Source organism: Juglans microcarpa x Juglans regia, chromosome 4S (genome assembly GCF_004785595.1).
Source record: "Juglans microcarpa x Juglans regia isolate MS1-56 chromosome 4S, Jm3101_v1.0, whole genome shotgun sequence".
Classification (NCBI taxonomy): domain Eukaryota; kingdom Viridiplantae; phylum Streptophyta; class Magnoliopsida; order Fagales; family Juglandaceae; genus Juglans; species Juglans microcarpa x Juglans regia.
Window position 1 is genome coordinate 11,973,008 of NC_054601.1, and position 72,089 is coordinate 12,045,096.

General features: G+C 36.0%; 2 protein-coding genes and 1 non-coding gene across 10 annotated transcripts; 1 reads left to right on the plus strand and 2 right to left on the minus strand.

Moving 5' to 3' along the window:
* Positions 1–16,645: 16,645 nt before the first annotated feature.
* LOC121263630 (nodulin homeobox) lies at positions 16,646–24,599 on the plus strand. Of its 6 annotated transcripts, none has more exons than XM_041166638.1 (17): positions 16,646–16,798; positions 17,997–18,051; positions 18,237–18,365; positions 18,488–18,646; positions 19,042–19,125; positions 19,203–19,331; positions 19,584–19,802; positions 20,270–20,401; positions 20,531–20,626; positions 21,262–21,423; positions 21,768–22,059; positions 22,155–22,280; positions 22,360–22,429; positions 22,619–22,682; positions 23,040–23,591; positions 23,764–23,798; positions 23,931–24,599. In XM_041166638.1, the coding sequence occupies exons 2-17, from the start codon at positions 18,007–18,009 to the stop codon at positions 24,472–24,474; spliced, it is 2,838 nt and encodes a 945-aa protein (XP_041022572.1). In that variant the 5' UTR covers positions 16,646–16,798; positions 17,997–18,006; the 3' UTR covers positions 24,475–24,599. The 6 variants fall into 6 exon arrangements, with proteins under 6 accessions (XP_041022572.1, XP_041022573.1, XP_041022570.1 ...); XM_041166639.1 differs by having other exon boundaries at positions 18,240–18,365; XM_041166636.1 differs by lacking the exon at positions 16,646–16,798 and adding an exon at positions 16,853–17,006.
* A 1,959-nt stretch (positions 24,600–26,558) lies between these two features.
* On the minus strand, positions 26,559–35,569 carry LOC121263631 (serine/threonine-protein phosphatase BSL1). Of its 3 annotated transcripts, none has more exons than XM_041166643.1 (21): positions 34,921–35,569; positions 34,770–34,830; positions 34,599–34,677; positions 34,383–34,462; positions 34,149–34,243; positions 33,334–33,433; positions 33,166–33,235; positions 31,742–31,843; positions 31,434–31,515; positions 31,173–31,343; positions 30,205–30,331; positions 29,916–30,120; positions 29,667–29,834; positions 29,344–29,582; positions 28,709–28,793; positions 28,514–28,612; positions 28,237–28,436; positions 28,082–28,157; positions 27,373–27,508; positions 27,158–27,297; positions 26,559–27,032 (listed from the first exon to the last, which is right to left on the minus strand). In XM_041166643.1, the coding sequence occupies exons 1-21, from the start codon at positions 35,123–35,125 to the stop codon at positions 26,949–26,951; spliced, it is 2,604 nt and encodes an 867-aa protein (XP_041022577.1). In that variant the 5' UTR covers positions 35,126–35,569; the 3' UTR covers positions 26,559–26,948. The 3 variants fall into 3 exon arrangements, with proteins under 3 accessions (XP_041022577.1, XP_041022578.1, XP_041022579.1); XM_041166644.1 differs by having other exon boundaries at positions 29,916–30,117; positions 34,921–35,568; XM_041166645.1 differs by lacking the exon at positions 34,921–35,569 and having other exon boundaries at positions 34,383–34,452.
* Positions 35,570–50,689: 15,120 nt separating this feature from the next.
* TRNAA-UGC lies at positions 50,690–50,762 on the minus strand. Its single transcript has one exon. It is a non-coding gene; the product is annotated as a tRNA-Ala (tRNA).
* Between the last annotated feature and the right edge of the window lie 21,327 nt (positions 50,763–72,089).

Below are 72,089 nucleotides of genomic sequence, written 5' to 3' on the forward strand. Positions count from 1 at the left end.
CTCTTTCTGGAGCAGCATCGGAATGGACCGATAGTCACTTGGTACATATGAAGCCATGAACTAGAATTTATAGTATGAAATCATAGCTTTCCAGAACCTGATGGATTTTCTGGCACCTTCGCGCCCTGATCAGAGATCCTTCACAAGGACTTCACTACACTACTAGTTATGGAGCGAATTCGAGCCAGTGGTCGAATGAAGTTGTTGCAGTTGTTCAGCAGGAAAAAGTGGCTTAACTAGAGAGCCAAGAATGCAGCTAAGTCGTCTCATTTGAGAATTTCAAAATCGGTCGAGGACTTGTTAGAACAGCTCTTCCCATCCTTCCTTTGTTGGTAGTTCTAGTTCTCTGGGGCCAATGAAAGCAGTCTGCTTTAGGTAGTTACTACTTATCTCTTAGTACTTGCATACCCAAAAGGGGGTGCCAATTAAAAAATAATCATTTGATTTTGTTTCTTGCTCTCCCTTAGAAGCGGGAAACTAGAACTGGAAGGGGTGCTTCCTATACTGACTATCACTTTCACTTGTGTCAAAGTGTGGATTTCATATAGTAAAAAAAAAAGGGACAATTCTTTCAAGGCAAGGGGCGCCTGATTCGACATTGTTGTTTACTCTAATTCAGTACTCAAGCAGGAGCGAAATGCTTCCCTTGAAAAAAGCACAAGTGAAACGATACCTAGATTCAGAAGATGATCATCAAAGGTGATCCCCTCATGCTTGCTCATAGCGTGGTAGACCAAGTCATCTGCTTTATGCTTGATCTTGTAAATCCACTTGCAAACAATGTCTTGTTTCCTTGCAGGGTATAGGGTGAATAAGTTTGATTCAAATTCGAATAGGGTTGCATCAAGGTATGTTTTCCCAAATGTTGATGGCTTGGAGTTCCCTATCTTTAAGAGTGGTGTCAGTGCTACTGCTTCTGCTCTTTCTCTCCTTCCTGCTCGCTCTCTCAGGGTCGAGGCTGCTTTTCAATCCACACAAAGTATATGGCCTCGCTTTCTTCAGTTCCATCCCATCCTCTAACTTATAAGCTAAGTTAAGGGGAAGGGTAGATGCGATTGCATCCAAAATGATTCTTCTGACTAATAGCATTCAATTTTATAGCTCTTGAGGTATGTGGGTTGCTCTCTTCTCTGTTTTTTCCTATTGTTGGTCAGATCAGATTCTCTTTAATAAATTCATTTATTATTCGAAGTGGAGGACCCATGTCCAACCTTTGAATTGAACCAATGATCTGTCCCAACAACTCGACACCAAAGGCAACCACCCAGCTAATCGTAAACCAGCCTTGGGGTATTCCTTTTACACAAGAACCATACTCTACTACCATGTGCTCACTTTTCCTGATGACCTTTAGAAACTTCTTGATTTCTTGCTTTGTTACCCCTTGCTTTACTACTTTCTCCATGCTTGGAGCTTCACCAACCTGAGCGATTTCGATCACCTAGCAAGCCTTTTATTGGGCAGGTAAGATCGGCCCCCCGATTTATGGCCTTTACACTACTACTACTGTGATGTGAGCGGTTCAAATTGGTTTGATCTTTCCAAATTATCCTGGCCGGAACTTGTACACAACACTTGTATGAAAGTGCACACATAAAGGTTTGGAACTCTTTTCTTATTTGAATCTTAAGGACAGGACCCTAATTGTGATCCATTTGCCAGAACCAAGGGGTCTTTTTGTGGAAACCTCTTACGATTCCCTAACGTACATATGTACTAACCAGTTGAAAGAACAAAGGGCATGCTGCTTCAGGCACCAAACTGTATACAAACTCCAGCAATGCTGAGAGACAGGCCCCACAACCTAATATAGAGCCAAGAAGAAAGGAATTACATTGAATAAAGTGGAGGAATAAAAACCTTTGGGTGCCTTCCTATGTTGGAACTTCCGCCAAATGACATTACCGGCACCTGCTCATGGTTTACTTTCTAGCATATTTACTATCTTCATATATTTGTTATTTCATATGTGATATTCTTCTTCTCTAGAATAGTTGAATTCAACTTTCATTTCTATTCCTTCAAATCCAGCTGCAATAAGTCGTTGTTCAGAGGTTTAGACCAATAGCAATTCATCACCATCTTGCCTGTTTCCAATTGTCGTAAACAAAACCAACCTATCCAACTCAATTTCAATCAGACGAAAGTAAACCTGATCAGCCTTTACTTTATAATTATTTGCCATTAAGGATTTATATAGTTAAGTAGCGTAGCCAAGAAGCTGCTGCTGCCATAACTAGTTCAAAAGATCTACTTTTTCTTCTAAAACTCTGGAATAGAAAGGCAATTCGTGAACTATACGACAATGTTGATTACAAGGATGGACCCGCTAAAGTCTCTCTTTGAAAAGCCATCCCTCATGCGCTGGCTACCCTCTCTTGCCTAAACAGTAAACATCAAACTGCTTTCATCAGAGAGAGCAGCTCAAACAATGAAGAGTCTGGTTAGGTCTGAATTCAAACCCTGCCCTTTTCCTGTGGACGCGGCTCTTGCTCCGCGGCAATACGGGCTCCCTTACATTTTCTTCACTTACTTAGCCGTATTCAAATATGATTTTATAGGCTATCTGCAGAAATAGTTTACCGACCGCATAACTATTCTTGGTGTTCTAGTTACACTACTGGCTAAAGTGTCATCTTCAGTTTCATCGGATGGAAAAGGCAAAAAAAAGGCTGGCACTTGGTAAGAGCTTAATCGTAGATCCAACTTCGAGAAGCGAGTGAAAAGGGTAGTTCTTCCTACCCTGAACCTTTCGACCCTCAAATGAATCCTTGAATATGCAATAAAATTCTTGTGCTAGCGACCGCGTTTGACCCTTTTCCATGCTTTGTTCAATTTCCTTACACTTTAATTAGAGATACCATTGTTTCTGGTACAAAAGTTCCTATAAAAAGGGGAAGTGCCCTACCTTTGAGTGCGGTTTGAACTATTGATTTACTTAACCCAATGAAGCAAAGAGGCCTCATCAGAATGAAATCCTGACATGAATATAAAGAAGTTTTTGGGTATTTCAGAGGAGCCCAAAGCGAAGAATTTTGGGATATGGTATAGCTTGTTAGACGTAGTCCAAGGAGGCTCAACGGGAGAATCTAGGCTATTCAGGAAGAATCGCAGCTCTCAGATCGCTTTAGAATGACTTATACACATTCTTAAGCTGGGGCTGAAATGCGGTAAAGTCTTCAAGTCCCACACTCGATTCAAAGGATGTAGGTGATTGTGATTGTTCTAACTTCTACTGTTATAAGTTGCCTTAAGGCGCCTTCCCATTCCAGCCCTGCACTGAGTTCTCTTAGGTTCCAACTCTTGTTTTTCTGTAAGAGAAAGGGGTTCCATCTCCAATCTAGTTGTAAGGTCTTGTCCCCTTATTAGTAGCTGAAGTGATGGAAATATACTCCAATTCCATGAAGGCAATAATGTCTTACGATTTGGAGATCTTACTAGATGAAGAGCATAAGAGAGAGCAAGAGCTGCAACCTATCATCTTTTTAGCTCGCGCTTTAAACCTTTCTTTAAAAAAAGGGCAAGGCATCCTTTCAGTTTTGACGACAGAAGGAGCTGTCGAAATTCATGCACCTCCAGATGGGCAGGGGCCAGCCTCCCTCTCTCTTATGCAGCATTTTTTGGCTTAACTAAGTTGGCACGTGCATGAGGCTCAAAAAGTTGAATGCACGACATTCTTCCCAGTTTTGTTGTGAGAAAGACGATTCCTTGTTCACAAAGTGTATTACTAATCATCTTTCTCACCCATCCCACCATTTTCTATCTCTCTTCTCCTTTGTCACTCAGCCATCAAAATATGGTATATAGTTTACATTAGAAGCAAGGAACAACGAGAAAAAGAAATGCAATAGCTAAATGATGATGAACAATATTGGTTAGCCTTCTTCCCTCTTATTTCGATCTCCTCTCTTCCTCTTCTTGATAGCAAGAGTCATTGCTATAACTGAAATCCATTCATGATGGCGACTCCTACTTCTTCGAGTAAGGTTTAGGCTTTTCGTAAGCAAGCTCATGGTAGACTGTAGGTTTTTTTGTTTTACATGTGGCCTATCAAATCAAAGCAAACTTAGGCCTTTTTGGTCCTATCGAATCTTCCTTTTCTTTATATATATATACACATATATATAACAGTAGTTCGCTAATGAATATAAAACTTTGCAGTTCCAAAAACCAATGTGGGAAGTGCTTACAGGAAGAAGAGAGGCCTTAACCAACATTCTACCACCGTTCTTTAACTTCACCCATCTCAATAACAACTTCGCTCATAAAAGTCTTATTGTGCATGCATGACCTCGTCGTGTTTTCAAGTATATAAATATATGAAGAAAATATCCAAAGAAAAAGAAAGAAATTTATTTTTAGGAGTTTTTTAGTACTCAGCGGCATTTGCAGGAGGGTAATTGGAATCTTGTCAGAAAAGCATCAAACAAATCAGCATCTTTTCAGAGGCGGTAGTCTTTTGGTGGTGCTTTTTACAAAGCGAGTAGTAGTTGCGGGAGAGTAAATCTGTGCCTACAGATCAGTCATCTGATAGCCTTGGAGTGTCTTATGAATTATGTCCAAATATATTACTATGAGGATCACTAACAAAGCTTCAGAGGATGCTTCTAACATGCATCAGTATTATTATCATCGTCCTATAAGGGTTTCTTCGACAAATAAATCAACTCATTTTTCTTTAGTCCTTGGAGTAGGTTCTTCTCCTTAGATTTAGAGGATTTTCTAGACTTATCAATTTGAGCAGAAGGTTTATGTTTGGCGAAAGTAGTGGCCTGAGTAATTGGATATTCGGGCAAAACCGATTGTTTAATAGGTGGAAATTCCTTAATGTTCTTCAGATCTAGAGCAGTTTGAAGAAAATCTCTGGCAATATTATCAATGACATCTTGCGTGTGAGGATATCTATCCGACCACTTGATGTACCAATAACGAATCAATATGTCACCATTCCTATCATAACTCCATTTTAGTATCCAAGGAACTTTGTATTTTTTGCAAAAATGGAGAAAGTATGGGAATTTCTGATTATAACGATCAATTTTGAAGATTGTAGCAAAACAGTTAATAGTCTTTTGAAGTTTATCAAGAAGTATTTCAAAAATAGGGTCAAATTGGTGCCACTTTCTCTAGAACCAAAGCGGGAAATCAGTCTTGAATTTTTTATCAAAATTAAGAAACCACGAGTGCGTCATCTTTGGGGTTTGAAACAGAAGGAACTTGAACTAGGCATCAATGTAATCATAGTAGGAGTAAAAAATGTCAGAATGAGAGAGTTTCTTTGAAGTATAGGGATGAGTTTCCAACTTTTCTCCAATAACAATGTTTAATATGTAAGCACTATGGTAAATTAGTTTGGTTTTATTAGTTTTATAAAAAAAAAAAATGGGCTTAATAACCAGAGATTTTGTTTGTACCAGGATAGCAAAATAATATTAGAGGTTTTTAGCAGGATTCTAAGGAATCCAGTGAAAACCTGAGAGGAAATAACCTGAAGCAGTTTTGAAAGAAACCATATACATGGACCTTCTTTGGTTCAATGTAGAACTGGTTTTGGGCATAAAAAATTTTAGTATATTCAGTTTTTGAAGCAGGGTAATATTGGGTAGAAGAAAGAGGCTTAGCATAAGGATCATAAGGTGTATCGAGAGCAGATAAAAATGAAGCAGGTTTAAAAATAGGAATGCTACTAAGAGTAGTAAACTTGTTAGCATTCTCGAGAGGAGTAGCAAACTCATGTTTAACAAGCTTAAGATCAGAAATTGGGGGAGAAGTGACAATCGTTTCTTTGTCTTTTTTCTTGCTCATGATTGCTGCAAGAATTCATGGGTGAAAAAGTTAGGAATAGAATTTTGTGATCCTTTAATATATTTAATATCAAAATCAAATACACTTAAAATAACTTGCCATCTGACAAAATATATTTAGATGCAATATTTTTAACATTTTTTTCTAAAATATATTTAGCACTTTTACAATCAATTGGTAATAAAAATTTCTGGTTTAATAAATCACTTTGAAATTTTGAAATGCATAGTACTATAGATAAAATTTCTTTTTTAATAGTACATAATTAATTTGTGCAGTATTCCAGACTCCTGAATTGAAGCATACAATTTGTTTGGATGAGCTTGGTGAAACAACTTATTTCATAATGTCTCTATAACTAATTTTAGAGGCATTCTGTTTCAACAATTTTAAACGAAGAAGTAGTAGGGATCCCAAGACATGGGAGAGTTTTAACATGTATCTTGATCTGTTTAACAATAAAAGTATAGATATCAATTCATGGAGGAGGTTTGAAACACTATTGCTCAAAAAGTGGATGACATTATTTCCTCATATCTTTGTAAAACTCAGCTACATAATTAAGAGAACCTATGAATCTTTGTAATTGGGTTTTATCAAGGATGATATCAGGGAACTTATCAGAAAATTCAATAGCACAATTGATAGGCCGAATTTTGCTTTAAAAAATATCATAACCAATTAATCAAATTTTGGTTTAAAATAATTTAATCTTTTTAGCAGAAACAACAAGACCATTTCGTCTAATGACGTCAAGAAACGAATGCAAATGTTTTCAATGTTCATCAATAAACTTTGAGTAAATAAGAACATCATCAATATAAACAATGGTGAAATGTCTAAATGAGTTGAATGTCATTCATAATATTTCGGAACTCACTAGGGGCATTCTTGAGTCCAAAAGGCATAACATTTCACTCATAGTGACCAAATGGGATAGTAAAAGCAGTTTTATACTTATCAAGTTCACAAATCTGGATTTGCCAGAACCCTGACTTTATATCAAATTTGAAGAAGACTACTGCATTACTGAGCCTATGAACCAAATCATTCTCATTGGGGATAAAATACATAATCCACTCTAAAACTTTGTTCAATGGTTTGTAATTAATAACTAATCGAGGTGTCCCTCTCACAATCTCAGCATTTTTCTAAACATAAAAAACAACACAAGACCAAGGAAATTTGTTGTTCCTAATAATTTTCTTGGAAAGCAAATCTTGAATCTCAGTTTTGCAAAATTCTAAAGTCTCACTATTTATCTGAATAAGTCGAGTTTTAGTGGAAATATTTTTTTTTTCAGAAAAAAATATTTAATATAAGGTAAGGTAACAACATGTTTCTTCCTATGTCAAAAAGTATTGGAAGATTAGAACAAACATCATCTACTAGCCATTTATTAAAATCACTGATTTTTTATTGTAACAATTTACCAGATAATTGTTCAACAATCTTTTTATATTTGATTTCTTGTTGTAGGAAATTCAATGCTTTGTTTTAGCAAATACCAAATAATTCAAACAATCATTCATATTAGTATCAAATTTGGAAGCAAATTTAAATTTTACTTTTTGACCGAAAGGGTCAGTAGTAATGCCATCTTTTTCTGAAAATAAATAGATATAAAGATGAAATAAAAGGAATTCCTAATATGACCTTATCAGTCATATTTTTAACATTTATTGAAGGAATTTTAAAGCAGACATTATCTTGACAGACATGAGCATTATTAAGATCATATTTGATTTTCATCTGAGATTCGTTAGCAGAAAATAGTCTTTCAGTAGATTTTTCATAATACTTACTAGTTATTATCCAATCTTGGATACAATTCATATTCAATCTAGAATCAATCATAGCAATCACAGTGAATTCAAACTCATGAAAAACAATAATATTTACTTTAGAAAACCATTTGGGTGGAATGGTAGATGGATCAAACAAATTTGATTATTGTCAGAAGGAGGTACTTCCTTTTAACTAGAATTAAATCATCATTTTGTTGCTCATTATCAAAAGGAATATCTTGATCAAAATATTTATCAAATTTTAAACATAATAGTTCTTGTTTAAAAGAACTATTTTCATATTTGATATTGTTTATCTCAGTTTTGAGATTAACAATTTATTTTTTAATAGAAATGATTTCTCGTTGTAAATCATTATTAAAAATATCTTTGGATTTTGTTTTTTCAAATCTTCCCAAAGTTTCTTTAAAACTAATTTTCTGCTTAGAAATCTCAAGTTCTTGTCGAACCATGGTTTTCATGAGCTTCTTAAGATAATTTTCTTTGAGCTCAGGATTAGTAAATTGGTTCATCAAAGTTAACAACAAATTTTCTTGTTTTTCGGCCTTAGTTAAAACATTAATGTTTTAACCTAAAATTTTACAACAAGAATCATTACAGCCAAGCTTAATATTTGGAGATTCAGATAGTTTTGTCTCTGAGTGATAATCAGAATCACTTGTACTGAACTCATTGATATTAGAGGATTTAGAGGATTTTAATTCTAAAATTTGAATTAGTTCCTCATGATCATTGTTATCAAGTTTTAATTGATTAAACTTGTTTTGAAATTTGCTGGGTTTTTTGGTGCATTCTTTGGAGAAATGACCATATTTGCCATAGTTAAAACATTTTCCTTTTGTAGGATTCTAAAAAGTCTTTTTCTTATAAGAATATCTTTTGTTATAAAAATCAGAAGTTTTTTTTATAAAAAATCATCACGCTTACTAAATCTTTTCTTGGTGTGAGTTTTAGTAAATTTGTCAAAATGCTTGTGCTTCTACCCAGAAGGAGCAATAGAAGGAAGGCCAAATTATTCACAGAAATTTTCCATTTCATATTTGGTTTTCTTATTGTTCTTCATCTGTTGACAAAACATCTTTTGATCATTGCATATACTAATACCAATTTTCTTAATTATACTTATAATAATTACCTATGATATCACCATATGTGTAATTATCATAATTAAGAAGTCCCGAGATATTAGTAAGTTCATCCTTAACTTTGTGAGCAAATAAAGGAGGTAATCCATCAATGAATTTTTCTTTCCAATAGGGTTTTTGACTATCTTCCCTAAGCATAACTCTAGAAAGAAATACATCTTGATACCATCTCTAATCAGAATTTTGATGGTATCTCAGATTATTTAAATAATCATTGATGCAATTAGTAATATTGGAGGGAGTTCCAACAAAATGTTTAACAATAGTATAAATCAAAGTATTAACACCGTCTGGGATACCCCTTCCTATGGTTTGGTCAAAGATAGGCATGTCATTATCATCATATTTGACAGCATTCCTAATGGTTTATCTAGAGTCACCAGAGAAATGTTTGTCCCATCAATGACGAAGCATACTAGAGAATCCAGTAGTTAATAAATCAACTGTGTCAGTTTGTCTAAGACTTTTGTTATTAACATATGCATTTGCAACCATAGACATTTGATTCATTTTATTAAAGATTTCTTGTTTAGATAATCTATCAATATTCCATTCATACAATTTATCAGCAGAAATAGAAAATTGAATTTGAAAAAATCTTTCTTCAAATTGTAAATCAAGAGGAGTAGATTTAGGGTATCAAATCTTTGTAAAACTCATAGGATTATGTTTTTTTGAAGAAAATTATTTAATACCAGGTTTTTCAAAATTCTCTTCAAGTAAGACAATATCTTCATTAATAGAGGAATTAGAATCAAATGACTCTTCCATAGAAAAACCAAAAATAACTTCTTTACCTTTGTAGTTTTAAGCATAGATAAAAGGTCTTGGGACCTTGCCTTATCTGCAAAATAATCAAAAGTTTTTCAAGCTTAATGACTGGAGCAGAAATAGGGCCTTCAACCTTTTCTTCAATACAGTCTAGTTGTTGACCAATAATATAAAGAGTTTTATTGACAAAATTATTTTGCTCAATAATCTTTTTGGTTGCAATAAAAGTAGTGGCACTAGAATCAACATTGGATATCTTAAAAGGATAAGCATTTATTTCTGCTCATTTGTGAGAAATAATAATTGTCTCCAAATGTGAGCGGCTAGATTTAACCATTGTTTTCCATTCTTTCTTGACAAAATTTGTTTTAACAACATATAAACTATTTTTAGAAACATAATAATTTTCAATAAAGTCAAAGAATAATATATGCTTTTGTAGAGCATACATCTTTTCTTTCTATTTTCGTTTAATACGTTATTTTTCTGGATCAGAGAAAGTAGCTTGATAAGATTTTCTCTTATCACGGTTTTTAACAGAACTATATTCATCATATAAAGCAATCAAATTAATTTTAAAAGTTCTATTAATCACAAATAATTGACTATGATGAATAAGAGCAACCATATCTAAAGTTGTTGGTGATAAAAAAGAAGTGCCTTCTTCTTCTTTATCAGTTTTTCTTTTTATGGCTTTACTTTTATGTAATTTCGTATCTTTGGTTGTATAATAAGCAGAAGTAACCTGTGAAAAGGTAGAAACACCTTTCAATTTTAGATCAGGCTTAACAGTTTTGACTGAGTCTTCTAGAAAGTCTCTAAAATTTTGGTCTCTTCTTTCTGGATTATTAGCAATAGATCTAGCAAATAACTTCTAGTTCCAGCAAAAGAATTTTTTCTTTTGTTATTAACTAGAGGTTGATCAAAACTCTTTTTTATAGTACCATTCAAATATTGTAGAATATAATCAAGATTAAGTTCATCAAAAATAACTTTAGCAGGCAGAACTTGATGTTCCAAAGCCCATTCATTAGGAAGAGTAATATCTTTATAAGAAATCATTTATGGAACCTGAATATTAATATCAATAGTAGAACTTTTTATTAACAAAGTTTTATTTCAGATTTTAAAATAGCTTTGGGATTCAAATTAGTTTTTAGCACACAATAATAAATATGATAAACTATAGCAAGAGGCGTGCTACCTTCTTTCATATCATATATAGATGTCAAAATATTTAAAGTTAAAGTTTTAAGAATATTAGAATCATCCAAAGCAAGAGTCAAATTAGGAAAACAATCAAAATGAACAGTACCACCAAATAAGTATGACTTAATCATTCCGAGTATGCTATTCTCAAATTTTTTGAATCTAGCATCTCTTAAACAAAGAAGTATAGAAGTATTGATGTTTTTCCTCGTGAGAGGTTTAACAACAACTTGAATAGAACCAATATGTAGAAATTTATAACCTTTTATTAGGAAATCTTGAATAAATTTTCTGTTAAATAGACAACATTTTTTATGTTTTTAAAATAGCATAGGTTTGTTCGACTATTTTAACATTGAACTCAGTCTTAAAGACAAATTGACTCCAACCAATTTTGTAAATAGATTTAACATCAATCTTTGGAATACTCCATTTGTTGAAATCAATGTTATCAGTTTCCTCAACAGAGAGTTCTTCCTCATTGATAATATCAGAAGGTTTACTAGATCTAGAACTAATAGATGAATTAGATCTAAATATTCTATTCATCTTGAGATCGATCAAAGCCTAAACTTAACAATTACTAATAATGTCTATATTCTTGTTCCTATTGCATTTTGTAACACAGACTCTAGCCAACTGTCTACCAACCCATGCCCTAACGCTCTCCTAGCAAAACAGGTCTTACACACAGGTCCTCAAAATTCACTTTATGACTAAAGTGGCACCAATAGAGACAAGATCTGAGCATTATTAGAGTAGGTGAGAAGGAAGGATTGGGAGATTACTTAATGAGTTGAAGTGAACAAATATAAATCATCTACCAGCAGCCAAATACTTGGCTATGATACGAAAAGGAAGCGGGAGTGAATGATAACTGAAAGTAATGGGCGGAAGTAAATGATAACTGGAAAGAGTAGTAGTAAATGAATTGGAAGTAATGAAGGGACCAGATAACTAGAAAGAGTAATGAACTAAAAGTAAGTAAATTGTGAAAGTAAGTACGAGGACCAGATGACTAGAAGTAAATGACAATGAAAGCAGAACCAAATAAGTGGAATCAAATAGAAATAAATGATAAATGAAAGATGAAAGTAAGAGAAATAATAGATGTTTACTTAAAGTAAAACAACTTACAAAATATTATCAGAAAGGTAGGAGAAATGGTATTCTTATTGACTCAAGTGGTATTCTTAGAGAAACAGGTGGTGTGAAGGAGGGATGGGAGAAGAAGTTGATGCCTCTTCTGAAGCCAGGTTCTCCTTTTATAGATCAAGGAGGCGCCTTTACAATTATTTCAATAGTCGTAAAGTACTAAAGCAAAAGTCGTAAAGCAAAGCAAAAGCATCAAAATCTTTTCAGTGCTCTTGCAATAACAATTATTGACCCACTCAGCAGCATTTTTGAGAGGGAAATTGGAATCTTGTTAGAAAAGCATTAGACAAATAAGCATCTTTTCAGAGGCGGTAGTCTCTTGGAGGTGCTTTTGATAGAGCAAGCTGTAGTTGTGAGAGAGTAAATATGTTGGCTTGTGCCTATAGATCAGTCATATGATAACCTTTGAGTGTCTTCTGAATTATGTCCAAATATATTACTGTAAGGATCACTAACAGAAGCTTCAGAGGATGCATCTGACACATCATCATAATTATTATCATCGTCCTGTAAGGACTTCTTCAACAAATAAATCAAATCATTTTTCTTTAGTCCTTGGAGTAGGTTCTTCTCCTTGGATTCAGAGGATTTTCTGGACTTATCAGTTTTAGCAGAAGTAGAAGGTTTATGTTTGGCAAAAGTAGTGGCCTGAGTAATTGGATATTCGGGCAAAGCCAATTGTTTAACAGGTGGAAATTCCTCAATGTTCTTCAGATCTAGAGCAATTTGAGGAAAATATTTGGCAACATTATCAATGACATGCATTTTGCGTGTGGGGATATATGTCCCACCACTTGATGAACCAATGACAAATCAATATATCACCATTCCTATCATAACTCCATTTTAGTATCCAAGAAATTTTGTATTTTTTGCAAAAATAGAGAAAGTTGGAGAATTTTTTATTATAACATGAATCCATTTTGAAGACTGTAGCAAAACAATTAATAGCCTTTTGAGGTTATGAGAACTACTTTAGAAATAGGGCTAAATTGGTGCCATCATCTTTGGAACAAAGCGGGAAATCAATATTTAATTTTTTATTAAAATTAAGAAACCACAAGTGTGTCATCTCCGGGATTTGAAAGTGCATGAACTTGAACTAGCTAGGCATCTAGCTCGTGCAAACCCACGGTACCATATATACATATATACATATATATATATATAGGATATTGGATGGACAAGTTGTATGTGGGAGCAGCTAGTACAATAATTTCGTTCTCGATCTCTACTTCCAAAAATAGAACATGCATGCACCAGCTTGGTTTTATGCATGATCCTGAGTACGGATCCTCAAAATTAGATGCCATGCATGCAAGGTTAGCAATGAGCGAGCAAAGGTACTGCTTGATCAAGCCGCGGCATCCGCAGCTAGTAAATCAATAGAAATTAAGAGACTTGCGAAAGGAGAAAGGCCAGCATTCTAGAGTCTAAGCCTATTAGAAGAACGTTACTACAAGATATAGAAGACTGCTGTTCCTACGACTCATTATTTTTAGTTAAAATGAGTTTATTTTGGTTACAAATAACTTGAGATAAATATTCAAGTTTCTTATATACAGTGAACATGGCTGCCTACCATATATATTTTTCTTTCAGCTTCTCCATCTCTCGAGAATCATTATTAGTTTGGCTTGAATGGCTGCCGTACGTGTTTCTTGGCTTGAATCATAATTAGTTTTCTTTTCCTATTAGAATCATTAGTTGCCTCGCTAGCTATATATATTTCTATATATTAGAATAATAATAAACCAAATTCCCTAAAAAAACATGTAAGTAGTACTGATCAATATTCAATAATATTTAGTCTGATATTATAATTTGTAAAGTACTACTGCCTAATTAATTAATTTGTTCCTCAGCATGCTTTTCTTTCCTAATCCTTCACTAATATTTCTCTCTTGATCTCTACATATATATATATATATATATATATGCGTCTTCTTGATCTTCCTGTTATATTTTCTTGTTCGTTCTGATCGATATCTTCTTTTCACAGTACCTCTCCATGCGGCCAGTATTTTACCTTTGGTTTTCTTGTTGATCATGAAAATCTAATTACTACATGTATTAATTATATCATGTTTATTTCTACTTTGTGGCTAAATATAGCTAATATATATTAATTATTTTAAGGTACCCTTATCATGTTTTAGTGAAATAAGTCAAAGAGTATCTAATTATCATTTTTTTCTTTTTCCTTTTATGGTAGATAAGTAAATATTTTTTGTATGTACGTTGAAAGGAAAAAAAATAGAAAATAAAAGAAAAAGTGTCTTAGGTTGATATATTATATATGTTTTCTAAAATTACCACCAATATTAGAGATTAATTGTTAGCATAATAAGCTAGAATTAAAATATTAATATTATCCAAGCTGGTTATGAAGAACTCGATCCATTTATGCATTGCATTAATATTATATTGATCATATCATTTTCTCGAACATGCCTGCATCGAGTCATCAACTATATTATATATATACCCCGATCGATGATCATGGCGGCCGCCAGCCACCGGCCGCCTAGAGAGCGTACGTGGAGAAGCATGCAGGAGGGTCGTTTATTCCACTAAAAATGGGAAATAAAGTAAATGAGATAAATATTTACCTTGTAATCTATGTGACACAAGAAGAAAAAAATAATAATCATTTTCTTTCCTACTTAATGTGGAATATGTGTGTACGTGTGTATATATATATATATGGGAAATAGTTTGGACCCGTGGATTTGGACCACATGTCCCATATATAACTTTAGTAACGTCAATCTAACGAATCTAGTTCTAATTGAAACTCAATCGAACCGAACTCATATATATGAATCAATGTTAATATTTCTCTTAACCTATGTTGAAAGAGAATTAGAGAAAAGGAAAGGAGATCAACAGCTTGGTTTAAAGAGTACTTGGAATGCAAATATTACCAGCCATGAGGTATTTGAAATTTCCATTCCAACAATATTCTTATATATGAAAAGCCACCGATTTCTATTTAATTAACTATATATTTTTATTTGTATGCATTTCTTATACATACATATGCAACACTTGTTTGTTTTTTGCTTTTTGGGAGTACTTTTGTCTCTTTAATAACCCAATTTCCGGAAATTAATTTGGGCATGTTTGGATTGGAAGGTTTTAGTGGTCGTTTTTTTGTTTTCCCGTTGTGTTTATCAAAGTATTGGGGCTTGTTAAAACATCATGCATGTGTTATGTTTTCCTTGTACTTTTGAAACAAATAAGAAATGTCAGAACTAAAAATATGTTTGAAAATAAGGTTTTATTGATGTTTTTTTTTTTTTTCAAATCATGAGGATAGAAGTGCTTACTTAATTTGTTTGGTATTAAAAAGATATATTGATTAAGAATAAGATTAATAATTGTCACCATCATGCAAATTCAACTCCAGTCTTTTCTGCATTTCCATGTCGATAGATGGCCTATTTGGTGACGAATAAAAAGAAAAAGATGGTGCCTCTATGAAAAGATTGGCCTTACTCCTAATCTTGTTAGATAAAGAAATGGTGTATATGTACGAGCAGTCATGCATTTATGGGCATTTTCACAATTTGTACCTGTGCAGAGCTTGTGAAAATGTATGTGTTTCTATCATTTTTGTATATGCACCATGCTTAAACCATTAATAGTGATAGAGTTAAATATAGAAATTGTATATTATATTTAGATGAGAGTGAGTACTTCGCATATTTAATTCAATGTGTTTTAGTAAACAGTCTTGCTAGGTATAAACGGTTTGGTGTGTCAAACCACATATCGACTCTGATATGGCTTTTTTTATTGAAAAGAAAAATAAAAGAAGAAAAATTTTGAGAGAAGAATAAGGTCTGCTATCTCTTAAAAATCATTTCCTCTTCAATTCGTACTATTTTATTAAACGGATGTCTTACATGTCAGTATCGGTACGCAGTTTGGTACGCGAACTCGCTTACAAGAAGACTTTTCCTGTAGTAAATAGTGTTTAGTTTTATCATTCACCAATAGATATAGGTTTAGAGGATGGTCCTCCTCTTTCTTTTTATAAGCAACAAAGAATTATACACCTCATGGATGGCATATTCATAAGGTTGGATAGATGTGCACGCATTTATATTATATCAATAGCATACATTTTATACCAACAATTACAAAATGAGATATAGAAACTCTATAAGACTAGCTCTTGTGAATATCTTTCTCCAAAGACTAATATAAGAAATTGTGTTACCATTCTATAAATTATTCTACTAATACTAACACCTTAGAATTTTGTTAAATAGTCTATCTTTAGATTAATTCTCATTAAAAAGCATGAGTTGAGATGAATTGTTTTAGAAGAGTTGAGATAATTTTAGATGAATTGAATAAAATATTATTTTTAATATTATTATTATTTTGAGATTTGAAAAATCTGAATTGTTTATTATATTTTGTGTAGAAGTTTGAAAAAGTTGTAATGATGAGATGAGATGAATTGATGTGAGTTTTGAATCCAAACAGAGCAATATTGTTAACTCTATCGTGTCGTATGAACATAATAAAATAATAGTAAAAAAAATTATTACAAAGTTTACAAAGTAGAAACCAATTTCAATTTCTAAATTGAAAAGAGAATGTGTAAGCAAGTATTTTTGTGTGAGGATGATTAGCATATTTTTTTAGATTAATATTTTTTTTTTAATTTTTTGTCCATATCAAATTGGAAAAAAATGGATACAAATGGATCCCTTGTTACTCACTTTTAATCCTTATTTTAGTAAGAATTAAGGTACACAACAAGATATCCTCTCTCTCTCTCTCTCTCTCTCTCTCATATACCCAAAAAATGACGAATTTGCTGTGTATTGGAATTCATTCTAAAATCATTTCATCGAATCTACAGGCTATTCGGGGATTGAACATTTGGTAACTCACTAATATGGAAATTGCATAATTGATTTTAATTGGTTTAATTCATTATATATGTGTGTGTGTGTGTGCGGCCTTAAATCTCTCTCTTTGGTCATTGGTGCACACTTCTTCAAAAACACCCGCGAATTCAACGCTTTTCATATGAATTTTTTGGCTGCATTTAATAAAATTTGTCCTCGATGCTCGTCGATACGGTTCTCAGGTCAGCTTTCTGAACTTGAATATATAGATATTCAAGCTTTTACTCTTCCATTTGTACCGTACGATTCATGTAGTTTGTCTCTTCAAGTCTTTTGCATATGTAGGGTTTTAGTCTCCAATTCACGTTGCTAACTTCAGAACTAGGGCTTTTAAATGTGGGGTTATTTTTTATGGTTTCTCTGCATTTCAGACTCACACGATTAATTTTCAATATTTTCCCTCTGATTTAGTTATTATTATTTTTGGCAATGCAATTATTTTGTCTAGTTAAATTTTACACTCTACTCCCAATTGATGCAAACCAATGCATTGCATTTCAGAATGCTCTCTGTAACTTGCCTATAATACAAAGAATTCAAAAATTATTCTCAGATGCTAAATAATCTCCTTGAACATAGTGTAGACAAACTTGACTTGAATCTTCTGTTTTGTAGTGCTTAAATAGAATAAATAGTGATTTAGGACCTCCTGAGTTCTGTGCTTTCTGCATGTTGCATCCAACATCTCAATCCCAACAAAATATTCTTTTATAGAGCATCTATATTTACATATGCATCCAACGTGTGTATTTTTGTAAGCGCATGGGATAGTGATAGAGCTAGTTTCATTTCCACTTGATTGTTTGACATGGGATGAAATCTATGGATGGGTACCCGTGGAGTTTTTATGTGTTGAAGATTAGGTTCAAAAGTCATCATGGTCCATGGACATGCTAGCATATGGTAAAAATCTGATGTTCTCAATAAATTGTTGATTCAAGTTCTGAGATGGTTAATATTCATCATTTGATAAGTGGAGAGGGCTGGGAATTTTTGTACCAAATATTTTATCCATTTGAAGTTTCCATGACGAGAAGCTTGTATATGGTCCAATTGTCTGCTGTCACCTTTTATTCCTTGTAGAGGGTTCGACGTGTTCAATCTCTTAGCCTTCCTTAGTGCACTATAGTAAACTTTGTCTGTTTATCTCATGTATTTTTCCTTGGCTCTAGATTTTCAAGAATGAGGCTTGCTATAGAAGAACCATCGTGCAGTTCTTTTGCATCTGTAAGTAATCCAACTTGAATCAAACTTGGTTGGAAACCCCAACCCCTTTTTCCTAATAACCTGTTTGCTTTAGAGAAGTATTTCACCTTTTATTCTTTTTTTTTTTTTTAAATTTCAAATTGAAAATGTCTCTGTTAATCATCCCCTGCCCCCAGTATGAATATCGCTCAAATTATTTGCATCAGCAGGTCATTGACTTAATTTCAGCAGTGAAGGAGCTGCATGGGTTTAGCTCTCAGGAACTTCATAAGCTGCTGCGGGACTCTGAAAACTTTACTATTCACTACCGCACAGAAAAAAACTCGTTGATTAAGGTGAGACGATGAATCACCATTATCACCCACTATCAGCGTCAGTGTCGTTATTGCCATCAATATGCTTTCCTGTTTTTACTCTTTTATTAATGTGTCAGATATTAAATTATGTTCTGTTTCAGATTGATATGGAAAAGCTTGCAGGATTTCTTCCCTTACATCTTATTGCAGTGCTTATGTCAGCTGACAGAGATGAAGCCCTGTTCAGATACTTGTTATCCGGCATACGCCTCTTGCATTCATTATGTGATTTAGCACCTCGACAAGCTAAACTTGAGCAGGTTCTTGTAGTAGTTATCGACAAACTTCTGTTTTATTCTGTTTTCATCATAATAGTTTTGTGTTTTTTTTCTTATGCATAGAGGTCTTCACACAGTATCACACTTTCCACCAATATCTGTTGAGATTTGATGGATTTGCTAAGCAGCTAGTCCTCCCACTTTTTATGTGATGGTGCTCATGATACTTTAAAATAAGGAAAAAAGGATGGGAGAAAGGGGTTTTGGAGTACAGTATGTCATGCATCAAGGTTTTAGGAGGTTTTTTCATCATTTTTAACTTTAATTGATGAGGAACAGTACTAAACTAGGTGGTGTTCTAAATGGTATGAACAATATTTTATGAGTGAGAAGAAAATAATTGTCTCCTGATTCTTGTATTTGAACGATGGTTTCAGATTTTGCTTGATGATGTAAAAGTGTCCGAGCAGCTACTTGACCTGGTGTTTTATTTGCTAATTGTTCTCGGGGGTTATAAGCAGGTTTACCAATATCTTCTTCTTCAGGGGTCTATCTACTGTATTATATATTTTTATTTAGACTTACTTTCATGATGTAGGACACCCTTATGTTTGGTCCTATGCCCATTGTGCATCCAGCACTGGTGGCATGCAGTCTAAATCTATTGACAGGATGTATATCTTCGCAATTTCCAGATCTTGTCCATGTATTGCTTGCACACCCTAAGGTACAATTTACACAATATGATTTGATTAAGATGCTATTCACTCATTCTAGGTTTCACTTGAAACAATCTCTTTCTAAAGCTAATGTCTTCATGTTAATGCATTTTCTTTTTACTTTTGTTATTCCATCAGTTGAGCTACATTTTAATTAGTTTCTGGTTATTATCTCTACTCTTGCTAGATTTATTTTCCCCTATTAGGATCTGAAGGCTATGCATATATGCGGTCAGTGATCATGAATCTTTCTGTGGCAGGTTGACATTTTTATAGATGCTGCTTTTGGAGCAATATTTGTAGCCATTAGGTTTCTCAAAATCAAGCTGTCAGAGGAACATCCTGATTTATGCATGAAATCAAGTCTGACTGCTGAACAAATAGTTAACTATATCTGCCAGCAATGTGAGGCTTCTGTACAGTTTCTTCAGTCACTATGCCAACAAAAATTATTTCTGGAGCGCCTACTCAGGAATAAGGTTTCTAAGCCAGAACAATCTTATTCCATATCTTTTCTGCGAAGTGATATGCTAGGAGGTGTCTCTTCTATGGTGTATCACTCACTAAATAGGGAAAGAGATGAAGATTATTATATCATGTTTTCAAATCAGAAGCATGACTAGATATCACTTTGTGGTTACTGCATTTTACTATGGTTTACTAGCAAGAGCAGGTTGGCAGTGAGAGATTTAAAATGCCAAGTTTGTTATTTGGCTGACAAAATCATTGTTGAGATTTGAGCAATTATGAAACAAGTTTCAAGATCATATAATATGTTTTCAAGAAAGAAAGCTCGATGGGTCCTTATTAGATTATCGGTCAATTGTACTTATAAAAAAAAACAAAGATTATCTGTCAATTGTATTTATGTTCATTTAGTTGGCTTTGTAAGATTATTCACATGCATTCTTATCATGTTAAAATTCTGGTTCTGGTATTATTTCAGGAACTATGTAAAAAGGGTGGTATTCTATTTCTTGCTCAAGCCATCTTGAAGTTAACTGCCACACCTCATTTTGTAGAGTCCTCCAGAATTTTGGCTGCTGTATCTAGGCTGAAAGCTAAATTTCTAGCAATTGTGAGTCCTAGTGATGAAAAAGATACTGCTAACTTCTACTCTGAGGCTTGAGATTTAGCTTCCTGTTTTACGCTACATTTTCAAACAAAACTAATTTATTAAACTAATCATGAACTTCCTATTTTGTAGCTGTTGAATCTATGTGAAGCAGAAAGCATCTCTTACCTGGATGAAGTTTCTAGTTCACCAGGAAGTCTCCAGTTGGCAAAATCTGTAGCTTCAGAGGTTAGTCAATGTTGTATTCTGAGAGTGGGATATTTTTCTCATAGCCCATTTAAACTGCTTGCACATGGTTTGTGGCATACTCTGCAATGGCTAACCAGTGGATGAACCTTTTTCACTGTTTTTGGCTGGGAGATTACTACACAAAAATTATACTGACAACATGATTATCACTTTCTTATAATAATGTGGTTTGGGTATGAAATGTCACCTAAGTTGTTGGTTTTTTTTACAAGAGCTAGATCTACAAAGAGATCTTACAAAAATAAACTTACAAACTTATATGACTTGATATAATACATCATATATACTTTACACTAAAAATAGATCTACAATCTGACGTACCACATCAAGCCACGTCAATTTGTAAGTTTATTTTTTTAAATCTATTTGTAGACCAATCATTTCTTATGTTTTTTTGAGTTCCTACCAAAAGATGTCATAATTTCTATAGTGGTAAACTTTTCTATTGTCAACCCTTGGGCAACCTCATTTATTGGCACTCTGCATGCTGCATTTATGCAAGCGTTGCTAGCGCACTTCTTGATCAGTCAACTGTTATTGTGGATACTCTTTTCTTTGATTAAAGCCTATAACCATCAAATGCTTTCTTATTCACTACTGTTTCCATGATGTAGGTTTTTGGGTTATTGAAGACCGAGCTCAGCAGAGATCCCAAACATCTTGCTGCTTGCTCTGACAGAACTTACCCCATGGGGTTTTTCCAACTCAATGTGATGCGCCTAGCTGACATATTCTCAGATGATACTAACTTTCAATGTTACATCACGATATACTTTGTAAGCTAATGCTATCAGCTCGGTAGTTTAGAACTGTTGTGCCATTTTGTACTTTTTATGTATTACCTCTGTAACTTTTGAGAATACCTTTGTGGTTTGACAATTTTGGAGATCATAGAGGTTATACAATTGCTCGATTTATAAGAGATCACGTATCTTTCAATAAATTATATTATGATTATTATCATCATCATCATCATCATCATCATTATTATTATTTTTCTTGAAAGTTCTGAAGTGACTTCGAGCTATGATGATGCATAAAGTTCACATAGGTTATGTGTTTGCCATAAGAGTGTCTGTTCTAATGGTTTTGCGCCTATATCTTCTCTATGTCCACCCAGACTGAAGTTCTGACTGCAATATTATCGCTTCCTCATGGAGATTTTATATCCAGTTGGTGTTGTTCTGATCTCCCAGCAAGGGAAGTCGATTCTACTCTCGAGTATGATTCATTTGCAGCAGCTGGATGGGTTTTGGATAATATTTCATCATTGGATTGTCCGAATGAAAACAATTTGGAATTTACTTTGATTCCTATAAGCTTACCTCGGGCTTCTTATGAACATCAGAGAACCTCATTATTCATCAAAATAATTGCAAATCTTCATTGTTTTAATCCCACTATCTGTGAAGGTTGGTTCTTTATTTTCTTTGACAGGTTTTGGCGGTATATACTATATACCATTGTTTCTTAGCAACGTTAACAAAACCTCTCTCTTTATCCACAGAGCAGGAGAGGAACCTCTTTCTTCACAAGTTTCTAGAATGCTTACATATGGATTTATCTAAATCATTTCCAGGATTTTCCTTTAGCTCTGATGCTCCAAAGGCTGCCAATGTTTACAGGAACCTGCGTAATTACCATATACTTTTTTTAATGAAAACTTGATCGTAGATGTTATTTCATTCCTAATGGGTAACTTGTTTGTGTAGGGTCGTTGTTAAGTCATGCAGAATCTTTAATTCCCAACTTTTTGAACGAGGAAGATGTACAGCTCTTAAGGTTATTTAAACCTAACCCAACATTTCTTTTCTCCCGGATTTTTTCACTTGGTTACTAAGATTTCATTTTTCTAGTTCTTTTTTGCATGTATAGGTTTAACATGCATCTATTAATAGTGTTGCAACATCTTCTCCCTGACTTTACTAACTTTGGAACGCAGTTAATCTTTTATCCCTTTTTTTATTGCAGGATATTCTTTAACCAATTGCAACCGCTAATTACTTCTGCTGAATTTGAAGAAAATCAAGTGCAAGTAAAAATTTTTTTCTTCAGTTATTTTCACTTTGTTTCATAGCATTTCTTCACTATAAAAAGTCATTTTTTTAAAGAAAAGTTAAATGCACTGTACAATATATGCCATTTTCTAAAATACAAATACCTTGGGATACGTTTTCTTTATTCAAGATCAGCAAACATCATCAGGGGAATACCATTTTACAAAATGCAACTTTATTGGCCATACAACCTGAATTTAGAATTGAATACCATACAGGTGTCCTAAATTTTGAAATAACATAAATTATCCGATTCTCACATTGGCTTATTGAGTTTGGTGATGTAATGTGTTCTCAACATAGTGACCTGAGGAAGTAAAGTTTATTCCTGATAGGAGGCACAGAGTCCAGAGGGATACTCGTCACTTTTACAGAGAAAGGAACCTCCAAATCTCAATGACAGACATGGTAACTCAAAGGAGGAAATGTTTGAGGATTCTGCATTCCAAGAAATGGACCAGTTTTACCTCAAAAGTGGGCATGTGGATCATGTTGATGTTGCAATAATGCAAGATACAAGAGAAGGTAAAGGTATATCTGGTGTGAGAGCATCTGAAGGTTTGATGAAGATCCACAGAGATGTTCAGAATGTTGAAACCAGTGGTTCAGATACATGTTCCACTAGAGGAAAGAATGATGTTGATCAAATGTACAATGGTGAGTTCCTAAAAAAGAGTGAGCAGATAAATGAAAGTGAAGTTGGAGGAGATACAGAGGACAAACAGGTCAAAACCATTCATTGTGAAGAAAAGCAGCAGAGAAAACGGAAGCGAACTTTAATGAATGATAAACAGATGACAATGATCGAGAGGGCTCTCTTAGACGAGCCTGACATGCAGAGAAATGCAGCTTCGATACAATCATGGGCGCATAAAATAAGTGTTCATGTATGTCACATGCACCTCTCTCTCTCTCTCTCTCTCACACACACACACACACCCGCCCGCCCACCCAACAAAACAGCCCCAGCCCCCCTTCCCTCCATGGTGATTAGGTTTTTTTTTTTTCCTGTTCCTGCAATAACACATGCCTAAGAAGTTCCTACATTGTGTTTTCCAGGGTTCGAAGGTTACATCTGCACAGCTTAAAAACTGGTGAGGAAGCCTTCATATCCACACCTATACCTGGAATTCGTATGTGTATATATGGGGCGTGTGTATATCCCAGAGATTTTTGTACTTTCTCTTTGTCATGGAAACTCATTAAGCTTTATGCATTATCAACAGGCTAAACAATCGGAAAGTCAGGCTTGCCCGTGCACGCGCAGCTAAGGCTGTCCGTGCATCACTGGAGGTTGAAAATGCTATTCCAGACAAGCAAAGTGAGCCAGGACTAGGGAGGTACAATGGCTCACCTGAGAGTCCTGGTGAAGATTCTTATGCCCCAAGAAAGGCCGACAGAGATCCTGAAAGCATCTTGGGAACTGGTAATGGCGAAAGCTCTCATACTGCACAGACGAACTTAATTGTTGTCGGCCGGGCAGATTTTGTCCAGTGCAAACCAGGTCAGTACGTAATGTTTGTAGATATGGAAGGAGAGGAGCTTGGTAAGGGAATAGTGTATCAGGTGCACGGTGAGTGGAATGGATGGAATTTGAAAGATCAAAAGGCATGTGTTCTGGATGTTTATGAACTCAAGGTTGAGAGTGCTGCTCTTCTTCCTTACGCTTCTAAAGCTGTTGGCATCTCCTTTGAAGAGGCTGAAATAAAGATTGGGGTAATGAGAGTGCTGTGGGATTTAAGTAGAATCTTCACTCTTCGACCTCAATGAGTGTACGGATTCTTAGATGGCTGCGGTGAGAGCTCCTTTTACTTTCAATCTGTAAACTGTACATCTTTTAGACAGGAATTATGAATAAGTTTAGCCCAAAAAAAGAGAGATAGGTTCAATTTGAATTTTTGGCTTCTTTTTTACCAATATTTTCAGACGAGTAATGTGCAGGGGGTTACACCCACGGGCTATGGAACTCCTTCAACCAAATCAAAGATGACTCATGATTGTGTTGGAGATTGTGTGAACCATATAGTTTGGTTCTTGGCATTTAAACTTAACAAAACTAGAAAATAATAAAAGAGGATGCATCACACTCTCCAGCTACATGTAACATCATCTAATGTAATGTTTTGATATCACTTCATTCATAATCTGTTACAACCATGATGTGCCTCAAGTTGATGAACATGTTGATATTTTTTTCATGTTTGCAATTATTATTTGTGTTCGATCCTTTTTATGTTATCATATATGATAGTATAAGTCTGCCCCCTCTAGATAAATTTTTGGCCCTGCCATTGAGTTCACTCAAGAGTGCGCATGTAAAAAAAAAAAATTACTTGGACTGAGTGTAGAGTAAAGGCCCAATATAAGGTACCTAATGGACTGGAACAAGCAGGTCACTAAAGAATGGTGGGCCATTTCGGCCCAGAATTCAAAATTGAGCATCAAAATTTAGTATCATTTTCAAGTTCACAAGTACCCAATGAATAGTATTTTTCTTGAAGATTTTGCTTCGACAAAAACTGTGTTAAAAAACTCGAATAATATTTTCATCTCACGGTTTTAAATTCATGTGTGCTTTATGAATCCATTCATACTAGAACTTAAAAATTCACCCAAAATAACCCCAAGGGAATTATGAATACTTCTATCAATGCTGGCTAGGGTTTTCTGATTTACAAATTGGTTGGTAAACACGACCGTCCCTAACGAATGAACGGCTCATGTTTCATCATGATGAATCAATTCGTGCCGGCTTGTCGTGCCTTGTTCATCTTCCTAATATACTATTATTACATGAGTTTCACCTTTTGACAACTTTACTAATAGAAAAGGAAAAAATGCACTCAAACAACCGGTTCTATCCTTGTTGGGATTGGATATAGATAGAGAATCTATAGATCATAGTAACAAAAAAGAAATATCATATAACTTATTTTCGATATTGATTGAAATTGCATTGCTGTGTTTGTTACTTATTGTGGAACTTATTATAATTATTATGAAAAAACCAAAATACAAATACTTTTTTTATGTTAACTAATGTGGCAGGATTCCACGCTAGTGTTTGTGTTTAGCGTGTGAAAAATGAGTTCCAAATGATAAGGCTGTCTTTGCCATTAAAGTGTAGGGTGGATGGTGCAGTTATTGAAAAGGTGAGCTTAAGTAGCTAACTGGTTTAATGACGACTTGAGAAGTCCCAACCACATGGTGCAAGACAGGACTGTGACCCTAAGGGGTAGTTTAAAATGCCCTTATCTCTTGTAAAACAACAAGTAAACAAGGCCTAGCAAGGGGCCACACACCCAAACACTGAGCTTTTAGAAGTGAATTGACACATTTGTGTCTTTTTTTTTTTTCATGAATGAGGATAGTTGGGTTGTTCACATGCCTAAAGTACCAGATTTTTAATTCAAGCAGTTGACACAACTGTCCAACCACTACCTAATATCTAGTAATGTAGTGGACTGCTGGGCTTGGGAGTAGTTAAAGAGGGTTTTGATGGTTGTTTCACCATCCATGTAATGGTAGATGACAAGATGTAGTTAAGGGGCGTTCTTAATTGATCCAAAAAACAAATTCATGCAATGAGCCAAAAAAAAACACTTGTATGAATCATCAATCAAATATTTTCTTTTCCTAAGCATATGAACATATAACACAACAGTTTGGCATGGAAGGGAGTAACACACTGAACTCTTGATTGAGCCCCAGGTAACATAAGTTGGGAGAAATAGCTGTAAATGAGCAAATCTTTGAATAACAACAAAAGCAGTCAGTCTTCAGCAATTCTCAAACCAAAATTTGATACCCTTACAAAAATAGTGGAAACCATATAAATTTGGAAGTCCAAACTAGTTCTGAAAAATTGCATCATCAAAAGCAATTACACACTATAAATGAATTGATTGTTGTATACGATAATATATTTTACAGCACACTATAAACAAACTCTCCCTATAAGTTATCTATATGGTGACAGCAACCTCTTCCCATTCTAAATTGTACATATATTACAAACCTGGAGACTATGAGCAATTGGCTAATAGCTACATCTACCATCCTTGAGCTATGTGTACAACAGACAATACTTCATCTTCTGCAACTATCTTTCAAAATACAACAGGAACACAGCATATCAGCCACAGTTGGAAAACTTATTTGATCCAGGATGGGTCAAGCATGTCAGGGAAATGCAGAATTGCCACTCTGACAAGTTCTAAATCACCCAAATTTGTCAGGTAACATTATATATATGCAAGTGAGCCCCGGTCAAGGTCAGGTTGTGGTCGACCACGAGTTGGAGTTGGTGGTCTTTGAATGTTAAGCTCCTGCAGAGCACCAGAACATGAGTATGAGTATCATACAAGCCCGTCAAGAGAATTTATGTTTCAAGATCAATTAATCTCCAATAGAAATGCACAGCTTGAACATTATTGTAAATACAAAAGCCTACCTGCATCCATGCATCGTCTATGACACGCTCAGGAGACGTCTCTGGAGACTGAAGGGGTGGTGGCAGGGGATGAATTAATTTTGGAACCACAACCAACCCCCTGCCAACTACCAGTATAGCTCCAGCATTGTTTGCCGTCCCTACATGTATATGGCACATGAGATTACAAATACTAGGCACATGAAGAGGAGAAATCCCAGAGCAGTTTTACTTACCACAATAGTTTGTTGCAGAAAAAAGAGTTATCAACTGTCCCTGAGCAAACCGTTCAAAACCATCCATTACACATTCATGGGCCCTAATGATAAGCTGTAACTTGTTCTTCTTACAGAATTCTGTGACACGATCAGGCTTCAAGCAGCAAAAATTAAAAATAGTTAGGTCATACAAGTATGCATGGAACAAATTCAAGCACACTACTAGAAAACAGTACCCCTGTGAGTGGGCTCATAGATGAAACAAGTATATGAAGGAATCAAAATTGGACAAGAACATTGTTAAGACATAATAAACAAAGTAAACCATAAACAGATGTTGTTAAAAGAGGCTATCAAGACTCAACTCTGAGAATGAATAGCTCATACAATAATTTGCAAAGCACATTGCTATCAAAAGAATGCAGTCTAAATTGGTTCCGCCAAACCATCTTCCCTTTTGGTTCCTGTATTGTTGGTTATGCCTTTGGCTTGCTCATAATCAACCATGGATAATAAAAAAAAAAATACAATTTGTAGATTATTTTTGGTGGCTCCAAGCTCTCTGACCACTGTAGCATCAAGGACGGTAAAAAAAGCAAATTGGATATAGAATTTGGGAAGAACACATCCATAACAAGCAAAAAAAAAAAAAAACTAGAACTAATAAATGACAAAATATATTCAAGATCCAGACCAAAACTTTCAAACTGAACAATAGCATGCATACCCCAAAAGTGACAAGACCGGGCCCTCTAGCATTTGGTCTCAAACCCTCCACACTATCATTTTCTGTAGGATCAGACCTGTAAATGTAGATCTTATTAGAACAAACAAATATCAACCATAGATAACAAATACAAGATGAATTGGATAAGAGCCTACCAAAGGAGATCCATCAAGATTATAGATCCAGCATCCATTGTTATAGGCCTTTCAAGCTTTTCTATCTGTTCTACCGAATGTATAGACCTCCCAATGCCACCATGCATACAGATTATTTTCTTCTCAATAAGTGCAGCAAGTGGAAGATAGTTAAATAGTTGATTAAATCGTGTCCATGCCCATATTCCATCATTCTCTCCCTGCAAGTTCACATGTTATAAAGGAAATTCACACACTCAAAAATATAGTTGTATCACATCTGCAAATTCTTCCATACCATTCTCTCGATGCATTCAAGGCGAAAACCAAAGAGAGCATTTATGTCAGCAGCCTCATGGTTTCCACGTATTAAGTGAACATTCTCAGGATACTCAATCTACAAAATCATAACCAGGGAAATAGGGTGTCAAAAATATGTAAATATGACAACAGAACTACAACTCTATGTTGGAATACTATGACAGATGCATGCCTTGAGAGCTAGGAGCAAAGTTATGGTCTCCAAGCTATGCTGTCCTCGATCCACATAGTCACCCAAAAACAGGTAGTCTATATACCTGAAACATAAATAGACAGGCTCGTTAAAAGCACTCCAATGTGTTTTTAAAAACTCTTAATTGAAATAGAGAATCAAATGAATCGCCACAAGATGCCTTCTATCAAGTATTACTCGATCATTAATTAGAAGATGCCCTGCACAGGTGACAAGAATCAGAGAGAACATCCAAACAGGCTAAGAGAAACACATGCTTGATCCACAGGAGAAGCTTCTACTCATCCACCTGGCCCTAATCCATTAAAGGATCGATATTGTAGCACATATTTCAAAACTTTTAGGAAAAGGCACCGAAACCCAGCACAGAACATGGACCTGTACCATGCGTTATTGTTTCAAGTGCGAAAGTTTTAATCAAGTATCAGTATAGAATTTGATGTTCTACTGAAAGGACCTGAGATTCACAATTACGACACAACTAACAGTCCATAAAATCTAAAGCTGATACAGATAAATTATTGTACTTAAAAAAAATCAGATTTATTACCACAAAACCAGCTAAAATATATACCAAATATAGCAGAAGTGCAGAACTCATTTTTATAACGTACGTTATGTCTCCTGCAGTTGAAGGAAATCCATATTCATCAAATAGCCGCATTAAATCACCAAATTGTCCATGAAGATCACCGAATACTTTAATAGGTGCTTTCAGCTGAAGAACTGTGGGCTCATGCATAAAGATTTGTTCAGCAGCATAACAGAGCTCACCCACTTCATAAGAATCCAGGAAAAACCTTCTATTGGCAGGAGCTTTCCAGTTCCGAGGCTGGAGCAATGTAGAGATAATCTGACAAGGACAACACTGAAGACTGACTACATTGAACTAACACAGAAGAAATAACAAAGAACAACAAATCTGAACAAAGCTTGCCTTCTTATGTAAACCTTGAGGAGACCTCTGCCTGGTGAACTTTTTAGTAGGATATGACAACTCATTGTTCAAGGGAATCATTCGTCTGCTCTCATTCTCAAACTGATCCAAAGATAACTGTCTTACCATCCCACCCAAGTTACCAACAGCCTCTTTAGCAACTACAACCTGTGACACAAAATAGTATGATTTCGAGACATGAAAAAGGAATGAAAACGTAATATAGGACACTGTTGAAAAAGTACATACAGCTCTTGGATGAAGACGAACATCTGCCTCAGTATCACTTCCATCTGAAGTTGTTTCTGCTGCTTGGGAGTTGTCATCCGATACAGACGTCTCTTCAGCTGGAGCAGCAGATGTAGCCTGCACAGCTTGCCAGACAGCATTGGCTGCTTCGGCTTCAGCAGCAGAAGCTTCTCTCAGTTTCTCCATAGAATTTTTGTCCATGCTGCTAAAGATGAATGTGCATAATAAAGTTCTTATAAGAATGGACAGAGTATTTGAGAGAGAGAGAGAGAGAGAGATGGACTAATACCTCATGTTAGACTGATTCACTTTGGTACTTGTTATTGGCAGGGCTCTCTCAGATGTTATTACCGGAGAATTAATGTCAGGCTGATATGGTGAATTTTCTGCAACCAGAAAATCATCCAGCAGCACATCTGCACAGAATAACATATTTGATTATTATTCCACAATGATAACCTAAAAGAAGGGGAAAAATACAAAAAATAACACATTGAAAAGTTTGTAAAACAAAATGAAAAGGGCAAGAAAATCATCAGTAAATGCACAGTTCTGATGTAACCAAGCCGAAGATTAGATCCCATAAATGATTAATTTCTTTATTCCATGTACTCCAATAAATATTTTGAATACCCACTCTGCTTCCTGTTTTACATGAACTCGAGCTCATGACCTCAGTGGTATAAAACAACCTTAATGCAACTAGCTCAGCACTTTGCTCAGTGGAAAGTGACATAGTCTTTGGTATTGAGGGGCAAACCCTAATCCTATAAAACCAAAGGTTGACAAAGAAAGAAACTATTGTTTCTCTAGAAATATAAGTTCTCTTTTTAAAAAAAGATAAATAATTTTTTTTATTTTGTAAAAAAAGATAAATAAATAGAGGCAATACATGTCTAGAACAACACTAAAAGTTCCCTGGTTGGACATCGCAAAAACTTGTTTATTGGTGCTTCAGGGTAGGCTCCTGCAGTACATGTTCATCTCATCTGCATATATTTATTTCAAGGGTTTCACTGAAATCATAAAAACTTATTTAAAAAATAAAGTACAACTGAAACTTTTAGTATCTTGCAATATGTAGAGAGGAAGGCCAAATTTCAGAATAAGAATAAATGGTAGTCCACTCTTGCAGTTGCAACTGTTGCTTCCTTCCTAAGAAGTATATTCAGCACATCCGTTCTTCAAAACCAAAATAGGGATATTTTCACTTTTTTAGTTATTCTCTATCTTTGCAATACTGCATCAGAAATTTACCTCCCTTGAGACCACCATAAATATATATTCGAACTCCAACAGATGCAGCTGCATGGCGACACCGACGCATAAGCTCCAAAGGAGGATCATATTCAGTGGATCCCTTGCTTGTGCGTGAAGAGGTAACCAGCCCATTTCTATCCAACCAAACTCCAGCAGCAGTGTCCAATACTAGCAAATGAAAGACATAAGATTTTCTGCAGGAAGCATACCATATATGTATGTATATTACAGTGACAAAATTGAAAGCATAGAGATTACCTGCAATAGCTGCTTCACCTTCTACTCCACGTCCTCCTCTAAGGGCACCTCCAGTAACATGCAATCGTGCACCAACAAAAACCTAACAGCAAACAATATAAAGTTCAGCGCGAAGATTAAGGCTCAAGATTAGAGAGCTTGTTTCTTTAAAGAGACGGTACCAGCATAAAAAACTTAGAATCCCAAACCAACCAACTTGTTTCAATAAACTCTGTAGGCCCATTAAAAACTGTATACAAGTACATCACAAAAAAGAAGATATCAAAAGATGCATGAAACTAATACAACTCAATAATCTCATTACTTACCGCAGCATGTTGATACCTTGGGGAAGGAGATACACCTGGTGCAAGAGTCCATTCCCACTGACCATTCCTATGCATGAGCAGCCCATAAGCATCTGCAAGTGGCTGTGGAGAAGTACAAATTAGAGGATTAGTTCTAAAATGCTTTACCAGAAAGGCCTCAAGATTGAAATTCGTTACACAACCAAATGCACCTCTCACTAACTTCAACTAATTATTAGGTACTCCCAAAGTATGAACATGAGGTACTCTCAAATTAACATGTGATGCCATATCATTAGAATTGGAGGTTATGTAAGAAATTTTAATAATGTGACATCATATGCTAGGGTGGGAGTTGGACTACTGCATCATCCGTATTCCAAGATCACCTAACAATTAGCTCTAACTTCAGATAGTTATATAAGGGCAAGTAAATAGGATTAGGTTCATTGGTTACATGGAAATTAAGAAGTAGCTTCATTACAATTTAAGGCAACAGGTTTTTGAAGCTGGGTAAGCACCAGAAACGATTTCAAAAACAATGGGGAAATCTTTATGCAAACATTTACACAATTGGGGAATTTATAGGTCATCCAAGGGGAACGCTTGACAAATAAAATTTCACCATATTTTTCTTTCTTCTGAGTCATTTTGTTAAAAATAATAAAAAATTATTATGTTTATTAAGTGGACGACAAAATAATTTTATTTTGGTGATACTTGTGATAATTTCCCCTTTATTCTCTGATAGTTTTCAAACTTTTACCATGCAATTTCACAAACATCATATACGCAACTTCTAGTAGATTCTCACTTTCTCTCCCATTTAACTTCATCATAAGTTCACTCAGTTTAACTGAACTTCTCATTAACACTCCCCAAGTTCCTGTCCATGCCAAATCAGTTCTTGCTACATATTTCCCATATGATTTGGAATTAATGCTTTGCTTCTAGTTCCAAATTTTGAGTTGATTCACTTACATTCCAATTGGTATGCGGCTTCAAGGGATGATAGTTGATTACGATGTTCAATGTAAGTGAAGCCGCATACCAATGTAAGTCATCAATACTTCATTTTTCAATATCCTGCCTAGTAGTACTTTACAAAATGCCCCGATTCTGGAGGTGTAATGTAATCTAGAAGTTGGATCAGAAAAATCCAAACAAAATGAACTTGACAACAGAGGCCATAAAAAGTGAATTTAAAAATCTTCTGAAAGGTAATCCATTTAGGGCATACACAGATGGTCAATATAGAATATGCAACAGTGAAGGTATTTTATCCCCATCCCCCGGTTGCCATAGATCAATATATGTATTAATTTAGAAAGATTACTTAAATCTGAAGTACAGTCCAATTAAAATCGAAAAATGATGAAAATGTAGGAATATTTATTAAAAATTGATCACTTCATGTATCTATGTAAGACTATAATGTCATTTACCGTGCCAGAAGTGTCCCTTCCACCACACAGCAAAAGCATGCCATCTGAGCGGGCACTAGCTGTTGCATACCTGCAAGATAAAGTTGAATGATGGCTATTCTAAACATGGGCAGTTGAATGAACGTCTATTAATAATTCTGTGATTTCCACCAAACTAAAAACACTCACATTCTAGCAGAAGGTCTATCACCTTCCGGGTTCAGCCTCTGCCATGCATAAGGCTTCTGGGCAGTATCCAAAGCCCAAGCATCAGATAGAACTCTTTTCCCTGACCAAGAAAAAAGTTACATAGTTTGTATATGACAAAACGCATTCTCATAGCAGCAATGAGTCAACCAGCACAAACTTTCTCTTTTATGAAACTACTCATGATCAAGCTCAACTCAATAACTATAAGTAAACACCAAGTCACGACAAGAATTTAGGTGAAGAGAGATTGAGAGATGTTCAATATGAGATATAAGATAGAAGTTAACCATTAAGTGAACAGATCCAACCAATGCCCAAGTGATTTCACTGTAATATAGTACATTTATAAATCTTTGAGAATTAAAGGCCATTATAGGGTTTAAAGCAAAATCAAAAAATCAAAATACATGTATAATTAAAATAATTTTCTTTTATTGGCACCAGATATCTAAGAACAAAGTCCCACCTAATTCCGGGAGTGCATAGACCCTCGGCAAGGTGTTTCCCGCAAGTGCACATTGGGTAATTCAAGGGGAAGTTCCCCCAACCCGATGGCCCCTAGAAATTGTTTGCACCCAAAAGGATTCAAGAACCTTAGACCTAAAGAGAGCATACCACCAAGACCAAGGCCTTTACCCCTTGAGCCAACCCCTAGGGTCTTATAACAATAAAAATAATCAAGTTTCATTGGATTTTGACATCATTCTCTTCCAACCGCATGGTACAATTGAATAAAAACCAAAGAAACAATAACGAAATAGATAAAATACAAAGGAACAGTGAATTCCCCTCACCGTCGTTGCCACTGACAGTGACAAGGTATCTTTGAGCAACCAAATCTATTACATGGCCATAGCGAGGTCCAGGTCCCTGTCCTTGCACGACCACTCTATGAAAAAAAAAACAAAAAAACAAAACAAAAAAAAACAAAACAAAACAAAAAAAGAATGATCAACAGCAGAATGTAGTGAAAACTCAAGGAACCCAGAAAGAGAGAATGCTGATTAATTCTAGCCTCCTTAGCTCACCGGTGCCACTTGAACTTGTCATTCGTCATGTCCAGCACGTATAGATCATCCGTGGAATGTCCAGCAGGACCTATCCCACCCTAGCCATACAGCACCAATCAATAATTATTAATCATACCATTAAATCCCCAGAAACAAAAACCTCAAAAAGCAAAATTCCACTCATGAAAAGCTCCAGAAGTCAAATGTTTTCACATAAGTTTTTCATTCAATCACCTGAAAAACAACCATGGTACCGACTGCAGCTGCTGCATGAGCAGCCCGAGGCGACGGTGGCTCGCCGGCGGGCCTAATTCTGCAAAATTCAAAAACCCAATTCAGCAACTGCGATTCAAAACCAGCTTCACCCAAACCAAACTGGTGAAGGAAAAAAACCAGTAAAACTACCTGGTCCATTTCCTGGTGAGAACATCATAAGAATGAACCGAGTTGGTCACACCGGCTAACCCTACATAAAATCGATTATAAACCGTGAAACAACTTCCACTTAGATTTTGACGCAGAAAGAGCAAATGAAGATTGAATTATAATTACGTACGAATGCCAGGGGCAGAGGAGGAGGCGCCGCCTTCAATGGCGGTGGCGCCTCCGAAGAGGATGAGGCGGGGGCCATGAGATTTGGTGGCGGCGACGGCGGTGAGCGTATGACCGCATCGGGGACCAGGGGCGTCCTCGTCGGTGTCCCAGTAGGTCTCTAAGCTACGATAGGTCGGAGCCGAAGACAGCCATGGCTTCGAACCCATCTATTACCTCTATATTTACGCCTATTTTTGAGGCACCAACCCCAGACCGTAAGAGATATGACGACTAACGGTGAGTCGACAGAAGAATGAGATCGGAAAGATAGAGAGAGGTGGAAATGATGGTTGGGTGCTGGAAGTGGGGCCGGGCTAGGCTCCGGACCCGCTCAGTTAAGTTCTTAAATGCAGCTTCGCTGTAATGGATCGAAGGAGGAGGAGGAGGGTTTTCGTTTGGGTTTTGGGTTGAGCTTAGGATCTCTTTGGGGGTTTGGGATTTAATTTTCTAAATACATATTTTCTTGGGAGTGACTGGATGGATGGAAAATCAAGGGTGGAGGTCAACCATTGCGCCTTTCGGTACAACAACACGTGAAGACCCTTTCCAATCAACTGCTGCGACCATTTCTGTCAGAAAGGTGGACAAGCCACAAGGTGGAGGTTAAAGACTCTCCTTCCTCGGTATCAAAATCAATCTCACGTGTTGGTTTACCGCTTACAACCTTTCCAAATACCACGATCACTTCCTCAACTCTTCAAAATCATGCTTTGTGCATGAGATCTTTTTTAATTTTTTTCTGCTCAAATTCGTTTAGAATAAGGTTATTTGATGGTCTAAAACTTATTTTTAGATGACTCTTTTGATGCACTATAATTTGATACAATGTGATTTATTAAAAAAAAATTAAAAATATAAGCACAGAAGAGGTTTTGTTTTCACAATTCCTCTCAACTCATTTAATCATTACCACTTTTCTAAAATTTTAAATCAAATAAAATAAACAATTCAAAATTTTTCAAATATCGAAACAAAAATAATATTAAAAAAATATATTCTATCAATATTTTATTCAACTTTTAACTTTAGTCTCAACTTATCTCATCTCATCTGTGAAAATAAACGAGGTCAATCTTTCTCTTTTTATATTTTTGGATAGAATACTAATACTCTAAAGCATCTACACTACATGTTGCTTACGTAGTATAATTTGATTTTGAAGATAAAATCTAAATTTTATAAATCAAATCTTACAAGTTAAGTGAAGTGAGTGGTGTGTTACACATACCGAATTAATAATAGAATAATTCTTTTATACGCTCTTTTAGTTTAAATATAGTTTTTTTTCATTTTTTTAATAAACTATGTGCCACATCAAAAGGATCATCTTTTTTTTTTTTTTTTTTATCCTCAACAAGCATTCAATATGTAATATATATATATATATATAGGAAATAGGGAATACATTATGTTCAAGGTGGATCTTTTAAACCATCTATATATTAAATACAGATAGGAACACTAATGAGGGATATTCGACCAAAATTCATTTCAGTCGCTGCTCATTGCACCACTGAATGCGCACACTGATTCTAAGATCGGTGTATTTTCCTGATCCTCCAGTTGTCCCAAGGATGAAGGTTAAGACTGACATCCTCTAGGATCAGGGATATTTGTGATTGTGGTGATAGAGATTCATTTGATATTGCATCTATTACTATTTGAGCATCTCCTCTAGTATTAACAGGCTTTTTCCTAGATGATTTGCCATTTTGGTAGCAAAAAGAGCTATTGATGCTTCTGCAAATGTGGGATTGATACTTAGGATCTTAGAGGTCCAGACTTCTACGATTCTTCCTTCTGAGCCTCAACAAACAGTTGATGCTATTGAGAAGGAGTCCCTAATTGTTGCATCAAAAGAGAAACTCTAGCAATTTGATGGTGGTTTGATCCAGAGCTCTTTTTGAAAATTGTTGATCTTCTTTCCCCATGCTTTTTTGTATTCTTGATAAGTGGTGTTGAGTTGGATCAAATCCTTTTCGAGCATTGTGGATGCATGGTTGTGAACCATATTGTTTCTTTTCCTATAGATGAAGCCCATAACTATCACTGTAAAAAGCTGAAAATGATGAATTTCTGGTTCTGTCAGGCCTAACTTGGGGCTTGGATTTGGAATCAACTTTATCCAGTCGGATATGGTCAATAATGGAAGTGATGCCAGATTTAAGGGCTAGCTACTATGTATCCATAGTATTCGAACCACCAGACATTTCGCAAAGAGGTGGAGCAGCGTTTCTTTGCTTGATTGCACATTGGACAAAATTCTTGTTGTAAGTTTTGAATAATGCTACTTATCTTAGCCTTGGTTGGAAGAATATCCCATACAGTTTTCCAGATTAAAAGCTTGTGATGGTCATGTATTTTCAATCTCCAAATTTTTTTGAAGTTGAGAGCTAGAAAATCTTGAGGCAATGTGAGATCTGGTTTCGTTGTCGCCAAGTGGTATGCAGTTTTGACAGAGAATTTACCATTGTGATTTGGGAGCCAGATCAAAGTGTCATTTTTTTGGTTGTTTTGAGCAAGAGAGATTTTTTGTATATGGTTGATGCTTTCTTGATCAAAAAGTGTTAACATCTTCTCAAAATTCCATGCGCATGGATTATTGGTTATGAGATCAGATACTTTTAGCTGAGGATATGCTTCATTCATGTTCTAGATAGGCTTCGGCTTGAGTCCTTCCATATCTGGTAACCATGATTATGTCCATGCATTAACTGATCGCCCATCAAATATTTGAAAGCATGAACCTTTTGCTAATAAATCTCTGGTTTTGAGGAGCCCTTTCCAAATCCAAGAGTCTGAATTTTTTTATCCACATTTTTTAATGTGTTTTGGCTAAGGTATTTTTTTGAAAGGATTTTGTGCCATAATCCATTGATATTGTCCTAACTCAGTTCCCAACTTGTTTTTGCTAAGAGAGCTAGGTTCATTTTTTCCATCAGTCTAAGGCCTAATCCTCCTTGATGTTTCGGTTCACATATTGACTTCCAAGATTTCATGGCAAGATTATGACTTTTCCTTTTTGGGAAACCCCACCAAAAGTTTTTGAAACTTCTATTCATGGTCTTGCATATTGAAGCTGGCAAAAGGAATGATTGCATTTGGTATGATGGAAAAGTACTTGCCATTGACCTGATTAACATTGTACAACCTGCTTGAGACAAGACTTTGGATTTCCAACCTTCGAGTTTGCTATTAATTTTCTTTAGGAGTTCTTTAAAACTCTCTTTTTTCCCCCTTGAGAATGAGGTTGGAAGTCCTAAATATTTCATTCGTGCCGTTGATGTTTATGAGGTAGAATCTGAGAGATCAAGGATTTAGTAGCCAAATTCGCATTTCGAGTGATGAAGATGGAAGATTTATTAAGTTTTATTTGCTATCCTGACCACTCCATATATTTCTCAATATTTTCAGATAAAGCTTGAGCATTTTGCTCACTTGCTTTCCCGAATACTATGAGATCATTTGCAAAGAATAAATGATAGATTGATGGGCATCCTCGACTTATTTGGATTCCTCAAAATTCCCCTGCTCTTCTTATTTTGATATAAATCTAGATAAGGCTTCAATGCATAATGTGAATAGAAATGATGAGATTGGATCACCCTGTCTAAGTGTAACGCCCCAATCCCGGAGGTCCGAAGAGTTAGTTCTTAATACCTAATATCAACTTAAATAACACAACTATAAAATACAGAAAATCCCATAAAATAATAATCTAATTAATCAATTCAAATATGTAAGTTCCTCCATAGGAACAATAAAGAGATTCTCAATAACATAAATTAGAAATTTTCCAAAAACTTAAAAATATCCTCAACTCATCAAATCAAAATACCCGAAAAATAAATCAGTTTACTAATTACAACTCCCAAATAAGCACTTGTACCCTTAGGCATTTATTCCACTACGATCATCACACATTGCTAAACTTCCTACTCTTCTTCTCCAGTTGAACCATCATAATTATCTGAAAAATAATTAGAGATAAGGGGTGAGTTATCAACAACTCAGTAAGCAGAGAGCATATACCAGTGTATAAACATGAGTATTTACAGAGATTAGAATGTAGAACAAAACATTTTCATTTTCAGAGTGCGGAAGCAAAACATGTTATCAAAATATCAGAGCAAAGATTTAGAAATAATTTCATTCAAAATATCATTTGGTATAACATAAATGATCATCATCATCATCATCAGAACATCAAATCAGAACAGATGCCATGTATAACCCCTGTGGTAGGGTTGTGTATCTGCTGATAGCCAAGCATAACAAAAATCACTCTATCACAAAGATGTGCACTCAAAACAGAAACCACTACTATAACCCGTGGCAGGGCCGTATCCACTACTATAACCCGTGGTTGGGCCGTTTCCACTATTATTACCCGTGGTTGGGTTGTATCTACTATTATAACCCGTGGTTGGGCCGTATCCACTATTATTACTCGTGGTTGGGTCGTAATCACTATTATAACCCGTGGCAGGGCCGTAACTGAACAAAGCGGAAACTGAATCAAATTCAGAATCAAAGAGTCATGCCAAAGGTTTTCAGAAATCACATCTTATCTAAACAGAGTACTGAACAAAATCATATCATCTTCACAATTAAAACAGATCCAAAGCATATCTACATAATTATGCATAAATTTTCATATTCGTCCTTTTTGCATAGATCAAAAATAGAATGTTAAAAATAAGCTCATGTCTACACTAGTCATGATGGAAAATACTTTCTTCTTAAACAGAATCTCATGAATAATGTAGAACAAATAACTGAGGTAGTTCAAATTTCTTTTTATAACCAAATATGTATATTTTTCAAAAATTCAACCTCAGCTCATTTTATTTTAATGCAAAATCTAGCATAGGAACCCCGCTTACCTGAACTTCTTAGCTTTTTTGAAATTTTCCTCAAAAATGTCGAACAATAATTAATCGTCACCCATAAAATAATCACATAATTCTCGTAAATTTTCAATTAATCTCATATTTCGATATTCAATCTTATGCTTCTAAAATAACCTATTAAATTCCTCAAAACCTAAAATTTCAAATCATCACTTTCTAAAATCATCACTGTTGATTTAATAACTATGACTAAAACATTTAAAATTCAGACCTATTTATTATTGAAAACCAACTATAAAATTTAATACTAGATAATATAATTATCCCAAAATATTTTAAAATAAACCATAACTATTTTTCAAATAGACTAAACCATATCTAAAGTGTAAAAATAACATTACACCAATATTGTTTACTCTAAAAATAAAACTTTACTTGATAACATGTTAAAATACTTAAGTGATTTTCTGTAATCATAATTAAAATGTTCAAAATAAAATTTCACACTTACTGTAAAAATAATATGCTACCATTAGTACAATTTGAAAACCCTATTTATTTTTTGTAAAATTTCTTATACTTTCCGTATAAACCATGTAAAAACAGATTTAATAAAAACAAAATTTCAAATTGAAACCATCTGATAATAAGGACAAAACTGTAATTCCATATCTAAATAATATGTAGTAAAGGCTATTAATGTAATTTCTCCCTTCTTGGAAAACCAACCACCCGGCAAAAATTGTGTAAAACAAAAAACGTGCATGGCAGGGCTTACCCAAGGAGAAAACATGCGGCAATGTGCGACGTAGCGAGGGGCTAGGTAGACGGTGGTGATCTCGGCGGAGCACTGGACGAGAGAGAGAGAGAGACCAACGAATGATGAAAAAAAATGAAAGAGATAGAGTAAGCCGAGAGAGAGTGACACGGAGGTGCTGTCGGTGGCTTACCGAAAGGGACACGGCGGAAAAGGAGTGGCGTGGAGTGACTGTCAGAGTTCTCTGTGTCGGTGGTAACGACGTGGAAGCGCTGGCACCCTGTGTGGTGGCTTTGAACGGCAAGTGCACCGGCTGTGCGTTGCTCTGTTTTTGGGGCTAAAATAGAGTCTTGCGTGAGGCGTTGCTGCGGTGCACTGCTGTTGCTGGGCGTTTCCTAGACGTGGAGGCAGTGGCTGTTCCACGGTGGTCCCGTGGTTGACACTAGGAAAACTGGCTGCTGGGCTTCACGCGGTGGTGATGACGGCACTGAAGTTGGACAGTGGGAGGGGCATGCAACGCACCGATGTGGTTACTATCCCTATGGCAGTGCACGTACTTTGTGGTTTAGGATAGCAAAACTTGTTGTTCTGCCGTGGGGTTCACGATTTGCCAAAGGCTAGGTGGTGGGGCTACCACACGATGGTTTACGTTGTGCAAGGAGGAGTCGTGGTTGCTGTTTGTGTGGGGAGGAGAGGCTAGCAGCTTGGGCAGAAATATTTCTGTTACTTGAAGCAAGTGATGTCGAGAGGTGGTATGGGAGAGATGCAGAGCGGCAACCCTAGATTTGATGGGTGAGTTTCTACGTGAGATTTTTATATAAGGAAAAGCTAGTAAACCCTAGAGAAGAAAATGTACATGACGTGAAGATGTGAATGTCATGGGGTCTGATCTTTGATCTCACGACTTAGGGTTTGGGCATGCAAAAATTCGGGCTTTCTCTATGAGTTTTAGGCCCGTAGTCTATTTAAAAAAAAACTTTTTGAAACAAAAAATCAAATGGGCTTTTCGCACATAAAAATCTAAAATTTTTGAAAACAACTTAGCACTGGACCCGGGTGTTACACTAAGTCCTCTCTGAGAATGGAAAAAGCCTCTCAAGCTACCATTAATAATGATAGAGAACGGCATTGTCGTTATGCATTCCTTAATGAAATTTATCCAGGTGGCACTATATCTGAGTACTTCCATTATTTTAAAAATGAAGTTTCATTCAACAAAATCAAAAGTTTTTTCAATGTCGAATTTGATTGCCATTGAACCTTGTCTTCCTTTTTTTTCTTTAGATGATGAAATAGCTCATGAGCTATTAGTGTATTTTCTTTGATGTTTTTGCTAGGCACAAAAGCCGTTTGCAAAGGTGAAATGATGCTAGGAAGAGTTGATTTAAGACGAATAGCCAGGATTTTAGTGATGATTTTGTAGCTCACATTGGTCAAATTGATAGGCATGTAATGCTAGGGTTGACTTGGGTTTGGGATTTTTAGGATGAGTGCAATGTTGGTATGATTCATTTTTTTCAGCAATTTCCTTTTTTGAAAGAAATTTTGCACTGCTTTGATGACTTTACTTTTGATAATATCCCAATAATGTCTGTAGAAGAGTGTTGTCATTTCATCGGGGTCAGGTGCTTTTTGGCATGGGATTTGTTTAAGAGCTTTGAATATTTCATCTTCATTTGGAATGGCAATTAAACATTCATTCTCTATCTGAAATCTACCTTTCAAAAATATTTTCTAGGTGACTCGGATTTATAGGATTCGAAGAAGTATAAATATTCCGGAAATAATCAATGAAAGTTGTTTCAATTAGAGATTGGTCCATCGACCAATTACCTAGGCCCAACTTGATGGAGTCTTTGGCATTCCTTCTCCTTCTGATGGTTGTCGAGAGGTAGTAGAATTTGGTATTGAGGTCTGTTGTTGTCAGCCATGATATTCGGGATTTTTGCCTCCACAATGTTTCTCCATTTTTCAACTGGTTTTGAAGATCCTGTTGAAGTTGTTGTTCTCTCATTGACTTTGTGGAGTTGGGAGCAAACTTTGCACTTCAAGAAGATATCTTTCAATATTGTGGATATGAAATTGGATTTTGCCGAAATGAACTTTATTCCAGTGTTTTAGGGCTGCTTTTGTTGCTATAATCTTCATGCATAGAATATAGGCCGGAGTTCTTCTGAATTGCTTATTCCATGCTTCTTGAGTAATTATCCGACTCAGAGGTTCATGTATCCAAAATTCTTCAAATTTAAAGGAATGTGGCCGACTCTGATTAGCAGCTGTACTTAGAAGAATGGGACTATGATCTGAAGCTGAGGATATCAAGTTTTGTAATGAAGCGTCCAGAAAAAGTATTTGCCAGTCTTGGTTAACAATCTCCCTATCCAGTCGTTCTCTAATGAGTGCACCACCATGTCTATTATTACTCCAAGTGAATGAAGGGCCAGAGTATCCAATGTCAATTAGACCATGACTATCCATTAAATTCTTTAGGCCTCCATTTAAAGTTGTTGCCACTAGTCTTCCTCTATGTTTTTCATATTGCTTTAATAAGTCATTAAAATCTCCTACACAGCACCAAGGTCCCGAGAATGATTTAGATATAGAATCTAAATGATTCCAAAAATTTGCTTTGAGTGCTATTGTGTCGGCGCATAGACAAAGGTGAAAAGCCAAGGATGGTAATGAGGATCACATTAGATTAAAACAGATATTGCATTCATATTAATATTAATCGGTTCAATATATACACCTAGTCCCCATACAAGCAAAAGACTCCCTTTGATACTAGAAGCCAGCAAATTCACAAAATTCTGGAAACCCAAGCTATTTAAAATGGATATGGTGTGTTCAGATGACACCATGGTTTCCGACAAAAAGATAATATCCGGATTATATTTCCTAATATTGGACCTTAAACATCTGATTGCTTTGGGGTGGACCAAACCTCTACAATTCCAAATCAATGTCTTCATTTAGATGGGGGAGGCATATTGGAGCTTGCCTTTTCAGCTTTTTTGGATTTTTTGGAGTTTTGAGAAGTTGATCTAAGATATGGGGTGGATTTAGGAGCTTCTCTCTTTTTCTTAATCTTTCCCATTGGTTCATGTTTCAGATTTATCAGCATATTGGCTATATCAGCATCCTCTTGAGAGTGGACAGAATTGTCGAGATGACTATCTCCCATTGAACTAATTTTCCTTTTCTTCACTAGCTGTTAGTCTGAAGTTTCAATTGGTGGAGGGTAATTTTTCTTTTCTTTTCCTTTGTTCACGACTGGACTAATAGGAGGTTTTAAAGTCTTATTGTTATTCGCACGTGGGCCTTCATCAGATGAGGAGTGTTGATCAGAATTCAAAAGATTTAAATGAGCTTGCAAATCAATATAAGGGGCCTTTTGAATTAAGGATGCAGGAAGAGAGATAGGCTCACAGTGATAGGCCACAGGTTGACTTACTTTTTCAACATGGGTGGATTGTTGTCCTCCGAAAGCTCATGTTTCTAACTGATGCATGTTGAGGAGTGACTATCGATCAATTGATTTTGAGTTGGAAACTGATTATTCAAGACTACTAGTAGTTGATCTAATACCCCCCAGTTGCGCCGCTTCTGTCAGTGACTTCAAGGAAAAATTTCCTTTTTTTGAAAAAAATATTTTTGTCTTTTTTGATGAAGTAAAGGTGTTGGTCGTATAGAGATTAAACGCTTGTGCAATGAAGCTGGTAGATGATTTCACCCACGGGTATAATATTCCTGATTGGATTAAAGGTAATTTTCTTGATTTTCGTCCTTGTATCTCAGTCTTATTTATTATAGTCTCATCATATGTAATTGATTGGAGAGGGTTTGCTGGCCTTGAATTAATTCCCACATAAAGAGGCCCCTTCTGTTGGTGAGGAGGCTTTATTGCACATAGTGACATTCGTAAATGTCGTGCATAGTGAGATGTCTAGGTTGCACACAGTGGGCGAGTTGCTACAGTGGAGTTCATCTGCTACTACAGATGCGGGTTGGAGGAGTACGTCGTCATGGAGGTTTCGCCAACTGTGGTGTGAGGGGAAAATCGTCGATTACGGTTGTTGTGGCTGGAAATCATAGGCTGAGAGAGAAATCGTCGTGAAAGGCAACCTTGACATGGAGGCTGATTATGGGCTGAGGGAGAAATCACCGTGGTCTGAGGGTGAAATTGCCGACAGTGGTTGGGCTGAGGGAGAAATTGTTGTGGAAGGCAACCACGGCCTAGATGCACCAAAGAAGTTGTGGGTTGAGGGAGAAATTGCATGAATAGTGGCAGATAGCCGTGGGTTAGGCTGAGACCAAACCTTCTGAAAAGAAATCTTCAACGGGTCGATGAGGTTAAGGTCTGGCCAGTTTGAATTTCAACATTTTTTGTTTGTTGTGTAAAGCCACTCCTGGATATCAGTTCGTGTGGGGAAGAAACTCTCACGGGCTTTTTTTGGTTCGAAGGAGGATCAGTTGAGATAAGATCTAGTTTAGATAGTTCAACCATGTGGGTTTTAACTGAGAAACTTGAAACCAATGCATGAATGGATCCAACAGTTTGCGAAATCGATGAGAACTCTGACGAAGCTGCTGATTGAAAAGCTTGGTGCAGTAATGTTTTAAGAAATTCATTCGAGAATATATCTTTTTTTTCTTTCCCTTTTGTGGCTTCTTTAGCTATATTCGAATTTTCAGACTGATTCAAGCAGATTATTTTGGTGCTGTCTGTTGGAGAAGTTCCCTCCAGTTTTTTTTATCAATTTGCAAACTTACTTGAGAAGCTATTTGATTTTGCTGAGAATGATGATATGATCCCAAACTGTATGAATCTGCTCGTAGCCATGAACCAAACAATAACTCAGTTGGGATTCCTTTAAGAAAAGTACAGAATATTTGTAAGTGACCAAGCCTCCCACATGCATAATAGAAGTCCGACAATCTCTCGTATTTGAAAGAGACCCAAGTGTCTATGTTGTGGTCTCTAAGGAGCCAAAAGCCTTGTTTCAAAGGTTTTGTTATATCTATTTCAACCTTCACCCTGATAAACTTTTTGCATGTTATTCCAAACTGAGGGACCACATCCACCTCCACTAACCTTCCTATAGCATTCCCTATCTTAGTAGCATTCTTCACTGTCATATGCTCTTAAGTGAGGCAATGAATTTGTAAGCAAAAAACTGAGGAGTTCAGACTAATTTCATGCTAGGTGGATCCAAGAGGCCATGGTTTTAAGATGAGTAAGTGACCTTTAAAGTTCCATGGAACTTGATTGAGAATCCTCTATTTGTCTCGAGGGTTCTGGAATGTGGAAAGGAAAAGGTTTACCTCTAAATCTTCAATGTGGAATTTTTGATGAAGTTCCAAGCAGCTTTGAAACTTGCATGCAGTGCAATCTTGTTAAGAGGGTGGGTTGTAACAATCATTCTCACTAGTACTAGCTCTGTTGTAACTTTTGCGTGATCTATTGCTGGTTCTAGATTTAGATCCTGCCAAGAGAGAGTTTCAGTTTGTTAAATTAAAGACTCCATTTCCATGTTACAACTTGGGTTTGGTTCTTTGGGATTTTCGTTCGATTTTTGAGAGGATGATTTTGAGGGTTATTTAGGGTAGGGGAGGGGAGGGGGAGAAAAAAAAAGCGATGGTTGGATTTGTTACTCCAGAGGTGAGTAGAGAGACTCCAAAGAGAGAAAAATGAGTAGTATTCCTAATTCTCTTATGTGTTTATCAAAAGGATCATCTAAACGGTAAGTTTAATACAATACTCATTCGCTTAATATATACCAAAATCACTTACTTGATAAAAAATGAAAACAAAAAAATTTACCCTTAACACTTATAAGGGTAATACTCATGTATTTCGGTAATACGACAACTAATCAAGTTAATTTTTAATGATTGTTGTCGTAAGCATATAAATATGGATGCCTTTTTGGTCCAGACGTGGTGTAAAAGTGACTTTACAGCCTTAAATCACAAACCACCACCTCATGATTTTATCAATTCTACAATAAACAAAATTACATGGAATTCAATTTTTTTAAAAGGAGAATTCTAAAACCCTAAAATATGAATTCTAAACTTATAAAAAATGCTAATTATTGTTAAGAACTTGTTTAGCCAATATTCTGTCGTCACTCTAAAGGTTGTCAGAATTGGCCCAAATTCGACAAATGGCGACCAAAGCTGTTCACTGGAATCCAATCATCGATTGCACGGAATTGGTCGGAATCTTACTATCAGTCACCAGATTCCAGCAGTCGGAGTTCGCCGGACTCCAATGGCAAGCAGCCACCATTGATATTTTTTGAGAAAAAATATAAGTCTTGATTGCAAGTGGGTGAATTTATTTAAATTATGATGAAAAAGCTTATGTATGTATGACCTTGGAAGAGTTTATTCAACCTTAAAAGGTCAAGAGATTTATGGAAGATTTTGTGAGTGGACTATTCAAGAAAGTTTTTCTTTTCACATTTTTTTAATATATTTTAATATTTAAAAAAAAAATCTCAATACACTTAAAAACACTTCCTTAATCACTAAGTAAAAAAAAAAAAAAAGTCAAGCGGTCAAATAGAGCGGTACAAGTGAGAGGCAAAGTAGTATTTTCTTACAAAATAATTATTATTATTATTTGAAGCATTTGTTGGGTTACTAGGGGAACCCTGGAATTATGCAGCCAAGCAAAATTGAAAAGAAGGAAGAAAAATTGAGTCGTTTCCACTAGTAAATTTGTATAGAGAACACATCATCTGACATTGAAAAGTTGGTTCTCTAAAATTGGTGAAAAGAGGTAAGGTAATGAGTCGTGTTAGGATTTGAGATTTTGACACGATAAGCTTAATGAATTGTGTTCGAATTGATCCATATATTATAATATACATGACTTGACACGACACGACTCGTTTACACAATTTGACACCTCTACAATAGAGATAGAGAAGAATAGGAGGCACATCCTCTGCATTGTTGACATGACAAGAGCTAAAATATAAGAGAAGCTTAACACTTTATATTTTAATATGACATGTCAACAATATGAAAATGTGTTATTCACGCTGACTTGCAAATATAAGTTTTCTTTTGAATTTTTGAATTAGGCGGTATCTGATTCTTTTAAATTTCAAGTTGGTATATCGTAACACCCGAACCACGATCCCTTAAAGAAGGGTCACCACAGAGGAGGACGTCTGGTCCAAGGTCAGTCACGGTGTGAGGACCACATGCTGATGGCTATTTCAGCATAGAAAAAGGCTCGCACTTTCCGGTATTAGCATGTGATACAACAATCACTTTCTACACAGCAAATCAAATTGTCAACTTGGCATAGAAAGTGCTTATTTGTCTTTCACTTTCAAGACAACATGAAGGGTGTCAAGACAAGCATCCATAGATCATTTCTCAGAAGGTTCATGACCCCCTTGCTGATTCCTAACTACATTACAACTACCTAGTGGTGCTACAATTTGGGGACCCAGGTTGCATTTCTGCAAATGCAAACAGAGCATTCGTGAAGAAATTTATGACCCAACTCATCTCATAAAACCGGTTCTACAAGAGAAGATTGTTCATTCTTTATAAACATGCCCAAGACCTTATCTACAGATAATGTGAGTTTATTTCTCAACAATCCAATTAGGCTTCCTGCTAGGTGCAAATAACCATCTGAAATTCAAAACAAAAAATATCTTGGCTTTTGTCAACTTGAGATGTAATCTGTTTTCTGAATCTGGGTCCACATGAATCCCAAGATTGGTGCACACATGCCATCCACATGAGCATTTGTCAAGATGGAAGAGTGTCCAGCCAACTTGCACTGTGATACTTCTCTTGAAGGATTTGCAGAGGGTAGATTCCATGTTAAGGCATAAGCTTTTTTTCATATGACTTGCCACTAGCAAAGCACTAGCTAAAGTGAAAATCTTCTTTTGCTTTCTTAAGAATACTTTATGGCAGGCAAAAAGGCAGGCTACATAGATTCTGTTCCTATTACCTAATTGCAACTTCTGAATTCTCCTTTCAGAAAGCAGGATCCTTTTCCAGCCTGATGTCGCTAATAATATCTGATAAGTCTATTATCAAACTGTAGGTATTCCTCTGTCATTAGTGGGAGTCTATAAATAAAATTTTTACATCAGTTGAGAATCTCCCTTCATTTTGTGAGTAATGGGTTTCAAATACAATGCAGAGACACTCATAAATTAAAAAACTGAGGCGCAGTAGAAAAAACTCAATTTTTGCAGCACAGTTGAAATATATTCCTGAGAGAGAGACTGATTATCTCACCTGAAATTCTCTATATTCCAAACCACAAACTCGTGGCCCCTAGAAACAATGGAACACTTTCCGTGGCAAGCCTTAGAGAGTACGGGCAAGGTCCAATGCATCAAGTAATTTAATTTACGACCAAGTGTGAAATCACCACTTGTCATAAAAGTTTAAGCTGATAGGAAGAAGTAGATTTTATTATTTATTTTATATCTTAACACTTTTCCTCACGTGTGGGCTATACTCCCCCTCAATGGGTAGCCCAACACTTGGAATATTTAACTAAATGAGATAGATTGTAGAGTCAGGGTTCGAATTCAGAGCAGACTCTCAATGAGTGGCCCAACACGTGAAATATTTAATTAAATAGGATAGAATATACAGTTAGGGTTTGAACTCAAGATATCTGCTCATATATCATGTGAAATGACCATTTATCTTAAAAGTTTAAGCTGATAGAAAAATATAGATTTTATTATTTATTTTATATCTTGACATAAAGATCACATTTTTCCATGCACTTGCTGAATCAAGATCAGACTTCCAAAACAATTCAGATGAAGAAAGAGAAGGCGGTATCTTCCCTATTTATGGACTCACCTCCACTTCCCCTTAGAATTATTGAGGGAAATTAATGGCCGTATATATATATATATATATGATGATATCTATACACATTCATAGATAGCACGAAAGAATGAGCGAGAGAAGTGTTAAACCAACTGCGAGGGATACCCGAGGAAGACCATATTTTCCAGCAATATGAAGATATACCTGCAAAGAGAGAGATAAAGAGAGGTCAGTCAAATCACCGTGCAAAAGATAGATACAAAAAATACATTGACAGATTGCTAAACTGAACAATAAAATTGGCACAGATCCAACAGATGAAGACATGAAAAAGTATGTATTCCTTGTTGTTAGTGCACGGTTCTAAGCCAATTTCTATCCTTTGTTATGTAATAACCAGATTCAAGGAAATCTAGTAGAGAATCAGCTGAAACAATCAGTATTTTTCCAATCATACACTCTCTAGCCCAGCTGGTGTGGACATCCTATTAGAGCCTAAAACCAAGTTCAAAGATACACAAATGGCACTTATGCTGAGATCATGAAGATATAATAGTTTTTCCTTCCTAAAAGTCGCTTCTTCCATCACTGTAGAGTAGCATTTACATAAACTTTGGGCTTTCTTTCAGAGGATCATTCTGTATCAAGAATGTTAATATCCATAACTTGAACCCTACTGCATGCAAAGACCAACCTAGTATGCCTGAACATGCATAGACAAAGTGTAGAATAGAACCTGTTGTCAATGGCCTTGGTAATTTTCCAGGCACCCAAACACTTTGGCCCAGTACCTCGGATCCAAGTCCTAGATAAAACAATATACAATGAACGAAACCCGAATTTGAAATGAGTATTAAAATCTAATAATGTGATATGAGATTCATTCACATTTAACTAAAGTATACCATAACATGTACATTTGTATCAAATAAAGTTTAGCTGGTGCATTGTTCAGTCCTACCAGTACCAATTAAAGCCATGGCATTTTCCGGTCAGCGGCAAATGCCAATGACATAATCAGATGACAGTCTTCTCTCACGCGATGGTTTCTGCTGGTGGTGTGTTTGGAATGTTCATTAATAACTTATTTAATTATGACTGAAAATAAATGAGGCGAATATTTATGTGGTTTAGTATTGAGGTCTACGTCCATGAATTTTGAGTGTAAATCAACTATAAGAATTTATAACTCACCATCCAAACGCAACCTTAAGCTTAGTTTGGAGTATAAGGGAGTAGAGTGAAGGTATTGAAACCTAAGAAAAGAAAGAAAATGGAGAAACGGTTGGAGATGCAGGGGATCGAACCCTGTACCTCTCGCATGCAAAGCGAGCGCTCTACCATTTGAGCTACATCCCCTTTGATTGAAATATGATTTCTATAGCTATTTGTAATTTAAGAAAACATCTATTTTGTTGGTTTTTTTTTCCCTACTTTTCTAATTTCATCACAAAAATTGTACAATATCATGAACTATAGTTCTTTTTAAAATGAGTGTTTAAACTATATTATTTTAATTTTTATTTATAAATTCTGACAAACCAATATGGAGCTTAATTAAAAGATCTTTATATAGTAACTGATTCTATTCATTGATCTCTATATTAAAACTTATATTTATGATAATTTAAATGGTTAGAATGGTCAATATATTTATATTTATCCTTTTAAATATTTAGAATTTATTATTATTAAATTAAGAATAATGCTATTAAATTAATAAATATGAAGTTACAATGTTTACGAGATTATAGGGGAAGAAACAAGTCACAAGTTATATATTGACAATAACTACTGCTATTGAGTTAACAAGAAACTTATATTCAACGTCGAGTCTGAAAATAAAAAATAAAAAACCTACTTTATACTTTATAGCCATTGACGGTAGTGCTGCTATGCCGCCCATAGTGTTCTTTTCTCTCTAAGTAGCTTTCCTTACCAACCCCTTTGACCTAATCCAACATTCTTGGAAAAGCAAAACCAACCATACCCCACCAAAATAACTTTATCACAGAGCACGTTAACACCAACCTTTCTAAATTAAACATTCATTCATTCATGAAAGAAACACAACCTGAACATAGACCACCTCATTTCCCAAACTGAAGCTTTATCCTGGAACGACCTTATCCTTGGACCAGAAACGGAAGCAGCAAAAATAGTAACTAACCATGCCCTTGTTGGCAAGCTTGTATCGACAAAACCTTTAAGCAAATACACCTTCCACACCACCATAAAAGCTATATGGAGTTTCATCACAAGACTCAATATAGAAGATCTTGAGCAGAAAACATCCATTCTCACGTTCCAAACCTCACAGGACAAAAACAGAATTTTCAGCCAAAGGCTTTGGAACTTCAAAGGTTATCACATGATCCTTAAAGAGTGGCTCCCAGGTCAAAGTCTACAAAAAGTGGATCTCAGATACTCAGCTTTTTGGATACAAATACATGGACTTCCTTGGGAAATGATGACACAAGATAATGTAGAGAAGACTGGCAGAATAATGGGTAATTTACTGGAATTTGACCACAAGTTTCTATTGAAAGATTTCTTAGAATAAGGGTTGAAATAGACACTTTGAAACCTCTACATGATGGGTTCATTCTCCCTAGACTCAACATACATCCTGCAAAAATCACATTCAAGTATAAGAGACTCTCTACGTTTTGTTACTTATGTGGAAGTCTAAGCCATGTTCACCAGCCTTGCCCTCAAGTTAATGAATGTGATTCTGAACCACAATATGGACAATGGATGTATGCTGAAGGACAGGAACAAAGGAGATTCAACAAAATTGAGGAGCCAATGAAAGAGGCACTTATTTTCAAACCCACAATCCCCAAAAAACTAACTTTGCTACCTCCAATCAGAATCAATGAACCCATGAACAACATCAATATCTAGTAAACAACCAACCAGTTCTCAAACAATTCCAGAACCAGCCAACGACCAAAGGAAAAGGTAAATTATTACCAGAAAGGAAGGGAGAAACAAGTGGACAAATCACAAAGATTCAACAAAGCATGCAATTCAATGGTGGTAGCAGTGCATTTTCCAACTTTAGTATTGTGCTTCTTCTACCTGGGAGTCAGCCATGCAATACCTAAGAGAACCCATGCAGATCAACCCATACACGATACATCCGGACTAGCAGACAAGTCATTCAAAAGGCTTAAATGAAAGTCACAAAAATGAGGTACATTACCAGTCCTTTGCAGCAACCATTCAAAATGTCTCACACATGGTCAGTTACCTCATCCAACCTTTTCCAGAGAAAACAACAAATCAGTCCAACCATGTGGCCTCAACTGAAACCCACACAATACATCCTTGTACTACTACACTGCAGCCAAAATCGCAACACACGTCTTTGCCTTTAATTCATCCCTCTGAGCTCCTGAACCAGAATACAAATCTAGAAGGAAAAAGCAACTTCATAACCTTTAGTTTGGTTCAAAAATGTCCACAGCCCATACGTTAGTTTGGTCCAAAATCAAAAAATATCTCTTTTAGTGAGCCCTTCAGGTAGAGCCTGCATAACCTTTAGCCCACATCCGATGGAAACCAACTCATTCCAGCCTCAAAATTTCAGCTCACTTCAAACAGAAACCAACCCATTCCAACCAATCCATTCCAACACATTCTAGGCCCAAAACTTCAACCCATACTAGGCAGAAACCAGCTCATTCCAACCACAAAATTTGAATCCACATCAGACGGAAATCAACTGTATGCCCCCAAATCCCTGCTTGGTATAGAACAGAGATTTAGAGCATCGGAACATGCAGTACAAGATTACATACCCCCGTTCATGACAGTTAATATGTAATGCATTTTAATATGCAACTAGTAGTATGCAATAATCGTAGCGGAAATAAAAGGTGAAAAATATGCCAGAATAACTAAAATATCCCAACTTCATTAGATAATCATCATGTTCAAAATACTAAAGTAGCATAGACTTATATACAAAGTCATATCATTCTCTTCATGCGATCTAAAGCATAAAAGACTTACACTATGAACATCAAACTGTAATAATGTCATATTATTACCACATAAAAATTTCATCATAAACTTTCATCATCATAGATTTACATCATTATCTTAATTAATAACATAACGTGTGGTAATGTCACAGTTCCCCATATGCACTATGAGTACCTGCCAGTGACCGTAGTATAATTTACGTTGAAACTACGTTGTCTATAAACTCGTTCACAATGCATTGGTAAATAACATAACATCATAAAAATTATAATATGTACATCCACCAGCGTTAGGTGTCATAACATATTGACTACGCTTCGGCGTTCTTTAAAAAGAATCTATTCGAAGTCTGTTGACTATTTTTTGTCAACTTGGGGGCTACCACTCCATTATTATACACTCTAGAGTGGACAAAGGAGTTCTACCAGGATAATTCCCCATCCTGACCTTTGGGGTCGTGACAAAATGATTTTCATGCTATGTTTTTAAAAAAATATTTTTCATGACATGTGCAAATATAGTAAATTTTATGCAAGAAAATGACTTTTATAAATGTAATATGTAAAAATGGTAAAAATGACATATGTTATATAAGTATGCACTCAATGTGTCATATAACAAGATAAATTATGCCCAAAATGATAATTGAATAATAAATGAAGCATTTATCAATAATTCATAAGAAATTTATCAAGGTGTAAGTTAGAAGTCAACTTACAAACTTCTAAGAAAATTTGAAATTAGCGCTGTAGCTGCGTAAATCGTGTATATATTAAGTTAGAATTAATACCCTTATATATAGGTTCAAAATCAAATACTTCAAAAATTGGATATTTCCAAAAATACCCCTACACTTTCAAAACTTGTCATTTAGACCTTAAATTTTTACTAATTGCAAACGAATTCCAAATTTAACTAAATTTCATGGACTTCATATTTTTGGCATTCTAAAACCATCTATGCCCTTGGATTTTCAAAAGTCAAAGTGAAACTTTTTCAATTAGTCCCAACCCGTGGCATGCATCCTAGTTTGATGCCTATGTGTATTTTCAACTATTGATCCCTATGAATGCAGGCATATGAGATTTTCTTTAATCATCAATTATTATTAACATATTTAAGGACATTATGAAGTCTAATCCTTGAGTAATCACTTTCATCCCAACACTTAATCAAAACTAAGAAATCTTTAATCAACAATATGCTTAAAATTGATTCATGCTTGATAATAAAACAAATATAGATTTAAAACCTACCATGGCATGCTTCTAATCACAAATTTAACCTTCCATAATCATATTAGGACAATGTTAGATCATATCAAATCATGCTTAAGACATACCATAGCTAAATTTTCAATTAAAAATATTCAATCATTCAAACCTTCTTTTAATTGACTTGGTTTTTCATTAAGCATCATAACCTTCTCCAAAATCAACCAAATTTCGTACCAACACTTGGAAAAAAAGCTTGACATGCTAGGTAAGATCAAAAGGAAGAAAACTTACAAGTTTTCGTGGTCTTCCAAGCTTTCTAGACTACCTTATACAAGAATACTCAAGAACTCACCAAAACTCACTCGGTTTGCACTCTTTTGATCTCTAAGAGGAGGAAATGCTCTCAAAGCTCAAGAGGATGCTTGGAGCTGTGGTGTGGGTGAAATGAGAAGGGAGGGAAGTATTCATAAGTGGCCTGTAACACCCCGTATTTTAGTGTATTTTTAATTGAAGGATTATTTTTATTAATTTAAAAATTGATTCTTTTGTTTTAAATTTATCGGATTTTTAGTTGGTTTATTTTTTTTTATGATTTTTAATTTGTGAAAATTATTGTGATATGCTTTCTATATATTAATTATTGTTATGCATTTAAATTGCTTTTTATTTTAAATTAATTTATTGTTGGATTTCATTATTTTATTTTCATTTAATCACTACATTTAAATTATTTTATTTAGTTTGCTGTTTTGAAATATTTTTCGTTGGATTATTTTTTGTGACCCAAGATGTGAGGATTGGACCTCATTTCTTTCCCTCACTTTTTCTTTTTTCCTTTTTCTTTTTCTCCTCTTTTTCTTTCTCTTATTTCTTTTCCTTCTTTCTTTTTTTCCCTGCTTCTCTTCCAGCCCATGCGACCTCCCTCCCTCTCCTTTCTCTCCGTGCGTCTCTTTCCCCCAGCCTGCCGCCATGCGCCGCCATGGTCAACACTGCCCTTCCCATTCTCTTCATCTCCGGCCGGCGACCACCCCCTCCATTCCCAACCCCTCTCGCGCCGTCATTCTCCTCCACGCACGGCTTCAAGCTGCGTCCACCATTTGTTCCAGCGCCGCCGTCGCGCCACCTCCAGCCACCGTCTCTTCACCACATCATCCTTGACCTCCCAGCAACCTAACCCACCCATCCTCAGCTCCAATCCGCCACCGATAAAGCTCCACCATCCACTTTTTCGATTTGATCATTTTGGTCTCCAAACACCTCCGACGCCACCACCCATGGCCAACCACTGTCACCATTAGCTTAACCGACATCTCTAAGCCCTTCTCTAGTAATCTCAAGTCTTCGTTTGTCCTCGTTCAAAATCTTGCATTTTGAGACCCACGGCCACAGTGCATTTTGCACCGTTACATTGCTATGCCGCCACTTCTTACACCTCCGTGATCCCTCGAAAATTATACTATAGCGCTGTAAGTATTTTTCCTAAAGAACTTTCATGACTTAAATGTATTTTTGCACTAACTCATTTTACAGTGATCTGGTTGGTTGTGCCGGACTGAGTCCGAGGAGTAAGGGAGTATGATGGATTGAAGGTTGGAGTTGTTTGTATGTTTGGATTGTGTTGTGAATTGTTGGATGTTGGATATTGTGTCGTTTCATGCACATTGCATATTTGCACACATGATCATGTTTGTAAATGAAAACTGAGTTTTCGTGTAATTGCATTCATGTTCATGTGTTTATTGAAAACTGAGTTTTTATGTGAAAAATGATTTTTGGATGCGTGTGTATCACGACCCCAAGCCGAGATGGGGCATTATCTCGGTGGAGCTCCTCTAGTCACTCAGGAGCAGAATATACTGAGTGACGTTCCCTGGATTGTCGCTAGCCGACAACGGGATCGGACGAGATGGTAATGCTCTCGTGCCGACTCTGTGGTCCCTCTGCTGGCGGGGGTTAGAGGATGTTTGGCCACGAATGCGCTGGACGCGGAAATAGGCATCGCTCATTACGAAGTCACTCGCACGATCGTTACCCGTGGTGTGACGAAGGGAGTCAGGGTGTGCGGATGATCCCTAGGGGAGATCATGGTGCATACGGTTAAAATGGATTATTGGACTATTTTCTGGAAAAAAAACGTGTATTGGATAATATGATTTTGTGTGAACCATTTTCTTGGAAGATGGTGGATTATTGTTTTGGGCCATTTTCAGGGAAAATGGTGGGAAATATTTTTATGGAAATATTTTGGGCCAAATGAGATTTTTTGCGTGCATTGGAAAATATTCATTTTCGGAGAAAATGATGTTTTGGACATAATGCATATTTCAACATATATATGCATAATTGTTGGTTGCATTAATGCATTTTTATTCTCGATGGTTGTTTGGATTATACTTACCTACGACACCGTTTTATGGTAAACAGATTTCGATGCAGATGATGGTGAGGGTGAGCCTGAGGATTCGGCTCCGCCCGAGGAGTGATTTGGGATCACTCATTTTTATATTTGGACCTTGTATTATATTTTATTTTGGATAACTGTATAACTCTCTTTAAACATTTTACTTATGTAAATTTGTATTAAAAATTCTGGTACTTACTTGACTTATTTAAATTATCTGTTGTGTTGTTCATTGTACATTGTTGCATGTACACACACTTGGCACTATCGTTGGGATGCACGACCGTGTTGTCATCATCTGGGCGTCTCGATTCCTGAGTTTTCTGTACATGAGGGTCGGGGGCGCCACATGGCCAAGGGGTGAGGGACGTTGGCTTGGGTGCTTGATAATTGGGTGAAGTGGGAGGTGCTCAAATCTGAAAAATTTTCATATTTGCTTGCATAAGCTTCGGTCACTTGTGCAGAATGAAATAATGTCCTAAACCACCATCATTTCCTCTCCATAGTAGCTGCAAGGGTCTTGTAGATGACTCCAGGTCGTAGGGCATCATTTGGATAGCAGAAGATTCCTCAAACCACCCTTGAAAACAGGTGGATGGAAGTGGTTTTGTGGTGGCAAAAAATTGATTAGGTTTTGAATGTTTTTAGGCAGCCAAAAGAGTCAAAATCCTTCATGATGGTCATGGGACTTCTTGGTGATTCGGTGGAGAAGGAGGTGGTGTGGGGTGGTGGTGCAAACCATGGTAGGAGGCTAGTTCAAATTCAATCCAAATGGTTCATACACAAACTAGACCAAGGTGCACCCGGTTTGGTTATTTGAGTTGGTTGATGCAACCAACTTCGTCCAAGGCTCAAACTGAGTTTGGGTGGGTCTCATGAGGTATTTAAGGATCATATTACCCTTGAGGACAAACCACAAAAATGTTGGACTCAAGAGCAAAATAGTCCAAGTATTACAAAGGGCAATGCACAAAACCGATTGAAGCATGGTTTAGGCTTGTTATATCATTTTTCTTACTGACATGCGGGATGGTTTAGCTAGGGTATTAACATGGTATAATCATGGTTTAAGGGAGTATTAAGACAAGAAAATTTGAATTAAAAAGTTTAAGAAAAGATTAAGCATGATTAAGTTTCAAAGCATGGCTTAAAGTGCACTAACCTCAAGTATGATGGTTAATGGCCTTAGCCAATTTTCAAAACTTAATTTAGGTACTTTGAGTGTGATTTGGGCTTAAGGAAACTAATGGTATAGTGTATTGAGACATTGGTCTTTAAATTGTAAAATGAGTCCAAACATGACTTTAGGCCATAGGGGCTCGAAAAGGGTCAAGGGTCCAATCTATATCAAAAGCCTTATATCTTGCTATACTTAGGCCAAAACTAGCCTTGATTTCCTAAGGGCTTGGTTCAAGGTTTTCTTGGGCTAGGCCCATGAATATACTTGGGTTCTAAAAAGCCTCACCAAAATTACTAATGGGCTTGTCTCTCTAATCCTTAGCTCATTAACACTAAGTACCAACATTAATACTAATCCCACTAACAACCTTAATGAAAGTGATTAAACTATAATTAAAAGTCTAATCTAGTGTACTTAAGGGTTAATCAAGGGTTAATTAAGCAGGGAGTTACATCAACCCACCCCAACCTCAAAATACCAGCCCAACGGAAAATGACACAATCTCCCAGCACCTTAACACTGAACCCACCAAAGAACCAACCCATTTCATATTTCTTCTGCCTGAAACACAAGCTCTAAGGAAAAGAAAGAACATAGCATCAAGAAGCAGAGCATAATCGCAGCCGTCCAAAAGATGCAGCCTAAACTTTATCATTCCAATGGACTTAATGGGAGAAGAGGAAACCTCAAGCAACATCCCAATGCTTACCTAGAAAGAAGCGAAGTGACGGGGGAAAACAAAGAAGAAGCCTCCAGCACCTCTCCAGCCATACTCGAAAGCAAGAAGAGACGTGCCCCGAGGCATATCTCAAAGAAGCATCAATTCTCACCATACAATCTGGACAATGTTGAGTAGCACGGTAATATCTCCAACTCTCAAGTTATGAATCTCTTCCCTTTGAATCCAACGACCACAGTGGTAGGGTCAGATTTGCTACCAGAGGATCCATGAAGATACAGACATGGAATTGCCGGGGTATTGGCCAATCTCAAGCAATTAGAGATTGCAAGGCCAATATTAGGATTCACAATCCTGGTGCTATCTTTCTTTCAGAAACTTTATTGCAGAAGGTAAATATTACTACTTTTGTGAATAGGCTAGGATTTTCTCACTTTGTAAATTATCCCCCTTCTAGGAAATAGGGAGATCTTTTGTTTATGTGGTGTCATTGACTTGATGTTGAAACTGTTTATATTTATAGTAATGTAATAGTCATGTTAGTCTACTCTAATCCAACTCATATCTCTTGGCTTCTGAATTTAGTTTACTGTCCTGACAAAAAAAAAAAAAAAAAGCATAGACCACACTTATGGAGTCTCCTAAAATCTTTCATTGAAAATTACTCTTGCCCTTAGATATCAATAGGTGATTTTAATACCATTTTCAAGCAATCAGAAAAAATTGGTGCCAAGCCTTCGCAACTACCTCATCACTGAATGATCTGCACCTTTACATGGAACATCACAACATGATAGACTTAGAACACTCAGGCCCTCACTTCACATGGACAAACAACAAACACGACCATAACAACATTTGAGAAAGACTTGATCGTGGAGTAGCAAACCTCAATTGGAATAACCTGTTCCCTGATGCCACCATAAAAGCACTTCCCAGTGTGTCCTCTAATCATTCCCCAATCTTATTGGAAACCACAATTAGTTAAAATGGGAAAACATCTTTCAAGTTTGAGGAATTTTGGATAAGAGACCAAACTAGCTTTGAGGTTGTTAAGAAGGCCTGGCACACTCATTTTGTAGGAACCCCTGCTTACATTCTCACTAGAAAACTTAATTCCACAAAGCAAGCCTTAAAATACTGGAATATAAATTGTTCTAGTCACATCCAAACAACAATCAAAAACCTCAACAACACCCTCAATGATATCCAAAAATTAGTGCCAACCCAAAGCTCTATCAATTTGGAAGAGGACATCAGAGAGAATCTCAACGAGCAACTTAGAGGAGGAGAATTCCTCTAGTGCCACAAATCAAGAAACACCTAGTTAACAACCACATACATCAGCACCAAATATTTTCACACCTCCACTTACATATGGTGCAAAAAGAACAGTATTGATAATATGAAAATAGAGGTCATGCAATGGACTTCTGGCCCCTCTGTCATCAAAACAAAATTTTAGGAACACTTCCAAATGATCTATAATACTTCCACTCCTAAAATAGCTGATGAGATCGAATCTTCGTTCCCTAACAAAGTTTATGAGTCTGAGAATGATTTTCTCTGCAAAATCCCTTTTGATTAGAAATCCTAAACACAATCAAACAAATCCCTTCCTCCAAAGCCCTGGCCTAGACGGATTCACAGGTCTCTTCTATAAGCACTACTGGAACCTAATCAAGGAAGACTTGCAAGTTGCCATCAAAAGTTTTTTCATTCATGGGAAAATTCTCAAGGAAATGAACCACACTAATATTGCCCTTATTCCCATGATTGAAAACCCAAATGTTGTCCACCACTACCGTCCCATAAGTCTATCCAATGTCTGCTATAAGATTATAGCAAAGATTTTGGCAAATAGATTAAAGATATTATTGCCCAAAGATTCCTATTCTCTCCTTACCAAATAGCTTTTGTGCCAGACAGACTAGTACAAGAAAATACAATCATGGCACAAGAATTCTTTCACCATCTGAAAAAGAAGAGAGGTAATAAAGGTAATATGGCCATAAAGATTGATATGGAGAAAGCCTTTGACTTTGTGGAATGGCCCTTCCTTCTCTCAATTTTTAAATCTTTTGGTTTTAACCATTAATGGATCAATTGGGTCAAAGAATGTATCTCAACTGTTTCATATTCCATCATCATCAATGGCTCACCCACTGGTTTTTTCTAGCCCACTAGATGCCTTAGACAAATGGATCTCTTATCTTCTTTCCTTTTCATTCTGGGTAGTGAGGTTCTTTCAAGGTTGATTCTCAAAGAAAAATTGGCAAAAATTTGGAGGGGTTTAGTATCTCAAGAAGAGGCCCACCACTCTCCCACCTCCTTTTTGCTGATGACCTCATCCTTTTGGGTTCAGCAACAACCCAAACTGCTAAAGTATTTGCAAACTGTCTTGACACCTACTCATCTTGGTCTGGCCAAAAAATCAACTTTGAAAAGTCTTCCATCCACTTCAGCAACCGTACTCACATCAGAAACAAATAGGAGATAAGAGAGATCCTCGACTTTAAAAAATCCCAACAAAACTTAGATACCTTGGTCTACCCCTCTTCATCAATGCTTCTAAGGAAAATATTTTTAAAGATATTCTTGAAAATATTCAAAATAGGCTGCAAGGTTGGAAAACAAAAATACTCTCTCAAGCTGGGAGAACTACTATAATCAGAATAGTAGCCAGCGCAATTCCTTCCTACCTAATGTCTACTATGAGCGTGCCAAAATCCATCACAAATAAAATGGAGGCTTCTTTTCGAAGATTTTGGTGGGGAACTAATGAACAGAACACCAAACCCTACACGCCCAAGTCTTGAAAATTCATCTGCCAACCAAAATCCTTAGGAGGGCTTGGCCTCAAGAACAACTCTCTCTTCAACAAAGCCCTCATCTCCAAGTATACTTGGCACATCATAAACAACGACAACAATCTTTGAAAAAATCTCCTTACTAATAAGTTTATGAGGAATACTTTTTTTTTAAGTAAATCCCAAACTGAGTCTTGGTTTTGGAAAGGCCTCCTAAAACAAAGAGATTTCATGAAGTCAAGCTATTGTTTTCAGGTTAATAATGGTACCACCGCTAGAGCTTGGCTTGACCCTTGGATTCCCACATTGCAAACCTCCAAGCCTCAACCAAATCAGAACAACCATACCATGGAGCCCAGTCTAAAAGTTTCGGAATTAACCCTTGAGAAACCTAGAAGATGGGACATTATCCTCCTCCAAGCTCTTTTCTCCACTGAAACTGTCAATGAGATCCAAACAATTCCTCTTTCTAATTATAACTACTTAGCTACTGATAAAAAAATCAACTAGGTTCATCACTCAACTGGCATTCAAATCAGCATATGCAGCCATGATAAACACCCAGCAAACCAACCCAACCCCTTACTCAGCTGAGACTTGGAGGAAACTTTGGAGACTGAAAATGCAAGACAGGCTAGAATTCCTCCTTGAAAATTCAGCACAATGTTCTTCCCACCAAATCTCTTTTAAAAAGAGTTCTTCCTCTTGAAGATGATCAAATACACTACCCATTATGTAAAACTAAAGAGGAAAGTATTATCCATTTATTTCTAAGCTGTCCCTTCTTAAGGATCCTACGGAGACAATCAAAATTGCCCATTAATATTGCTTAGTTTGCATTTCAACTAATCTCAAATTGGATCAAGATCATTCTCAACCTAGTTTTAGAGCTATCCTTGTCTGAAGATGAAACTCAAGCTTTCCAACTCTTCGCCACCCTAGCCATGGACAATATTTGGTTTCTAAGAAATCAAGTTATTCACAACTCAATCATCCCAACCATTGACCTGTTTATTTCCAAAGTTTTCAATACTTTCAATGAGCACATCAAAGGCTGGAGAGAAAAAAACCAACTGGAAGAGTCCTTAAGATCACTCCTACATGTAGGCTTCCATCTATTAACCTTTGATGCAGCAGTCTGAAACCATGACAGTGTTGCAGCAGTAGTATGTAAATCTAAAAATGGAGCTGATGTCTTTGTAAATACCAAATTTCTACATAGCATCAATCCCAACATTGGAGAAGCCACATTAGCGCTACTTGCAATCCAAGAAGCCCAAAACAGAGGCCTGAACAAGATGTACATCCAAGGAGACTCAAAGCAAGTTGTGCAGACAATTACCAAAGCAAAGCAGACAACAAACTGGACAATACATTTCATTATTAGAGATATCAAGTATCTACTAAGCAACTTTGAAGAATGACAAATGAAGAAAATACATCGATCTCAAAATCGATGAGTGCACAATATTGCGCAATAGTCAACTTTCAAGCTTCTATATGGTAGCATACCCCTTATTAGCATTCTCCAATGTCTGTTAACTTTCCACAGTGGGAAAGACCCTCCACCAATACTGTATAACTAACAAGATTTTGTTGCTTTGCTGCTTTGGTTAATCATGAATTGAACTTGCTTAGGGGGAAAAAAAAGTCCTACGTTGAATTGGCTATTTGGAATTGAATATTTTATAGCTCAATGCCATATCCTTCCTAACATAACTATGTATCCATAAAAAAAATCATGTAACAAAGTTCCATTACATGCATTTGAACTTGGATACCAGGTTGTGCAACTTTTGAAAGGCGATCTTAGAGCATTGGCATTGGATTAATCAAATTTCAGTGAAGTAAAAAATATAACTTTTTTTTTTTTTTATTAAATCCTCTGCATTGAACTAGCCAAATGCCTTCAAGTAAGACTATGAGCTACAATCAATCTATTGCAAAAGTCATATTTGGAGAGTTACTGTTTACCAATTTTCAATATAAACCCAAGAGTTTGATATTCTACATTATTTTACATTTAATCTTTAAGCAACTTTTTACTTTTTGATTACTTGAGGTTAGGTCTTAAGCTCTCTTGTGTTTGTTATGTGATATATACATATATATATATATATATATATATATATATATATATATATTTGTTAATTTAACCAAAAAATCGATTAAATTAATGTTCAATTTTATCATTATAAAGTCTCAGTATCAGGGTTGGTAAAATGTGTTTGTTGGATAATTAGGTTGAAAAAAAATAATTGTCAAACAATAATTTAATTATTAATTTAATTATTAATTAATATATGGTTAGTATAGTTACAAAATTTGAAAAAAATAATTATAAAAAAAGTATTATTAAAAAATTAATATTTTATTATTATTTTGACTAATAGATAGATAATTCAATGTGGAGTTATATCTTGAATGACAAAGATAAAAGGCAAATTATGTGATTTTAAATAAATTTTGACTTTGACTTTGTTTAGACCATTGTCAATGACATTGCTCTCATAGCATTGATAATGGTGTAGCCATTTGTTTTGACTGTATTTGGTTGCAAGATTCAACTGAACTCAGTTTATGAGTCTAACACCCAAATACTCAACTCTCAAATTACTAAACTCATCTCAACTCTCAAATTACTTTTTCAATTTCTCATAAAAAGTATTAAACTCATCTTAATATCTAAACACACTTTAAACTCAGTTTAGATAGTCCCACATAACTCTCTCCATTACTCAATTCACTATTATTCATAAACAACTGAGTTCAACTCAACATTCAAATACAGCCCTAGTCAAACTTTGGCTAATGAAGTCAAAAGTAGCATTCATTGAATTATGTATCCAATAGCCATACAAGCTCTTAACTATAGTAGCTCAACATATATGTAGATGTACAGTAACTTAGACATCCACCTTTTAAGTTGATTTTCTATCTCTCCGAACGATCATATTATTTTTCTCCTCCTGATTACTCTCATTACTTGCGAAAAATCGATCTAGAAATCTCCAAATTCCTTTTTTTTTCACCATCTCTACTCCAATCCAAACAGGGGTAAAATATATGCTCAGACTTTATCGATCGGTTTGTTTTGGAAATATAAATAAATAATAATAATTTAATTAGAATGAAAGATATAATGGTTAAGTTATTAATCATAAAATATCGAGAAAGTGCCTGCTATAAATTATGATAATTAAAATAAAATATATTTTATTTAAAAAAAAAAAACCACAAGATATGCTAATATGAAAAAAAAAAAATCTAAAACATAATAAAAAAGTTGAAAATAAATAATATTCTATTGCATATCATATCGAGTTTAGATAAATAATTCAATATATAATTAAGTTTTAAATGGAATAGGCAAAAGAAAACAATCAGTGATAATAGGCATACCGAAATGAATGCCATTAATCTAATTTACTCTAAAAAAAGTATTAAGTTTATATAAATAAATAAAAAATAAAATTTACAAATTGATGTAACTAAATATGATACCTTTGATTACTTATAATAAAAAGAGTTATAATTTAATGTATTACTACAAACTACATTAATATGTGAGTTTCATTTTTGTGGAATCTTTTTGTAAATCAGATGTTTATCATTTAGTTTAGTTTGGTGTTACTCACAAACTTTTTACCAACATTTCAACCAATTATTGTTCAATTCTTTTTTTAAATATTTGATATTGTATAGAGGATAATAAGGCCATGCTTGGATACAGAGACACTCTTAACTCATTTCATCTTATCATTACAATTTTTCTAAATTTTCGTACAAAATATAATAAATAATTTAATTTTTTCAAATCTCAAAACAATAATAATATTAAAAAATAATATTCTAATAATATTTTATTCAACTCATCTAAAATTATCTCATCTCATTATCCAAATCAGCCCTAAAACAACTATAGTTAAAAAGTTTAAGAATATCATTTTTTTTCTAGAAAGAAAATATGTAACGAAATTTGTAACGTGATTACATATACGTTCCTCTTGACAAAAGTTGGGAGGCTGGCACACTAGTTTTAATTTGATCTTCAAGTTTGAAAATAAAGTTGAGATAATCATGTCCGACTAATAGCCTAATCATGTGGGGGCCTACCCACGATAAAACAAGTAATGGGTGGGTAAGCCAAAATACACCGTCTCACTAGGAATGTAAATTTAAACTGAAAAATTAAAAAAGTAGACCGGACCGGACCGAATAGGACCGGACCGGACCGAATAGGACCGGTTGGACCGATTTTAAACCGGTCCGATCCGGAACCGATTTTTGAATTATGCAAACAGGCCGAAACCAGACCGGTTCCGGTTCTACAATTTTCAGAACCGAACCGGACTGAACCGGACCGGTTGGGAAAAAATGTTAATCTTAAATATGAACATTTGTAATTTGTTTGATTATATGTTATTAATATAATTATATATAAGATGATGTTATTATAATTTATAAAATAAAAGTTTAATCTTGAAGATGAAAATTTAATTGATCATATGCTTTAAACATGAAATATATATATATATATATATATATATATCTTAAATTATATTATATATAGTCTAATATATTATATAGCTATACTAATATATAAGTTTATGACTAATACTAATATATAACTATACTAATAGTATAATATTAATACTATTATATAGTCTAATATATTATTTAGCTATACTAATATATAAGTTTATAACTAATACTAATATATAAGTCTAATATATTATTTAGCTATACTAATATATAAGTTTATAACTAATACTAATATATAACTATACTAATAGTATAATATTAATACTATTATATAGTCTAATATATTATATAGCTATACTAATATATAAGTTTATAACTAATACTAATTTTTTTACTAAAACATATTTTTTTACTAAAATAGATTTTTTTAGTAGTGCAGATTTTGTAATAGGAACAGATTTTTTGAAGCATTTTTTTTTATTAACAGATTTTTATTTTTTAATGATAAACTTACACTTTAAAAAATCGAAAAATCGGACCGGACCGGACCGGAAACCAGTAAAACCGGAGATACCGGTTTAGGAGGGTAACAGGTGCGTAATCGGTTTTAGAAAATACAAAACCGGTACATACCAGTTCGATCCTAAATTTTGTCCAAAACCGGATCGGTTACACCCTACGTCTCACTACAAGATTCGAACATCTTAACACTTCTTTGTCCGAAATCATTGCCAAACAGTCTTTTCAAGACCAACTGACATAGAGAGAAATCTGGGTAAAATATGCGCACCAACCTACCCTGTTAACGGTCAAATTAGGCCTCATAGGTTGCATTAACAGAGGCATTACCATGTCATATCCCAGAAATCATGTCCTCAGAGGAACAATGCCATACTAGTTTTCTCATCATCTATAAATAGATCAACAAGTACATCCCGAAAGCTCTCTGAAGCCTGAACTTTCCATAATGACATCACCCGCACTGACTTAATCGTTGCAGGATTCCTATGTTTACGACCCTGAGCTTTCGTTCTTGTTGTGAGACTATCATTCAACTGAAGATGAGGCAAGAAATTGCTTCAGCAATTTGACATAGTCTGTAGGATCTCATTCGTAGAAATACAAAGGTCCGAATGCTTGCAACCATACGCTCACACACAATTCGTGACCAAGAAGCATTTATGATGGACGATGGTAATACTAAGCTAGATAGGAGATTTGTAGAGATGAAGGAGAAGTTGCAACACATGGCACTGAAGGCGGAAGCCTTGCAAAAAGAAATAAGGCCTTGAAGTGGGGCGAGGTTAACTATGAAAAAGCATAAACGCGGGAGTAAGACAGACATCATGATGAAAAGTCCCAGACCAAAAGGAGAACATCCCAAAGTGATCAAGACAAGAAGAGAAAGATACATGACGACCTACGTGATCTCATTGAAAAACACGAGGATATGGTAAGGCGAATGTGGCCGTCTTTGTCGGTTGACAACTTACTAAGTAGCATAGATCAACCATATAGTAGGGAGATAATGTTGGCCCCTTTTCTGTTGAAATTCAAGGTGCCACAAATATTCCTTTATGATGGATCCAAAGATCCAGTGGAGCATCTGGAGACCTTTAAGGCCCATATGACCCTCCATAGATTTTAGGGAGAAATTGTGTATAGGCTTTCCCTTTAACTTAAAAGTTGCAGCATGAAGTTGATTTGGGAGTTTACAAGCGGGCTCTATAACCAGTTTTGAGGAGCTAGGCTGCCAATCTCTGATGCAATTCATGGCCAACAGAAGAAGGAGACGACCGGCTGATTCCTCATCACCGTGAAACAATGGAAGGACGAAGGTCAGAAGGCTTATCTTACCATGTTCGACAAAGAAGTCTCACGGCTTATGATTAGGATGTAAAGATAACCTTGGCATCCTTTTTAGAGGGAGTCTAGCCTAAAAGCCCATTCATGATTGAGTTGGTAGGAAAGACTTCGATAACTTTATAGGAGTTCATGGATAGAGTAGACGACTTCTTCAATACTGAAGGCACTTTTAAAGTGTTGACCAATCCTTGAAGGGTGGAGATAAACAGTGCGAATAAAAGGCCAAAAAAGGTGGGTAAGAGTGGAATAAGGTAAGAAAATGATGAAAAGGTCAGAGGCAACTGGTACAATTGGAGAAAAGGAAAGGGCTCTCACCCACATTATCAAGGGTCCAGAGTGGCCCACTCAAGCATGAACAATAACCAGCCAATCAGTGAGATTAGAACAATAATATGAGGTTTCGCTGGTGGTGAGGCATCATCATCCATAAGAAAGGCCAGTACAAAGAAGCTTTTGCTATCGACACACCTGCAAAACATGCCAGGGTCAAAAAGATTGCTCCCATATGCTTCAATGCCGAGAAGTGCAATTGTGTGCTCTGCCTACATGACAACACTTTGGTGGTGATGCTATTGGTTGTAAACTACACTACTCATTGGATTTTGATTGACAATAGAAGTTTGGTTGATGTCCTCTTCTGTGATGCCTTTGTGAATTTGGGCATTGATCAGGACAGATTGTGGCCAGCCTCGACACCATTGAAATGGTTTTGGGGGAAACGGTACAGCCAGTTGTTGTTAATCGTATTACCCATCACGACAAGGATTGGGTCCCACATGACCACAATGATGATAGACTTTTATTCGTGAAAGCTTGTTCATTGTATAATGCGATCACTGGTCACCCCACGCTGAACAAAATGAAAGCGATCACGTCAACGTACCACTTAAAGATGAAGTTCCCGATGAACAAGGATATATACACGTGGAGCCATGGAGACATGACTATGATAGACTCAAAAATAATAGAGCATCTTCTCTTTGTTGATCCCCAAACTAGGAAAGTCAGACATAAGGAGTGGAACTTTAGCGTAGAAAAGAATGCGACAATAGCAGAAAAGGTGGACCGCCTACTAGAAGTAGGATTCATCCGGAATCACATTAGTCAGAATGGCTCTCTAATGTAGTGTTGGTAAAGAAGTTGAGCAAGAAATGACAAGTGTGCATGGACTTCATCGACATGAATAAGGCATGTCCCAAATATAGCTTCCCATTACCGAGGACCGATTTGATCATGGATTTAGTCGTAGAGCATTGGATATTGAACTTCATGGACGCCTACTCTAGCTACAACCAAATAAAGGTCTATGAAAAATGACTAGGAAAAGACATCCTTCATAACAACTAAAGAACTATACTGCTACGTAGTAATGCCACTCAGGCTGAAGAATGCGAGGGTGACATACCAACGTCTCATTAACTGCATGTTCAAACAAAAGAGCAGGCGCAACATGGGGGTATACGTGGATGATGTCCTAGTTGAAAGTAAAGAAAACAACGAACACATTACAAATTTAAAAGATGTATTCTCCATCTTGCAGAAGTATAACATGAAGCTAAACCCAGCCATGTGTGCGTTTGGAGTTGGCTTGGGAAAATTCTTAGGTTTCATGGTATCAAAGATGGGAATTTTGGCTAACTCGGAGAAAATTCAAGCGATAGTGGATATAACATCACCACGAAACTTGAATGAAGTGCAAAATTTGGCTAGCGAGATCATAACATTGAACAGATTCATATCAAGGTCTATTGATAAATGCCTTCCCTTTTTTAAAATACTGCAGAAGCACCACGAGTGGAATGACGAATGCAACAAGGCTTTCAAACAATTGAAAGCTTACCTATCCAATCCCCACTTGCTGAGCCAGACCAAGCAAGGGGACTATGTACCTATATCTCTCACTAATGCCAGAAGTGGTAAATGTGACATTAGTGAGGGAAGAAGGAAGAATACAGATTTCGATGTAATACATCAATCGAGCCTTGAGAGGATTAGAGGTGAGATACCCGCAAATGGAGCTACTAGCACTCACCTTGGTGATGGAAGCGTGCTGATTAAGACCGTAATTCTAGGCACATGCCATGAAGGTACTAATAAAGTTTCCACTAAAAAAGGTCTTGCATAGGCTAGAAACATCGGGGGTAATGGTGAACTAGTTGATTGAGCTCAGCGAGTTCGATATCAATTACCTACCAAGAAACGTAGTGAAGGGGCAAGTCTTGACGGATTTCATCACTGAGTTCACTAGCTTTCAGAAAGACCCTCAGATTGCCCTGAAGGGGAAGTCATGGTGAGTGTACGTTGATGGCACCTCCTGCTGCAATGGCGAAAGAGTAGGCATTTATCTCATAACGGAAACAAGCGAGGAAGTTCACTTCGATATGAGTTAGCATTTGAGGCAACAAACAACGAGACAGTATACGAGACATTATTGATAGGACTTGTTGTGGCAAAGGGATTAAGCGCCAATGAGGTTGAGGTGTGTGCAAACTTGAATAAGGTGACGGGAGAATATATATAAAAAAGGTGATAGGCTGAATTGTATCTACAACGAGTTTGAGAATGGCGTGATTATTTTCAAAATTTCACCATTAAGCAAATAACACAAGATGAAATTTGGCGAGCGAACAAGCTTGCTCAAGCAGCTTCAAGGATGGAAGAATCTTTCCCCCATGGGATGTAACAACACATGTGATAGAAACCCCTTATATAGGAGGCGAAGTGTCGACAATAGGGACTGCAATACTCAAATGGGAGTAAGATGTGATGAGGTATCTAACCACAAGTGAACTTCCGAAAGAGCGACCAATAGTGAGGAAAGTAAGGTCCAAGGCAGCTAGATTCACCATCATGGGTGGAATGTTGTACAAAAGAGGTTTTCTTGCACCATTCTTGCGTTGCATGCCCAAGGAAAAAGAAGAAGCTCAGTATGTATTGGCGAAAATCCACGAGAGGATCTGTGGGAATCATTCCAATGGTAGGGCCTTGGTGCAAAAGGCCATGAAAGCAGAATAATTTTGGCCCCACATGCTCAGAGATGTAGAAGAGTTTGTAAAAAAGTCTACAAAGTTCCAATTGCACGCAATTGTGCCCCATAGCTCACCTGAGAAGTTGGCTAAGATATCGGCACCATGGCATTTCACGCAATGGGGAATATACATTGTTGGACCTATGCCACTTGGAAAGGGGAGTGTCAAGTTTACTGTTGTCGCCATTGACTAGTTCACGAAGTGGGTAGAAGTTGATGCGTTAGCGACCATCACGACAAGCAGCGTCATAAAATTGCTCTGGAAGTCTGTTGTGTGTTGGTTCAGGATACCACGATTAATAATATCAGATAACAAATGTCAGTTCGACTACAACTAGTATAGGGACCAGTGCGCAGAATTGGAGATAAAATTCAAGTACTCCTCCCTCGGTCACCCCATGCTAAAGGGCAAGTGGAGGCGGCGAACAAGACTGTGTTTAGTATGTTAAATAAAAGACTGGCGAAGCAAAAAAGAGTGTGGGCAGAAGAACTACTGGGAGTTCTGTGGGTGTACAAGACCACCATAAGGACCCCGACTATGAAGCCTAGCCCCAAGCCCAATATTTTGGTTTACTATCTTTTGTCATTGTGAGCCTAGCCCTTATAGAAGCCTAAACTAGGACCTAAAACCCAGCCCCTTACCCCGTACAACGTTGTTTTGGCTTAAAGGGTTAAAATCCTAATTTCTTCCTTCTTCCTCTTTTCTTTCCTTCCTCATTCTCTTTCAGTGCCGAACACTTGCTCTTCACCCTTCCCAGTTGTTGCCTTCTACCCCACTTCGTCAGCACCATTGCATTGCCGCCACACTGAGTTCGTCGTTACTAGTAGTCCATCGATTTCTCTATTCCTCGGTCCCTATGTTTTTTATTCTCTCTCTCTCTCTCTCTCTCTCCCTCTCAACCATCTTCCCTCTCCACCGTAGCCATGGCCCACACCACTGTTATTGGCGATGTCTTAGGCAGCCACACGTAAGGCTTCATCCCTCTCTCTCGGTCACTTTCTAACTTTTGCTCGGTTCCCAGTCACG

Excerpts from the sequence above, each read along its gene's own strand:
- LOC121263631 (XM_041166643.1), bottom strand. The coding sequence starts at position 35,125 with ATGGGTTCGAAGCCATGGCTGTCTTCGGCTCCGACCTATCGTAGCTTA. Across the intron at positions 34,463-34,598 it reads GTACCATGGTTGTTTTTCAG|GGTGGGATAGGTCCTGCTGG; the intron begins GTGATTGAATGA and ends CTGTATGGCTAG. Across the intron at positions 29,583-29,666 it reads CTCAAGGTTTACATAAGAAG|ATTATCTCTACATTGCTCCA; the intron begins GCAAGCTTTGTT and ends TGTCCTTGTCAG.
- LOC121263630 (XM_041166636.1), top strand. The coding sequence starts at position 16,984 with ATGCTCGTCGATACGGTTCTCAG. Across the intron at positions 17,007-17,996 it reads CTCGTCGATACGGTTCTCAG|ATTTTCAAGAATGAGGCTTG; the intron begins GTCAGCTTTCTG and ends CCTTGGCTCTAG. Across the intron at positions 18,647-19,041 it reads GACAAGCTAAACTTGAGCAG|ATTTTGCTTGATGATGTAAA; the intron begins GTTCTTGTAGTA and ends CGATGGTTTCAG.